At 35.1% G+C, this 72,089-nt stretch overlaps 4 protein-coding genes, 1 long non-coding RNA gene and 1 pseudogene across 5 annotated transcripts; 2 read left to right on the plus strand and 4 right to left on the minus strand.

Moving 5' to 3' along the window:
- Positions 1-11,453: 11,453 nt before the first annotated feature.
- On the minus strand, positions 11,454-12,488 carry LOC106421994. The gene has a single exon (XM_048764048.1). It carries the CDS (start codon positions 12,486-12,488, stop codon positions 11,454-11,456), a length of 1,035 nt encoding a protein of 344 aa, XP_048620005.1.
- Positions 12,489-18,715: 6,227 nt separating this feature from the next.
- On the minus strand, positions 18,716-32,806 carry LOC106421995 (annotated as a pseudogene).
- LOC111203249 lies at positions 28,670-30,617 on the minus strand. The gene is made up of 9 exons (XM_022696786.2): positions 30,497-30,617; positions 30,310-30,406; positions 30,112-30,230; positions 29,942-30,026; positions 29,731-29,860; positions 29,424-29,617; positions 29,211-29,334; positions 28,920-29,135; positions 28,670-28,828 (listed from the first exon to the last, which is right to left on the minus strand). Exons 1-9 carry the CDS (start codon positions 30,615-30,617, stop codon positions 28,670-28,672), a joined length of 1,245 nt encoding a protein of 414 aa, XP_022552507.2.
- A 7,081-nt stretch (positions 32,807-39,887) lies between the features above and the next one.
- LOC125590232 (CTP synthase-like) lies at positions 39,888-44,585 on the plus strand. Its single transcript, XM_048763594.1, has 21 exons — positions 39,888-40,187; positions 40,510-40,659; positions 40,749-40,828; positions 40,919-41,005; positions 41,104-41,154; positions 41,251-41,368; positions 41,454-41,510; positions 41,605-41,669; positions 41,749-41,832; positions 41,925-41,975; positions 42,168-42,230; positions 42,304-42,350; positions 42,437-42,506; positions 42,588-42,650; positions 42,721-42,810; positions 42,903-42,941; positions 43,019-43,246; positions 43,329-43,414; positions 43,653-43,782; positions 43,858-43,951; positions 44,069-44,585. Exons 2-21 carry the CDS (start codon positions 40,542-40,544, stop codon positions 44,248-44,250), a joined length of 1,803 nt encoding a protein of 600 aa, XP_048619551.1. The 5' UTR covers positions 39,888-40,187; positions 40,510-40,541; the 3' UTR covers positions 44,251-44,585.
- Positions 44,586-60,782: 16,197 nt separating this feature from the next.
- On the minus strand, positions 60,783-62,818 carry LOC125590233. The gene is made up of 5 exons (XR_007326511.1): positions 62,423-62,818; positions 62,015-62,092; positions 61,713-61,902; positions 61,340-61,632; positions 60,783-61,227 (listed from the first exon to the last, which is right to left on the minus strand). It is a non-coding gene; the product is annotated as an uncharacterized LOC125590233 (long non-coding RNA).
- Positions 62,819-64,192: 1,374 nt separating this feature from the next.
- LOC106421997 lies at positions 64,193-67,036 on the plus strand. The gene is made up of 3 exons (XM_013862829.1): positions 64,193-65,982; positions 66,422-66,810; positions 66,945-67,036. The coding sequence occupies exons 1-3, from the start codon at positions 64,193-64,195 to the stop codon at positions 67,034-67,036; spliced, it is 2,271 nt and encodes a 756-aa protein (XP_013718283.1).
- The last annotated feature ends 5,053 nt before the right edge of the window (positions 67,037-72,089 follow it).

Raw genomic sequence — 72,089 nt, forward strand, 5'->3', positions numbered from 1 at the left:
AGGACGCAGCTGTAGATCGTCGTTTATGGCACCACGGGGATGGGGTTTACAAACCGACTTTTTCAAGTAAAGCAACATGGGAGCAACTTAGGGTTCACTACCCCAAAATCTCTTGGTGCAAAGTTGCTTGGTTTCAACAGAGTATACCTCGGTTTGCATTCATAACATGGTTGGCTTTTCAGGAAAGACTGTCCACGGGAGCAAGAAGTAGAGTTTGGGGTTGTGTTCAACCGTGTCTCCTTTGTGGTGAACCAGATGAGACTCATGACCACCTATTCTTCGCCTGCCCTTACTCTTTTACGGTGTGGATTGATCTAGTGGGCTTTATGTTGGGATCTCGCGTGAATCCTGATTGGGCTATCACTGTCACTTCCCTTCTTTCTCCTCGCAGGAAGGAGATCGATACTTGCCTCTTCAAGCTTGCTCTGCAAGCTAGCATTTACAGTATCTGGCGCGAAAGAAACAGTAGGCGTCACCATGGAAATCCCCTTAGCGCTGGCCAGATGGTCCAATACATTGAAAAGACCATTCGGAATAGGATCTCTTCCCTCCGACACAGGAAGCCAGCCTTCTATAGCGCCATGATGCAGCAGTGGCTTGCTAGGACTACTTAGTATTCTTATGGTTTTTGTTTCCTCGCGACGACTTGTGTTTCTTTTCATGAAAGCATAAACCTCAGTGGCCTGTATTTTTTTCTTTGTTGATAATCAATTTAAAATTTCAACAAAAAAAAAATTCGTTTCAAAATAAGTATTATTTTAGAATTTCAATGTAAAATTTATTGATAATATTCTCCCGTCTATTTTTCTATTGGTTGAGATATGGTTAAGTGTATTGGTAATGATATTTTTATTTTGAAAATATGCAAAATTAAATATTTTCTAAATATGTGTGCATAAACCTAAAACGATAATTAAAATGAGTATCAGTTACAAGTTGAGTTGAACAAAATCGTCCAAAATCAAATGTTACATTACTAACTTTGTTACTCTATCCTCTTCAGACTCATTTTGTTAATTAGCTTCAAATTCTTGGAATATCAGTTCCCTGTTCTCATCCTTCAACAACATCCACTAGTAGGTGGGATTGGTTTCGTTTCCTCGGTTGTCAGGACTACCCATAGCATTGTCGAAGTAGATGGTTTTTCTATACACTTGCCGAACATGTAACTTTCACTGATCCTTTAATGCGCGACAAAAAAGAGAAAAAAGACTATTACAATCATATTTGGCCTTCCTAAAATCCAAACACGTCTCTATCGCTGAATTTTTTTTTTTGTCAATATTTTCATTTCATAAGAAATGAGAGTTATACAATGCCCATTGCTAGTGCCAGGTGATTACATATTGTTGTCTATTCCACCTGGCTTTTTTCGCTAGCTGATCAGCAGTTACAACAAGATATCAAGGAACTTGATAAAAGGAGAGCCTATTTTGCTTAGCTATGTTCACTATATCCTTAACTATGGAGGTGGCTTCGTTTATGTGAGTTGCATGCATTCTTCCTTCCGTAGCTTCCATTTTTAAACACTTGAATAGCTCCCCGCAATCTCCTATGAATGTGACATTATCATATCTGAGTCTATGCGCTTGTTGAACCGCCAGCAACATGGCCATTGCTTCTGCTACCAATGATGATGAGGTAGGCTCGATTGCAAAACTCGTATTTAAAATGATTGTTGCCTTGCTATCCAAAAAAATTCTTGAAACTTACACGAAATGGATAAAAGAAAACATATCATCACAGATCAAGGACCAGATGATGGCACTAGGACATGTTTCTCCATAACAAAAGGAGTCAGCAAAGACCACGTAGAGTCGTACACAATACGAGCACCATATGTCATCGCCAATTGTCGCCATTGGAAAATCAAGGACGAAACATACATACGATAAAGGAAGAATTCGGTTACAAACAAATCCATCATATGATATGAAACACAATAGCTAGCACCGGAAAAAGTCACCACTTCCACATCGGTGAAACATACACCAAGAACACATGCAAGGGCTTGAAGAAGAGAAGAATGGAAGAAATTCAGTCGATAAATCCATAGACAACCTGAGGACACCAAAGTAAGTTGGAGCTTCACACACCAAAACATCCCTCCTCGGCACGTGCCGTCGAGCAATAATCTCCTATACGATGAACAAAATAGAACTATACCGAGGTCCTAATTTTATGACTTTGGTATGATGTCCTTCCAACATGGATTCACGCAGAACATCGTGACACCATACTAACATGGTATATAGGAGAAATATGAGGCCCAAACTTAGAAGTCTTGCACCCCCTTAAAATGGGTACATGTACATCACACCTCCTATGGTGGTTGCCAAAGCTCCGAGTGATCCGGTAACTCCAGTGCTCTCTATAACCAGAAAAAGACACCTTGAACCACGAACCGCATTAACTCTCGGATGCTACTTATTCTTGGTGATGAATACACAAGAACAAGCTCAACCCACCACCATATGCAATAACCAAGAGACAAATATAGACGATTGAAAAATGGATTTGTTCTAACAAATCTTAAAAGATGATTACTGTAATGACCCTGACTTTTGGTGAGACCTTTTGGTTATTATTAAAAAAATTAAAGCCCAATACTATTTTCTTATTATGTCCCACATTGGAAGTTTAGAAAATCATCATCTCTTTCCTTCCTCTATAAGAAACTCCACCATCTTCTCTTTATTCATCAAGTCAAAGTATTTCTTTGCGCGTGACGAGTTGTTGAATTATCCAACGACCAGTCACTAGTAAATTTTCCCGGTGGGCTTTCTGTGTGCGCTTCCGGCGGGATTTCTTGGCGAGCTTCCAGTGGAATTTCTGGACGAACTTCCAGCGGGTTTTTCTAGTAAGTTTGCCGCCTTCATATTTCTAGTTATAGGAATCTATTTTAGGAAAGTTGCTATTTTAGGAAAGTTTCTATTTTCGGAGAGGTTTCATTTTAGAAAAAATTCCATTTTAGGAAACTTATTTCCGGAGAAGCTGAGCTCAAGTCGTTGATTCTCGTGTTGCAATTGATCTCAGTTGACCGCATCTTCCGTTGTTCATTTCAGCCTGTGGCTAAGGTGAGGGCTACACCGTTAAATCCCGAGCTAGTTTAGTACTACTATTATGGAAAGTCTAGTTTCGAAACATGATCCGTCTCTGTGAATCGAGTCTGTTTGAGAGTCTTGCTTGGTTGTTTATTATTATTTGCTTGTTAAATTGGAAATATGATAATAGAGGATTCAATGGTTGACTGATTGAATGAATTAAGAACTGTTATATATATATATATATATATATATATATATATATATATGTATACATAAGTCTGTTATGAGATTGCGGGGCACAAAGATGTTGTGCTAACGGCGCATTGTGTGGAGATTGCGGGACACAGAGACGTTTGTGTTAGCGGCGCATTGTATGGAGATTGCGGGGCATGTGCACGTCTATGCTAGCGGCACATTGTATGAGGATTGCGGAGTACAAAGACGTTTGTACTAGCGGCGCATAGGTGATTGCGAGGTACAAGGATGGACTCTTGTACTAGCGGCGCATAGAGTTGTATATTTATATCCGTATGAGGAGAATGCCGGGGGGGGGGGGGGGGGGATCTAGTTATGCACTATCAGCGCATTTGATGTTTTATGTGGTGTATTAGACGCCGTGTTTGTTTTATGCTAGAGTTATGCCTACATAGTCGTAGTGCTATGTACTGAATCAGTGGTTTTCGGTTTAGCATCCCATACGTCACTGGGTGACTCCCCTGTTGCTCATCCCTCTTTCTTCCCATTGCAGGTGAGCTTGCCGTGGATATCTGGACAGTTTGGTGTCTTGGGATCATTGTATTTTATTTCGGTTTTATTTAACTTTTCGATTTAATGTATTTGGTTTTAAATTATAAACTCTTTTTATTTGGAAATTATTTGATTAAAAGGTTTGATATTTTATTCGGTTTTATAAATCGGTTTAATTTGGTATTTTTTGGTTAGTAGCACGCCGTTCTCGAGAGAGGAGGAGACGGGTGTTACAATTTGGTATCAAAGCGGGGTTCCATCCCGGGTCCGGGACGGCGATTTATGGGACTCGGATTTCAGCGGTTTTCAATGTTTGTTGGGGATTGGGTATTTCAAAATAAAAGTGACACCCTTCTGTCCAGAATCATTTGTTTAGTCGTTTGTATTTTTGACTTTATCTTTTGGTGTAGATGAAGATCAAGTTTCTGTTTGTTTCTTTTGCTTCCATCTCGCGTTCTTCTCTCTTTCGTATTCGTTGAAGTTTTTCTCGGGTTCCGTTATGGAATTCGGGACGAATTCCGATTAAGTGGGGAAGAATTGTAACGACCCTGATTTTTGGTGAGGCCTTTTTTCCTATTATTAAAAAAATTAAAGCCCAATACTCTTTTCTTATTTTATCCCACATTGGAAGTTTAGAAAACCTTCCTCTCAGTGTCTCCGAGCTGCCCAAGCGGCCCAAATTACCAAAGTCTAGATGCGTTCCGACTCTCAATCGCTCATCAGAGCTATCAACTCGAAAAAATATCCAATGGAGCTCTTTGGGGTTCTAATGGATGTCGAGCTTCTATCATCTACTTTCGAATTTATCTTGTTTACTTTCATCCCGAGAGCTCAAAACTCTAGAGCTGATTCCCTAGTGAAATCAGCTCTCTCTAACAGCTCTTCTCCTATATTGTACTGAACTCCTCCTTATTAATGAAGTTTGTGTGTTGTTCACAAAAAAAAAAAAAAAAAAACCTTCCTCTCTTTCCTTCCTCTATATAAGAAACTCCACCCTCTTCTCTTTATTCATCAAGTCAAAGTATTTCTTTGAGCGTGACGAGTTGTTGAATTATCCAACGACCAGCCACTAATGAATTTTTCCGGTGGGCTTCCGTGTGCGCTTCCGGCGGGATTTCTTGGCGAGCTTCCAGTGGGATTTCTGGACAAACTTCCAGCGGGTTTTTCTAGTAAGTTTGCCGCCTCCATATTTCTAGTTATAGGAATCTATTTTAGGAAAGTTGCTATTTTAGGAAAGTTTCTATTTTCGGAGAGGTTTCATTTTAGAAAAGTTTCCATTTTAGGAAACTTATTTCCGGAGAAGCTGAGCTCAAGTCGTTGATTCTCGTGTTGCAGTTGACCTCAGTTGACCGCATCTTCCGTTGTTCATTTCAGCATGTGGCTAAGGTGAGGGTTACACCGTTAAATCCCGAGCTATTTTAGTACTACTATTATGGAAAGTCTAGTTTCGAAGCATGATCTGTCTCTGTGAATCGAGTCTGTTTGAGAGTCTTGCTTGGTTGTTTATTATTATTTGCTTGTTAAATTGGAAATAGGATAGTAGAGGATTCAACTGTTGACTGAATTGAATGAATTAAGAACTGTTATATAAATATATATATGTATACATAAGTCTGTTATGAGATTGCGGGGCACAAAGATGTGCTAACGGCGCATTGTGTGGAGATTGCGGGACACATAGACGTTTGTGTTAGCGACACATTTTATGGAGATTGCGGGGCATATGGACGTCTATGCTAGCGGCGCATTGTATGAGGATTTCGGGGTACAAAGACGTTTGTACTAGCGGCGCATAGGTGGTTGCGGGGTACAAAGATGGACTCTTGTACTAGCGACGCATAGCGCATTTGATGTTTTATGTGGTGTATTATACACCGTGGTGTATTATACACCGTGTTTGTTTCATGCTAGAGCTATGCCTACATAGTCGTAGTGCTATGTACTGAATCAGTGGTTTGCGGTTTAGCATCCCATACATCACTGGGTGACTCCCCTGTTGCTCATCCCTCTTTCTTCCCATTGCAGGTGAGCTTGTCGTGGATATATGGACAGTTTGGTGTCTTGGGATCATTGTATTTTATTTCGGTTTTAATTAACTTTTCGATTTAATGTATTTGATTTTAAATTATAAACTCTTTTTATTTGGAAATTATTTGATTAAAAGATTTGATATTTTATTTGGTTTTATAAATCGGTTTAATTTGGTATTTTTTTGGTTAGTAGCACGTCGTTCTCGAGAGAGGAGGAGACGGATGTTACAACTACGTTCCCCACCTCCGCCGAATCCACCTCGCGTATGCTTCAGAACAGATACACGCCACCGGATCTGGTTACCTCATCGACGATTGACCTTCCATAGACATCGAACATGTCGGAGGGGAAGAGAAGGAGAGAAGAAGCAAAACTGAAAGAAGAGATAGAGAAGACGATGGCTGCTCACACCGGTAAAAGAGTAAATCCACTCTCATATGTGCATAAAATCACATGTGACTTTTTGTTTCAATATTCAAAAGTGGATAGAATTTCTATGCAAAGATGGGTTCTCTCTCTTTCTTCTAGAGAGAGATTTTTCTCTCTACCTCCTTCATATTTGTTCACACATTTCTATCTTTCACAAATATGAAGATGGAGAGAGATTTTGTTTTTCGATGTTTATATTTTCGTTCATAAATCGATTTCTCTTTCGCGTTAGACGATTTCTCTTTCGCGTTAGGCGATTTCTCTTTCGCTTTGGCGATTTTTGTTGTGTTGTTTCAATTGATTTCTGGGCAAATCTTCATCTTCTTATTTATTTTCCTAGAATCAATTGAATAATAAAGTTTAAAGCTATGTCTGTAAATGAGCTTTTGTCTTTGAATTATCTTTCGTCAGCTTCTATTATATCCTGTTAAGTTAAAATCTCTTTGTCGTAGGATATGCTTCGTCTCCTTCCCTAGGAAATTAGTCTTTGCCTGACTGTTATGGTGAAGCTTTCCAAATGGTGAGGATTATGTTGATGATGGATTAAATTCGACTGGTTCAAAAGGGTTTTAGCAGAGTCGGCGTTTACGTTAACGGTCCGACAAAGACTCCTTTTGTGAATCAACTCGAATAATCTCAATTCTATAATCTGAAGATTCAAGGGGTTTAAACGAAAATGTCGGTTAAGGGTGAAAGAGGATCCGGTGAAACTTCCAACTTTCCGGCGACGACTACTGTTCATCAGAAAAAAGCAGGTAGCGTCGTGTCAGAATCTCCTATCCCCTGAAGCAATCAATTTCGACGTGTGTCATCATAGAAGAAAACGGTGAACCGCGTTGGTGACTAATCGATCTTCTGTAATCCAGTCGGTTATTGGGCTATAAAATTGTTAATGGGTTAGAATTTGTATGTAATATATAAGTTTCACCATGTAATGCCTATTGGACTTTTCCAATCAATGGAAAATGTTGACAAAAAAACAAAAGTTGGACTTGAGGTTTAATCATTAAAAATTAGTAGCTCATTGTGCAAAACATTACACATTAGGAACCACCCCAGCCCACTTGAATTAAAAAAAATTATAACATAAGTGTTGTGAATGAAGAGGAGAACTTGTGTGTATTATTAGGTCGACCAACTGGTCTTTATACACATATGGTAATGACGGTCTAAGTACTGGATCGACATGAGATCGTACTTATCCTTAACTAGATAATGACTAGCAATACGTAAGATAAACACCAACTATAATGTAGATAAACACAAGAGTAGATAGGCGCCAGTATGATCCTGCGGATGGGCTTGGCCCGTCTTGCTACACGGGCTGATAAATGGGTCGATCACTAAATGCTTTATAACACTCCCCCTTGATCGACACATCCGGTCAAGGTTCATTCATGCTTTGGATGTTGCCTCATTAAAACCTCTCTTGACAAACCCAAAACCCAATGTGGTAAAAGGGAAAACAAGACAGGAAAAAGAGTACAACACATGAACTCCCCCTGATGAATGCATCACCGAAGATCCTTCAGTCGACGCATGCCTATCTTCCATATGAGCTTCTTGAACGTTGAGGTTGGTAGTGACTTGGTGAAGAGGTCGGCTGAATTCTCACTCGAACGGACTTGCAATACTTGGACCTCTCCTGCCTTCTGAAGCTCGTGTGTAAAGAAGAACTTAGGAAGAATATGTTTCGTCCTATCTCCTTTAATGTATCCATCCTTAAGCTGTGCGATGCATGCTGTGTTATCCTCGTATAGGATGGTCGGTGGATCCTTTCCTTTGATCATACCACAAGTGGTACGAATATGCTGTGTCATGGATCTCATCCATACACTCTCACGGCTGGCTTCATGCATGGCTAATATTTCTGCGTGGTTAGAGGATGTGGCTGCCATGGTCTGCTTCATGGACCGCCAGGATATAGCTGTCCCACCGTGTGTAAAAACATAACCAGTCTGAGATCTAGCATAATGTGGATCAGAGAGATAACCTGCATCAGCAAAACCAACTAAATCTTCCTTAGATTTGTCAGTAAACATAAGACCCAAGTCTTTCGTTCCTTGTAGGTAACGAAGTATATGTTTAATCCCGTTCCAGTGCCTTTGGGTCGGACAGGAGCTGAACCTAGAAAGTAAGTTCACAGCAAAGCTGATGTCTGGTCGTGTGTGGCCAGCTAAATACATCAGAGCTCCTATGGCACTGAGATAAGGCACTTCGGGACCAAGGACTTCCTCATTTTTCTTCTTCGGACCAAATGGGTCAGTGTCCGGACCAAGACTTCTCACGACCATGGGGCTAGTCAATGGGTGAGACTGGTCCATATTAAATCTTTTGAGTACTTTTTCTGTATATGCCTTTTGATGCACAAGAATTCCATCTTTCATATACTCAAGTTGCAATCCCAAACAAAACTTTGTTTTTCCAAGATCTTTCATCTCGAATTCTTTCTTGAGATATTCAACAGTTTGGGAAATTTCTCCAGAGGTTCCTAGGATATTTAAATCATCTACATATACTGCAATGATTACAAAACCTTTATTGAACTTCTTTATGAATATGCATGGGCAGATCTGGTCGTTTTTGTATCCTTCTTTCAGGAGATATTCGGACAGTCTATTGTACCACATTCGACCTAATTGCTTTAATCCATAAAGAGACTTGTTCAATCTGATACAATGTTGTTCTCGAGAACTCTCTTTGTTTTTCAATTCAATACCATCTGGAATTTTCATGTATATCTCATTATCCAGTGGACCATATAAGTAGGCAGTTACAACATCCATTGACCGCATATCAAGACCTTCTCTTACAGCCAGACTTATTAGAAATCTTAAGGTCGTAGCATCCACCACAGGGGAATAAGTTTCCTCATAATCTATTTCTGGTCTTTGTGAGAATCCTTGTGCAACAAGTCGTGCTTTATATCTCACAACTTCTCCTCCTTTCTCATTTCTTTTTCTCACAAAAACTCATTTGTATCCCACTGGTTTTATGTTGTGAGGTATCCGGATGATCTGTCCAAACACTCATCTCTTTTTCAGTGATTCTAACTCCACATTAATGGCTTCTTTCCATTTCAACCAATCTGGTCATTGCATACATTCTAGTATAGATGTGGGTTCTAGATCCTTATTATCCATCAATTCGACTGCTACATTATAAGCAAATATATCATTCATGTCGACATGTTTTCTGTTCCATTTCCTTCCAGACATGACATAATTTATTGAGATCTCATTATTGTCAGGAACTTCATTACCTTGATTCTTAGCGTCCCAAGTATCTTTTGGTGGTACATGAGTTTCCTTTTCCATGTCTAGAGTTTCCACTTTGTCGGATTTCTTTGCACTCTTTCTTTTCCGAACTTCTTTGTCTTTGGAACCTACTGGTCTACCACGTTTCAATTGTGGTTTAGACGTAGTAGCAGCCTGATTATGTCCATCACGGACATCAAGTCTTATTGGTGCATTTGCAGCTGGTATGTATGACTTGGTTACTCTATTTGGGTCAGCAAAGGAATCTGGCAATCTGTTAGCTAGCTCTTGAAGATGTATAATCTTCCGGACTTCTAGATCACAATCTCTAGTCCGAGGATCCTGCCATGTTAAGGATGTTTGATTCCATTTTATATCCTGTACCAGCTTACCATAATCTCCCCCTAATGCTGGATACTGGGATTCATCAAAATGACAATCCGCGAACCTGGCCTTAAACAAATCACCTGTTGTTGGCTCTAGGTACTTAATAATAGAAGGGGAATCGTATCCAACATATACTCCCATCCTCCTCTGAGGTCCCATCTTTGTTCTCTGTGGTGGTGCTATAGGCACTTGGACGGCACATCCAAAAACTCTTAGATGGGATATATCTGGCTCATGACCCGTTAGTAGTTGGGATGGCGAGTATTTGTGCTCACTAGATGGCCTGATGCGAATTAGCTCAGCTGCATGTAGTACTGCATGTCCCCAAGCTGATACTGGGAGTTTGGTATTCATTAAGAGTGGCCGGGCAATCAGCTGGATCCGTTTTATAAAGGATTCAGCCAGGCCATTCTGAGTATGGACATGTGCTACAGAATGCTCCACACTTACCCCCATGGACATACAATAGTCATTAAAAGCTTGGGAAGTGAATTCACTTGCATTGTCTAGACGTATAGTCTTTAATGGAAAATCTGGAAAATGTGCTCTCAGTCTTATTATCTGAGCCAGCAATCTTGCAAGTGCTAGATTACGAGTTGATAGGAGACAAACATGTGACCATCTTGTGGATGCGTCAATCAGGACCATAAAATATCTAAATGTCCCACAGGGTGGGTGTATTGGTCCACAAATATCAACTTGTATTCTTTCTAGGAAATTTGTCACTTCCTTATTCACTTTGGTACGTGATGGCTTAGTAATTAGTTTCCCTTGTGAGCATGCTTCACATGTGATATTCTTAGGGATAACTCTTTTTGTTTTCAAACTGTGACCATTTGAATTTGATATGAGTTTTCGCATCATGTTCGAACCGGGGTGTCCCAGCCGATTGTGCCAAAGAGTGAACTCTTCTTTGAATTCTTTATTCAAGACGGCATTAGCCTCAACAAGACTGGTCTGGGCATAATAAAGACCAGTCCCACACGCAGGTATAGTCTCAAAGACTTTCTTATTGCCTTGGGTGATTTTATAAATCTGTAGGAATTCTTTACTTCCTTCACCCATTGTTTCGATGTGGAAACCATTCAGTCTTATGTCTTTAAAGCTCAATAGACTTCTGTTTGAGCTAGGTGAGTACAAAGCATCTTCAATCTCAAGATGTGTACCTTTTGGCAATAAGATATTGGCGTGGCCATAGCCTTCAATTAAGCTAGCCGTGCCAGCTATAGTGGTGATGTTAGCTACCTTATGTGTGAGATGTATGAAAAATCGTTTGTCTCTCAAAATGGTGTGGCTGGTGCCACTGTCCACCACGATTGTATCCATTCCACTTTTCATTCTTCAAAAACAATAATCATAAAGTTAATGAACAATAATAAAATTTTCAGAGATGGTATCTTTAATGATCTAATTCTTAGGCATATGAGAAATGAAAAAAAAAATTATTCATTCATAAGGATAAAGTTAAATCCAAAGCCAAACACTGATAAACAATCTTAAAGAACACCAAATCCAGGGGAAAACAATAAAAAAAACGATATGGAATTTTAATTCCTTATTTCAGTATGTCTGAAGTTTCAAACTCCATGTGATCAACTTTGTCTGACTCGTGCTGGTGATCCTGGACGTCTTCCAAGTCATCATCATCATCATCATCATATCCCGGGTCTCGAACCATGTTAGCTTCCGGGTTTCTTTTTAAGCTCTCCATGTATAGCTCACACAAATGCTTAGGAGTTCGGCAATTCTTTGCCCAATGATTACCCATACCACATCTGTGGCATCGATCAGCTTTGATCTGTGGTTTAAAAGACACACTACGGCCTCGGCCACGACCACGGCTAAAGCCGGGTGTGGTACCGCGACCACGTCCTCGCCCGTGTGCTTTAAAAGAACCACGACCTCGTCCTTGACTTCTTCCACGGTTTGGACCGGGATGGTCATTGTGTTGGACAAGGTTACTCTCTTTCTTTGGCTCTATAGCCAGCTTAGAGATGTCGGGTAATGGAGCTGTACCAGGAGGTCTCATCTCACTGTTTTTCAATAACAGTTCGTTGTTAGCTTCAGCCAACAAGAGACATTCTATCAACTCAGTATATGTGGCGAAATTCCTCTCTCTGTACTGCTGTTGCAATACCATGTTGGTTTGAGGAAACGTGGAGAGAGTTTTATTAAGCATCTCTTCCTCGGTTACTTTTTCACCACATAACCTTAACAAGGACACAATTCTGAACAGGACTGAGTTGTACTCGTCTACTGATTTGTAGTCCAAGAACCTTATGTGTTTCCAATCATATTGAGCCTTTGGAAGCAACACCGTTTTCTGGTGGTCATATCTTCGCTGTAAAGCGATCCAAAGGTCATATGGATTTTCCATGGTCATGTACTGAGTTTTCAAGTTCTCTTGGAGATGGTGGCGTATCATGTAGATAGCTCTATACTTGTCTTTGTCACTGGAATTGTTGTCTTCGGTGATTGTGTCACCAAGATCTTTTGATCGCAGCATGATCTTTGCATCAAGCGCCCATTCCAGGTAGTTGTCACCATTGCTTTTCAAAGCACTGAAATCAAGATTCGCAATCTTTGACATCTGAAAAATATTTGTAGTTTATCCCCATTAGTAAGAAAATAATCGGATCATTCACATACTCTTTCAGTCGGGTACAAGCAATGCAAGTAAATAACAATATTTTTTTTTCAATGATCCAAACGATTTCATGTATATGCAGGAAGGTAAAGTTAAACCTATACATCTAGGATAAAGTTAAATCCATTGCATGAAATCTGATCAGTTTTATCAATTTTCGACATGAAAGTAAACTAATCAGTGTGAATGATCTATCCTAATCAGATGATTTCATGTGATATACAGGAAGGTAAAGTTAAACCTATACAAAATCGAGATAAATTTAAATCCATGCATGAAATCAGATTAGTATACATTTTCAAAAAAAATGCAATCATTTCTTACTTTTATTTGTTTTCGATATTTATCAGATTAAATATAATGATTTGATAATGCTTGTATATCAGTAATAATCCGAAATTTATTTATTTTCAGATAAATACTAGCAATTCCTATTCCTAGTAGGATTAGGAAAAAAATAAATCGATATTTTTCTGATAAATGCTGAAAATCCTTTTCTCTTTTTTTTTATTTAAGATAAAGATATAAGGTTTTTTTATAAAAAAAAATTAGGAAAATCGAATTAAAATATATAATATATTATTTTCAGTCGGATTTATCTTTAAAAATTTCAGATTTATCTATAAGAAAAATCGGATTTATCTTAAAAATATTAAAAAAAAATCTTTCAAATTTGAGACAGGTTCTAGTCGATTTCAACATATCAGAGAAAGACTTTAAACATTCAAGAACAAGTTTCTAATGCAAGCAAACAATCAGATTAAGTTGATGCAACAGTCGGATATGTAAAAAAATTGGTGTAATTGTCAACCTAAAAGGTTCTAGCAATTAACTCACATCAGGAAGATTAAAAAAAATCAAACAAGCTTAAACAGGGTGAAATAAGACGAGATTTAAGCTTTGAAAATAGATTAGGGTTTTAGATTTTATTCTGCAAAGACATACGGCTAGATGTAGCTGTATGTATGCGGCTGAGGGTTTAAATCCTTTTTGGTTTTGTTTTGAGTTTTCTGAAGATACCTGAACCTTTTGTGATGAGTTGAACGGTCTGTGAGGAGAGAGAGCTGCTGCTGGTTGCTGACAGAGAGAAAAGGAGGCGACTGGAAGAGCTTTAGGAGTCGACGGAAAATAGCAAGAGATCGTTTGGTTTCTGATTTATGGGTGGTGGATTTTTGGAAGGGTTTAGAGACAAGGTCGTGCTGATAACGTGTTGTGAATGAAGAGGGGAACTTGTGTGTATTATTAGGTCGACCAACTGGTCTTTATATACATATGGTAATGACGGTCTAAGTACTGGATCGACATGAGATCGTACTTATCCTTAACTAGATAATGACTAGCAATACGTAAGATAAACACCAACTATAATGTAGATAAACACAAGAGTAGATAGGCGCCACTATGATCCTGCGAATGGACTTGGCCCGTCTTACTACACGGGATGATAAATGGGTCGATCACTAAATGGTTTATAACAATAAGAACATATAGATAATAAAAACAAGCTATAAATGCGCAAATCATACCATCTTGTAACATAAAAAAAGTTTAAATAATCCAACTTCTGATTGTGCAGATCTCAGTCCTATAATATTGACTTTGTAACATTATCCGCATGACTTTTGTTGTATGGATTACGGGTCAAAGTTCTTCTGACGTAACAAGCAAACCTCATCGATTGCATTAATTTAAATGAATTCTTAATATAAAAATTTAAAGCTTAGTTTATTATAAACTTGTATAAAGAGCATGGACTTTTGTTACTCTGTCTCTCAGCACGATTTTTGCGGTTGGTTGATAGCAGTTGTCAGACATTTTAAAACAATCACACGAATTGTTACAAAATCAAAAACGGGTTCCTGTTAGATTTTGCGGTTACGAGTGGAAAAATAAATATATAAAAAATTCTAAACTTTTTTTTTGAATTTAAAATTTAAATTAAAATATTATAAATATAGAATATATACATTTTAGTTTTAGTTTAAATTCACTAACAATAACATAATTATAAGAACTTTAAACCAATATTATTCATTATAATTTCTTAAACATTAATATATATATTTATATGTATATACATAAACGGAAAATATTATTTTAAAAGTTCTAATATGAATCTTCAAAAAAAAATCTTATTGACATTATAACTTTCGTTTAAACTACAAAAATAACAAATAATATAATTTTATTATTAATTTTATTTTAATAATTACTATATTTTATTAATAATAATGTGTTAATTTATTATTAAATCGCTACAATATCTCATAATTATCCAGTCACAAATATTGCGCAAACGCAGCAATTTTTAACTGCTATACCAATCGTACGAATCGCTTATTAACGCTAGAAACCGCAAGTACACATGTCCGTAAACTCCTGCAACCGCTACATTTCAACTAGTCGGACCGGAATATGATATTCCAAAAATCCACGAAGCAAATGCAGGTGAAACGTGGCCCTTAGTGGGGCACATTGACGGGTTTGTGAATGACAGACCCACCGGTCCATAGGAGGGGTCTCACGTTTGTGACTCGTCGGTTGTGAAGATGTTAGGTCTTTTGAGATTGTCAGATGTTTGATATATATGTGATTGGATTCTAAACTCAGTCATCACAGTGAGATTGAAGATGTTTGGGAAAATTTCAAATTCCATGTTAGTTGTACCATTATTTATGGTCATGGACATTTTCAAAATATTTTCTTCAGTAAAGAATCAAAAGACTTTTATACATTTGCTTTATAAATAAATATATATATATATATAACTAAATAAATAATAAAAAATGAAAATCATAATTTTCTTTACAATTTTTGAATTATGTGTTTCAAATTCGAAATTTTTATAATTTTTTTTGAATTTTTTTTATTTTGTTTCAAATTTTATTTTTGAAATTCGAAAATTATTTTAGAAACTATTTTTAAAAAAATATTTTCATTTTTAGTATTTATTTATTAAAATTCTAAACCCCACCCTCTAAAACTTCTCATCAAATGTAGACTTTAAATCCGGATTAATTAACCTTATAGGAATAAAAATTTATTTACTTTCTTGAAGTTAATGGTAAATACGGTTAATGTAAACATAAAAATTGACACTAAGAAAGTGGTAGATCAGGCTCCAATATGTATTGTTGACTAGTTTCAGAAGTTGCTAGAACATGTTATGATACATACCAAATGATGTATCAAACGTTTGTAGTGTTTCCTGTGCTAATCCCGAAGTATTACATGAAGTGGTACAAGAAGTTATACAAAGGTTAAGCTGTGTGGCAACTGCAAAAATACATAAGTGGACAATATGAGCTCGACCTATACCGTGAATTTGGTATTAACTGTCACCATTTAAGTCATAAACTTAGCGGCTGGAGTTTATCCAAAACCTGGTACACGTACAACTAGACGATTTATTCTTGGGTTTACCTCTATGATGAATTTCTAATTCCACCAACTAATAGGATTATGTTATTTTATATTTGATATCTTTTAAAAAAAAAACAAAATATTGTCAAATTATATTATGTTTTTAAAATTAAAAGGTAAAAAAAAATAGTAGTAATTATAAAAAAAAATACTTTTAACGTCGTCAGCAAAACACTAAACTCTAAATCCTAATCCCTAAACTTTAAACTCTTGGGTAAACCCAAACCTTTGGATAAATCCTAAACTTTAAATCAAAATCATTAAACACTAAAACATTCAAGGATTTAGGGTTTAGGATTTAGGGTTTAGTGTTTTTTATTTAGAGTTTAGGATTTATCCAATGAGTTTAGGATTTATCCAAGAGTTTAGGATTTATCCAAGAGTTTAGAGTTTAGAATTTAGGGTTTAGAGATTATGATTTAGGGTTTCGTGTTTTGCTGACGACGTTAAAAATATTTTTGTTTTTAAATTTCTGGAACCACTATTTTTTTTAACTTTTTTATTTTAAAAACATAATATAATTTGATAATATTTTATTTCTTTTTTTAAAAGATATCGAATTTGAAATAATGAAATCTTATACATCAAAGGTAAACCCGAGAATAACTCCAATTACACAATCTCGACAAATCACATATATCTAACAAATAATAAATGAAATCTACATAATATCTTTTATCGACACATAGCTGAAACCTATCCCTACCAAAAAATGGAAGTAAACTAGCGTGGGGGTAACATTGGTCATATTTGCTTCTCCTTGCTGCACTGTTTGGTCTATCATTATACTGTTTAGGGTAGTTTTTTAATATCCGACTTCTTTTCGTATATTGAACCAATTCACTCTATGATATCGGACAGAAACCTTTAAATTCACTTCTGACACATACATTATTAATTAAAAAATATTAAATTAAATAAAAAGCTATAAAAAATAAAAATGCTAATTTTAACGATGCTAACGCTTCCAGCTAAACCCTAAATCCTAAATCTTAATTTCTAAACCCTATACCCTAAATTCTAAACCCAAATCCAAACCTCTAAACCCAAACCCTATACCCTAAACCCTAATCCTAGACCCTAAACCCAAAAACTAGACTATAAACCTAAACTCTATACCCTAAACCCAAGTCGTAGACCTTAAACCTAAACCGTAAATCTTAAACCCAAATTATATACCCTAAACCCACCTTAACCATAAGTCCAAACGGTAAATCCTAAACCCAAACCGTAAATCCTAAACCTAAAACTTATAACTAAACCCTAATCCTAGACCGAAAACCCAAACGGTAAACCCTAAACCCAAACCCCAAACTTAGATGCTATAGGGTTTGGTTAAAGTTAACGGTTTGAGTTTAGGGTCTAAGACTTGGGTTTAGAGTATAGGATTTCGGTTTATAGTCTATTTTTTGGGTTTAAAGTATATAATTTGGATTTAGGGTCTAGGATTAGGGTTTAGGATATAGGGTTTGGGTTTAGGGGTTTGAATTTGAGTTTAGAATTTAGGGTATAGAATTTAGAATTTAAGATTTAGGGTTTAGGGTTTCGCTGGAAGCGTTAACGTCATTAAAATTAGCGTTTTTATTTTTTGTAACTATTTTTTATTTAATTTAATATTTTTTAATTAATAATTTATGTATCTCTTTGAATGGTCCTAAAGGGTGGGGTGAATTTAAAGGTTCACCGGTGAACCTAAGTTTTGTCCATATATTTAGCCATGCTTTTTGTTTTCTTGTATTCGGCCTTTGGATACTTATATTAATTATTGTGAGGATAAAGAATAATAAATTCCATGAAAACATAAACTCATTGGACAGCAGAAGATAGGATCAATGAAGTGAGCATATATATATGCATGTATGATGTATGCATGTTAGTTGGTAGTTACAAGTTTAGTGGGTTTCTTGAAAATTAAACAATTAAATATTACTCCTTAATTGACCCTTTCTTTGATTTATGAGTTATCCTTTTGTTAGTTCAAAAAAAAAGAGTTATCCTTTTGTAATATATTTGCTTCTATCTCCAACAAAAAAAACTTTATTTTAAGGGTGGATGATATTCAAAATGATGATTTTAAAATTGGATTACTCCAAAAAACTTCAAAAATATCTTTAAATATTTTTTTATATTATATTTAGTCTTCACCTTTAATAATAATTGATTATAAGCATTAAAATTTGATAGTAAATAATAAATACACGCTAAACATTAAAACATAATATTTATAACTTTAGTTTCACCAAAAAACAAATCCTTAATTTTTTTAAAGAAAATATATCAAATAGAAAAAAGAGTCACAAAATGGTTCAGTTACACATGCATAAAACATCTATTTTACATGATATTATTTCAAATTAATAATTTCAATTTTTTATTTTAACATATTATATGGTTATATGTACTAATAAAATATATATAGTAAAGGTATATTTAAATATTTAAGTGAAAATATAATTATAAAATAAAAAGTAGTACTAAAATTAATATTAGTAGAATTATATGTAAGATACATAATTATAAAAACTTAACTGAAAATTAAATAATGTTTTGAGGTTTGAACAATGACCTCAAATTGAAGGTTTGAGAATTTGTTACAAGACCAAAAATCTCAAAGTTTGATGGTTTGAAGATCTGTTGGAGATGCTCCTCATTTCAAAATTAATTTTTGCTTCCAATTTATTAATTTCTATTAAGAGGTGTGTTTTTTTTTTTTTTGCTGTCAAAAAAAAAAAAAAAAACACACACCTCTTAAAATTTTGTAGTAAAAACTTAAAACAAGATTGACAAAAAAACATGATTAAGTATTTTCATTCAATCTATTAAAGAAATAGACATAGAGAACATCTGGCGAAATATGGCCGTCCACTGTGATTACACTTGTTTGGTCTGAAGCAGAAGCGGCCTGAGCGGAAGTCGTTAGGCAGGCTATTGGTCAAATGCTACAGTGGCGAGGCAGGTAATGGTTTCACTACTCCACTGATTCATGGCTTAAACACAATATTTATCTTCTCTTATTAAAAGTGCATCATTTAATGTTTATGCACATAATCGGCCTTGTTTTACTAGTTGCTTCCGGTCTGAGAATATTCCGGACCGGCACTGGTCTGAAGAGGAGCTAAACAAAGTATTTTTTTTTTGAAACAAAGTATATATAGATTCTGATAGTCTGCATTTGTGAGTTATAAGTGAACCAAAAATATTTCAAAAATAGAATTAAGAACGACAACATTATTGGCCCAATGATGATGGATTAATTTAGATTTTTAATGGTTTTATTAATATACCGTAGAGTAAAGACATGGTAACAACGTCATTATACGATTAGAATTAGGCCTTAGCAAAAGAAACCGGAACCGAAGAACCGAACCGAAATATCCGAAACCGAAACCGGACCAGAACCCTCAAATATCCGAACGGTTCCTATATTTTTATATCCAAAATAACCGAACCGGAACTAAACCGAAAACCGAATGGATACCCGAATATATAAAAATATTAGTTATGTATACATATAATATGACTAAATATATATTTTTAATTTAAAGATCTGTTAAAAGTATCCAAAAATAGTTAAGGATAACTAAATTATTATAAAGTATCCGAACTACCCAAAAGTATCTGAAACTATCCGGATAGTTTTATCCGAAATATCCAAAATAATCTGAAATATCCAAAATTCTTATCTAAATCATTCTAATTATTTGATATTTTACCCTAAATAACCGATATTTTACCCTAAATAACCGATATTTTACCCTAAATAACCGATATTTTATCTGAATTACCAAACTATCCGAACCCGAACCGGAACCAAATGAGAACCAAATATTTTTTAGGTATTTCTCGGTTCCTAGTTTTACAATCTGAAACGAACCGAACCAAAAATAGGTCAAGTAGTGAATGAATCCTCTAGCCCCCTACTAGAACTATCCGAAACCCAAATTACCCAAACCAAACCGAACCGAACCAAACCGAACCAATATCCGAAATGTCCAGACCTAATTAGAATGATCATGTTAATAAATGATTAACCAATGCGAGGATTCACTTTCAGAAAAAGCTTTATTTGATGTTAATTTTCTTACAAGCGTTAAAGATCCGAACCGATGACCAATTTTGTATTATGATTTCTTGATTGTAGTCTAGCTTTTCTTTTAAGAAATATTAGACCTTGACCCGCGCTCCCGCGCGGGTGTTCGTTTTCGGTTTGAATTGTTATTGTATTTATTATAGATTATGTAATTGTGATATTAAATATCTTATATTATATGGTGATATAAAAAAAAGTAAATGATGAATTACATTAGTTATTTATATCTAAATGATTGAAACAGATTTTTGTTAATCATATAGTTTGTCTGTGGTAGTTTGTTAATTTTATAGTCAATAAAAAAATATTTGATAAATTTTTATACTCATTCACTTGCATGAGGTAAAATATTATGTTTTAATATTTATAAATGCATAAGTACATATTTGGTTATTAACATTATTTAGTTATAGATCAAATATAGTTTGACAGAATTTATGTATATCAGTAAAATCGAAGTCCCATTTTTAAAAAAAAATATGTACATATTTAGAACCTAACTAAGATAATATATAGTTAAAGCAATATATATTATTATTAAATGGGTTTTTAAATTGCTGATGATAAACATTTAAGAGAAAAAGTTTAATAACAAAAGCCCAATTAGATATCTAACAACTTTACGCAGGAAAAAAACCAGTTAGACGACCCAAAAAAAAACTATCACATCGAAAGAGAAGCCAAACAGAGGGAGATATTCGGCGAGTTCAACTGGAGAATCTCAGACGGTTTCCATGGGATTTTGAATTAGAAGATGTAATGAATGGATTAATCGACAGTATCAAGGTACCAATTTCTCTGTATACGTTTTTTAAAGATCAATTCGTTATACTCTGTTTGAGATTAACGAATTGCCTTTTGTGTCTCATGTTTATAGTTTTCTTGTTTGAGTACGAAATCGAGACATAGACGAAGCAAAAGTGAACATTCAATACATCAATTGAAGAAATGTCGGATGCGGCTGTGGTGATGTTTCGTGATAAGAGTTGAGTTTTAATTGTGATCGAGATCGAGAGAAGAGCAGATCCGTAAACACCAAAGGGGAAGCCGACATGAAAGAAAAAAAGATAAGTTCATTATTATTCATACTCAAAATACCTGTGAGTTGTAAAGTACTTAGAGATTGTTTAGATTGCTTGAATGTTTTATAGAAACTTGTAAAGATAATAAGATGATTGATATTAGTAAAATAAACGTCTTCATTGAGATTTTTTTATTTACTTGAACATAATATATCGTATGCAGGTAATAGAATTCAGTTTTTTGATTCTCAAAGTGCACAATGAAGCTGACAACAGAGCGGGTCAAAAACCAAAAGGTTAGTAAATTGTTGCTGAAGTTAAGCTATTAGACACATTGAGTTTTAGAATGATCATAAGATTAAATTAATGTAGGAAATATAGTATTGTTCTTGTGATTTGTCAACAGTTATAGTTATTTGTTTTCTTTTAACTTGATCTCACCGCTTGATAAATTGCATGTTGTTTGGATGATTGTGTTATGACCAACTTACTTAATAAGAATAACAACGTTTAAAATAATAGTACAAATAAAACTCATTCTTTGAGCTAAAAAAAACCAGACAATAAGAAGAAAAAGGGCTTAGTTTTGACAATGAATAGCAAATACAGAAACTACGCCTGTCTTGTTTGTAGACATCTTAAACCTGCATCTTAAACCTGCATTGGCAAAAATAAGTAAAAAAAAAATAACTTATCTGTGTATGTTTAGCTCAAAATAGAAAGATTATAAGTAAATAAAAATATTTACCTTGTCAAACAGATTAGCAAAAACCTCTTTGAATACAACATTTGTAGTTTTCTTTTGAGGTTTACCATCTTTGTCAACAGCTAGAATCTTCAAACCTTTTTTAGAAGTCACCCTGGACACAACCACGTAGAGTTGTCCGTGTGAAAAAACAGGTCTTGGTAGAAAGATACCAACTTCGGATAGGGATTGCCCTTGGCTTTTGTTTATTGTAATAGCAAACGCCACTGCCAATGGCAATTGCCTCCTGCGCATCTTAAAAGGCAGTCGAGTATCTGATGGTGTTATCAACAATCTAGGAATATCTACTAATTTTCCAACCTTTTCTCCAGTTATTATCCTAGCTTGAACCATAAAGTCCATTAGTTGAGTGATCTGTAGTCTCGTGCCGTTCATTAACCCAGCAGAAGGCTCAATATTTCGCAGAACCATGACAGGACAACCAATCTTCAGTCTAAGACTATGGTTAGGCAAACCAGACACCTTAATAGTGTTAAGAAAATCAGGTCCTAGTGCTTCATTGTTGACTGAACCCTTATCTCTTGGGTCTATACTATCGACACTTAAGTAAATCTTTTCATCACCTGAAAGCAAAACTCAATCATTAGTACATATATTGTATACATCTAAGTAAGAACGAATAAGAATGTAGAATAAATAAATTTACCATCCAGCATATCTAGCATGTAGTCATTAATCATATTGACATCTTCATTAGTCGAACATAGGATAGCTCTCTCTTGAAAAAACTTGGCCTCTTTCTTTTCATGTAGAGAAGCAGTATCACCATAAATGGCTTTGCTGATTGCTTCTATAGAATTTTTGGAGTCTGTTATAACAAACTCTGATGGAATATCGATCTCGGTTTCACCATCATTAGGCTCCGCAAGTTTACCATCCCCAATTTTTAATATCCAATCAGAAAAATCCCTAAGATCGGCAGCCTCTTCTGGTGACAAACCATCCGATAACAAACGCATGTTCTTGGTGAGCTTCAAAACTTTGCAGTGCTCCCAAAGATATGACGAATTCAGAGAAGCCAAAACGATCTCAGCCCTACCAGCTCCATTTATAACAGGAAGAACTTGCCTAAAGTCACCCCCGAAGACAATAACTTTTCCACCAAACGGCCGGTTCGCATGCTTCTCAACTATATCAGATAAGCTCCTATCCAAAGCTTCAAAACAATGTTTGCCCATCATTGGCGCTTCGTCCCATATAATGAGTGATGATTCTTTGACTAAATCAGCTTGATCAGTTCCAGGCTGCATAGTACATGATGAAAACATGTCTGGATTTAATGGGATACCAAATCTTGAATGAGCAGTCCTACCTCCCGGTAGTAACAAAGAAGCAATGCCACTTGATGCAACGTTTAGAACAATATCTCCTTGGCATCTAATAGCTGCAGAAAGTAACTTCCAGAGAAAAGTTTTCCCAGTTCCACCAAATCCATAAACAAAAAACATTCCACCATTTCCTTGATTCACAGCAGCAAGAATCTGATCATAAATTTCCTTTTGCTCATCTGTCATTTTCGGAACATCTCTATCAAGAGTCTCTAACAATGTTTTTCGATCATAGCTGCGCTCATCTACTATCAAGACATTAAAATCCTGAGTACTTGTCTTTGGCAGTTTTGGGTTCTTCGTTAATCTTGGTAGAGACGTACCATTACGCCTCAACAACTTCTCAATCTCTAGTAGCGCATACTTTTTTTTGTCATTGTCGTTCAACACCAATCCTACCAATAAAAAATTTACGTATAAGATACATGATCAAAATATATTTGCGGCTTCCACATAGGTAATAAAATTACATAATTACGTCCATAGTAATAAGTTCAAACCTGGTCTATTCAAATATTTCCTTCTGTTATGCTCTATATCTTCAGACAAATACTGCCACGTGTTTTCCCATACGACCTCTGGAAGAGACAGAGTGTTACTCATAAGCATAATAACAAACACTTGTCGTAGATCACTTGCAGAGCATTCATAGCTTCTCCTTACAAGATCATCAATGTACTCCTGATCATCATCTAATAATCCACGAGCAAAACATACATCTTTGTATTCAGGATAGAGAACTCCCTCGTAGGTCTTAATGTCATCATAATTGGTAGGTCCTCTGGCAATGTTCAACAATATGCGCAAGAAATAAGCTGCTTCCTGTATCCGAGGAGCATAATTTATTCTTCCTAAACAGAAACCCCTTTTCCGCTTCTTCCACTTCTTTGACCTTTTGTCAAAGATATAGTAGATAGGAATCTGGGCATAAGTTAGTGTTCTTGCAAACTCATCGATTTTATTCAACTCGAACCATGCCAAGAACATTGTCTTTTCAATGAGCTTACGACTGATCACTACTTTCAGCTTGTCCTTTCCTTTAAAAGTGACCACTTGTTTTCCTGGTAGATGAAAACTAAGCTTCTCAACAGCAGTTGATCGATAATGAATAGGAAATTTGAAGATTCGCCAAGCTGATTCACAAGAAGACACATATCTGCATAAGAGAAACAGACAATTAGAAACGTAAATATGTATCACATCTAAAAATCAGGTACAATGTTCTGTATTAGTTCCATACCTGCAATCGAAAAAGTCCTTAAGTTCGTTTCTTTTCTTTTCCATCTTTTCTACAGTAATGTCTTCATTGCCCAACTCGTTAGCAACAATGTGATCTGGCGGTTCCACAACAATAGTCACACGATCTTGTCCCTTATTAATGTACTTGAATAAGTACTTGATAGATCCAGCTTGGTTGCACCACTCCACATTAATATGAAACGTAGAGATAGTCTCTTGTTATATGGAATAACAAACCGATTGTCACATTTGTATCCATTCTTCAGGACAAAGTTCTCTGACTGTTCGCGCCTTCTATAAACCGGAAATCCTTCTTTATTAATAGTGGTCTTCTTAGCAAATGGTTTAGGATACGACTTAGAGCACAAACCATTCTCCATACATGGAGAATTCATATTAGCTGCTCCACAAGGACCATGAATCATCATATCTTTAATAACTTCATAAAGTTCAGGTTCTTCGAGTTTATCAGGAATCTCCGCAGAAATGATATTGTCAATGTGATCGGTTGTAGGAAACTTGTGCGAAGGATCCATAAATAAGAGAATGTGTGCGTGTGGTAAGCCACGTTTCTGGAACTCGACCGTGTACATCGCTGTTAGGGAAAAAAATTATTAGGCTCAACCAAACGAAATAAAGATGTGGGAAGCTAAAATATAACTTTATTCCTAACTTACATGCAATAGTCTTTCCAAGAAGATTTTTTTTGGTTAAGTCATCCATCAATGAATCAAGTTTCATCTTGAAGATCCTACAAATAATGTCTGATCTATCTTCAGCCTTTAGCTTTTGAGACTTAACATATCTTGTGATCTCCGGCCATTTCGGATTACAAGTGAAAGTGATGAAAAGATCTGGAAATCCAAAATGCTTACATACGGTCATAGCATCCAAGTAAAGATTCTTCATATATCTAGGACTTCCAGTGAAAGAAGCTGGTAAGACGAACTCCGATCCTTGATCACTCATATCAACCTTTCCTGCATTCTCAGACTCTTTGATAGAGTCATAAGTATCTGATCGCAAAGTAGGTTGATTAAATCTCAGATAGCGTAGGCGATTAGACTCTATAGTAGTATAGGCATCCACCAAGAACTGCTGAAATAGTCTTCTCGAATGCAACAGAGAATGAGACTCATTCTTACGTTCATGAAGGCGAAAAGCAAAGAACTGTCGCATACTGATATTAGGCTTCTTTTGCTTCTTTGTAGCTTTTGTTACACCTTTCTTAATACCAAGTCTGAATCCATCTTCTCCATAATTAAATAACAGAGGATATTGAAGGGCAAGATAAGAAGCATGTATCTCGTTTATTCGCAGTAGGTTTCCTGATTTCTGTTGTAGAACAATATCTCTTTTATCCATATCTAGATTGAAATCTCCTGGAATGAGCGCAGCAACTTCTGAGGCTGTCGGAGTATTATATGTTCTCCCATCCTTAGATCGATCACTTACAATCCTCATATGAAAAGAATCCTCTGGTGCAATATGAAACCGATCTCTCGCAGTTCTGAACTTTTTGACATATGGATTCACTTCATCCAACATCTTCATCAATTTCTCAATAATGTCTTTCCTCAGATTATCCTTCTTATTGGAATTGAACCCCCTTTTACCAGAGCTGCAATAGAATTTAGAAATTATCATTTACATAGGAAACGGACAGACAAAACGCTTGAGCTGTAAGGCTTAAAAATATTTGTATAAAAGTACCTCAGACAATTTGCTCTATTTTCAATTTCATTTTCTGTGTCAGCTATGTAAAGCTGTCCGAACTTTGCTTGGCTGTCATTATTAGGAGTTAAACTGCCCATTAGATGATAATTTTCTCCTTGTAGAACCAACATGGGTGGTCCTTTTCCCTTTTGAACAGATCTCTCTACTTTCCCACCAAGTGAAGTAAATGAAAAAATCATGTTATAAGGTCTCATATTCTTCTGGAAATGCTTGCTTTCTGAATCATCACCTTCCATCAACTTTTTTAGAACACTTGGTGGTTCTTTCAATAAAGGCAATTGCACTTGGCCTTGCATACAACATAGTGAAAATGTAGGAATCTTAGCATTCCGGCGCTTGTTCAAACGTTCTCCATACCACATCATTGCACCACAATGTGTACATGTGTATTTTGGATCACCTTCATCAGTATATTCTGAATTTACAACATCAGCAAGAACATTAGGCACATACTGATAAATAAAAGAAACACTTTATAATAATTATTTTAAAAAGACAATACCATCTTTGTTTTGTCCTTTTGTAGCAGCTGTAGACTTTTCTGTATTAAGTAAATCATGTTCAGAAGATGGAAGATCAACATCTTCATATTCATACTCTGAATCAGTAGTATCTAGAGAGCTACAGTCGAATTCTAGTTCACAAGTCTCATCTATATTTTCTGTAAAAAAACAAACGAAACACAACTTAGATCAAAATATTATCATAGAAAATCAGATGAAAAATAGGAATATATAAATTATGACAACAGACCTCCAAATTCAGTATCTGGAAAAACCGTAGATGTTGGTGATTCTTGATTTTCAGTAGCCAAAGAAAAGTCAATATTGGTAATGTCTTTCAAAACTGCTGATGTCCTCTTTCTTTGTCTCTTATCAGGCAACTTCCGAAATGAGTTCTCCTTTCTCTTTTTCTGGATAGATGCTAAAGGCACGAATAACATGGAAGTCAGGGTTAGTGCCAAGGTGGAAATGAAATAACAGAGGTAATATTTCAAACTTACATGATGGAGATCTGAAACAATTTTGCTGCTTTGATGTACTTGAAAGTTGTTTTGAACCAAAATCTCGGGCTGGATCAATATATAAACAAAACAATTTGATGTTAGGAATAGAATACAAATCAATTAGATTTAAAGTGTATAAGCATTCACCAAGCCAGAAACATTACATGTGTTATTTTTTTTTATATGATCGAATGATAGACCAATTGATTTAGGCATCTGTGGTTGCAGGACTTGAGCTAAACCAAAGACAATAACATGTTTTTGTTTCAATGTCTCAAATCAACGCAACGTCATTAACCATACAATGCAACAGGTAACTGATTATCACTTACATGTTAAATACGTCAAACAGCTGCTCTGTTTTGGGAATGTGACGTTTGGTTACGGAAAGTATCAAGTCCTAAAAGGAGTTTAACACCAAGAAGTTGCATGTTAGAACCTGTAGCAAAATTTAATCTATACAAAATGTCAAATCGTCTTAGATGCTACACTCACCAAGTTGCAATCTCCGTATATTTCTTGGTGTCTGGGGTGATAGCATGCTGATTTGCTGATATATGGAATTTGTATTACATGGAACAATCCGATTTTCAAGACCCTCAAACAGTCTGTAATATACTGATCGCAATGGAATGTCTGCGTTTGTGATGGAATTTGTGCAAAACTGACTTGCATTGCTGAATGTTTGCTTATCTTTGCCGGTCTCTGGAGTGATATTGCTATTAGTTCGATCTCCATTGTCGTGAACTGTTTTCTTCCTCTTCATAGTTAGACTTCCTAATAGTGTTTTCAGAACATTTAGGATTTAATCGAAGAATAGGGAGGAAGAAGGAGTCGGCAAAAACGTTTACGTTTTTGGGGATAAAATCCTAAATGTGATTTTTAATAACCTAAGAATTAGGACCTTTGTTATTTTGCCTGCTTATAAATATAGGAAGTAAATATATTAGTTAATATTCTGGAATCCCAATTTTATATAATTGATAAATTTATTTCTAAAAATTAATAATAAATATCCATAAAAAGTGTTCCTTTGATATATAGCTATGAACTAATAGTTTATTAATTATTAATTCTAAGATCTGTTGTGATAGATCCTACGTACCAAACTAACATGTTTTCGTTTTTACAAATAGGTGGAAGAACAAAGGACCAAGGAATACATATTTCTGTTTCATCTAGTACCATAAGATTGTTAAGTAACATAAGGTATGTCTTTTTATCATACTATATATATAGTTAGAAAGTGCTAGAACTGACAGGGGAACTGTTTTGTTTTATTGATAGTGAAACTTGGTTAGTTATACGAAGGTTTTGTGTTTTTTTTACTTAACATATGAAATTGAAAAACATTAAAAATCATCTATTATTTGAGAAAATAACAATACTCTTATTAAAATTGCTGAAATAACAAATAAATAGTAAAACGAATTATTGTTTCTGAATAGAAGAATGCAAAAATAAAGATTAAAACATAGAAAAAACCAACATAAAAGAAACACAATTTGCAGTGTTACTCTTCCTTCTCCTTTTCCACTTTGATTGAGGCTCGGCACAACTTTTTAGAAGTTGATGTTTTGTCTGGGAGATCAGCATCTTCCTCTTTGCGTTTTGTGAAAGGTGTTTTGCATTCTTCTGATTCATTATGGCTTGCAACTTCCAGCATGAGCACCTAATATACAAAATTAAATCCTCATCAAAATTATAATATAAGATAAATACAAATATTACGATGTATGTATAATATAGAAAAAAAAACTCACATCACACGAAGACATGGTAGAAGATGATGTGCCAATCATTGAGTTAGGCTCGGATTGGGATTCCACTTGAAGAATTTTATCTCCAGACCAGACCTCAAGAACTTTAAATATTTCTGCCCCGTTGGTCACATTGTCAGAGCTTACAGAAATGCCAAAACAAAAAGATTTTCCAACTAAATCTCTGATAGGTTCTGGTAGGAGGTCTGGATCTTCAATCTGTGTAGAGGTTACAAAATTAAAATTTGGTGCATATTGTAATCATTTTATGTAAGAGCAAAAACCAAACTTTACCTCATCATAGGAGCCATCCCACAGATCAACAGCTTCATGTCCAACAATGGTCATACCAACAGTGTTAAGCAGCATCAACTTACATGTTTCTGTGTCATCCCTCACAATCAAATGAAGCTTGAATCTATTAGAGTAAACGGATATAAGTTAGAGTGGTCTGAAATATAAAGAAATATGAAATAAACTACTAAGATCAGAAAAAAATGTTCTTACACAGGTACCACTTCAGTGATGTTAGCTTGGCATTTCCCACAATGCCAGAGTTGTTTGTTATCATTGTTTGACCTTGAAGGAACAATCTTACCAATTTTAATAACACGATGTTTGCAACCTTTATGCCCAAAATAGAACCACGACCAATCAGTGTCAATAGCTTCAATTGAACAAATGATTTTACAGTTCTCCACCTACAATTATATATGCACCTTTAGATTAAATCTGTTATGACCATGTTATGTTTAGAAAAGTCTACAGAGACTAAATAACTTTCTAAATAAAAACTCATAATTATGAATATAACCTGATTTGCAACAAAGAGTTCAGAGATCGTCTTGATCTCAAGACCATTCCAGTCCTCTTCTTGTAAAACAACCTCCTTCTTACCATTTCTCTTCTCAATAAGAGAAAGAGGGAGTTCGTCTTCCATCAGCCTATACATAAATGTAGACAATACAAATGTCAAAGTAAATATTAATATAACCAAATCGCAAAGTTAGGTGATGAAAACTTACTTTTCCTTGAACTTTAATGCCTCTTCCATTGTTGGATCAAGATAAACAATGGACGCATCAAATGCATTTGTTATTTGCACCTCACCTATTAACATTTAGATATAACTGAGCACATAAAAGATGTACAATATAAGTGAAGCTCTAATATGAATACACGGTAATAATAATACCTCTATAGAAGCTTATTTTGGCGAATCTGATCAAACAGATCAGTGGTTGTTCACGTTCAACATAAGTCTCTAATTGCTCAGCATATTTTCCCCACAAACAACATGCAATGTCCTTACCACTAAAAAAACACAGCAATTAGTGCAAGTAAAAGACAACAACGTGTATCAGAGCAGAAAACAATTCAAACCAAAACGTACCTTGAGTCAACCAAACGAAACTGAATTTTCTTCCGGTCTTCTCCTTTCACTTGCACGGTTTGAACTGATTCAAGACTTACAATTTTCCCCATGACATCTTTAAGAAAAAAACATGTTAGTATACAATTTGAAATTCAAAACCAAAACTGGAATATAGTAGTCAGAAAGATCGACATATAGGCATTACCAATAAGGAAGTGGGTCTTTAAAGTCCCATCAATGATGTCTTCGTATTTGGCAAGAGATAGAAAGATGTCATCTTCAATTATGTCAGAATTTGTAATGACAGTTTCATCACTGATCGTCATCTTGTATGGATGGGTGGTTGGCCGATATTGGCCTGATGCTTGGGAAACGGTAAACGTTGTGAGAACACGCCATTTCCCCAGTGGTAGTTTTCGCTGAACACTTTGAATGTGATTCCTTTTGCACGTAGCATGAATCTTTTCACCCTACAAAATAAGCACAACATAATGTAAGTTGGTGATAGCAAGGAACAGAAAAGAAATGATTGATTGTGTTTTGAAACTTACACGTTCATCGGTTAGAACCATTTGAAGAGTCTCTCCACCAAATGAAGTGTTTTGTCGCCAGGAATGTAACAATTTCACTTGGGATCGCCATTTAGTCTTATATGGCTTCAAGGTTTTGACAGGGTTGAGGATTGCATTGGTCATCATTTTCTTGTAATGGTTTTGATCGCACCTTGAATTAGGTTCTTTAACGTGCAACTCATGGTATATATAGATATATAGGTGAGATACGGATGAGAATTAAATCATAATTATTAATTAGAAATCTTGATGAGCAAGTCGGGTAAATAAGGAATATACTTAATGTTAAGAATATTTTTCAAAGATTTGGCATGTTTTATTTTTTTATTACGTAGTTAGTTAGATTTGATTAAATAGGAATATACTTATTGTAATAAATTCAACTTATAATTTCGTGATTATCAAGTAATTAAGTAATTAAGATTGTCCAAGATTTTTGGAATGTTTGATTTCTTAACAAATTTGAATTGATATTATCCGATTTATCAATTTAATGATAGGTGGGGATATTTATTCTAAATGTGAAAGTTTAAATGTAGGGGATTATTATGTTAAGTAATTAAGATTGTCAAAGATTTAAGGAACGATTATTCAATTTCTTAATAGATTTGATATAATCCGATTAATTGTTTTAATAATTGGTGGTGATATAAATTGGAAAAAAAATAAAAATCACTATTTAAATGAAATGGTATGTAATTTTTTGTCTTATATAAATATGGAGTAATATGATTATTTATAATTTAATAAACAGTCAAAACAAAAATGTTTAAAATCGGAAGTCAAATTTGCAATTTTTAAACAAACCAAGCCTAAATACCTCATGATATTCACTGTAATACAGAAAGTATGATTTAGAAATATTATTATATTTACTATACTATAGTAATATATTAGTTTTGGTTTTTAGGTTATTAATCAAACTCCGAGAAACCATTTCGTTTAAAGGCATTTTCGTTTTGATTACAAATGGCAGCCCAAAAAATTGTAGACCAAAAACGTAATAGGCTTTTATAGTGAGATTCACATGAAATATTTAGATTGATTAGCCAAATTGTTTTTAATAAAGCCAGTGGCAAGGATTCGTAATTACTAAGAAAAATTAAGGGTTATTTTACATTTGTTCTCCACTTTTAATAGGATAGATTTTTGAGTTGGCAAATCAATTACACTGAATTAGTTACTCAATTATTTGTATATAATCCAAATACAGGGGTTTCTGGTTTGGGCCAAACGGATAACGTAAAGATATAAAAACTTCGTTGAAAATTTCCACGTTTAAACGGACAGAGATCAAACCGGTAGGTCCAGTACGACCGAAGCCGAATCTATAACACGTGTGACTTGAGAATAAAATTGCAATATCTGTGGAACCTCTAGGTTCACCACTTACCTAATAGTCAATAACAAATTGACAATAAGTCATTATGTTTTTGAAAAAAAAATTAAAAAAAAAATATATATATAATAATAATAATAATAATTACCAAAAATAAAGAATTTTTTTAACGTTGTTAATGCTGTCACTAAAACCCTAAATCATAAACATTAAACCCTATGATTTAGGATTCATGGTTTACCTTAGGATTTAGGATTTATCCAAGGGTATAAGATTTACTCAATATATCCAAGGGTTTATAATATACCCAAGGGTTTAGGGTTTACCAAGGATTTAGGGTATAGCGTTTAGGGTTTAGTGTTTCTGATTTAGGGTTTAAGGTTTTACTGACGGTGTTAACATAGTTAAAATAAATTCTTATGTTTTTGGAAATTATTACTATTTTTTATTTGTTTTTATCCTTTTTATTTCTAAAATATAATGTAACTTGTCAATTTGCAAAAAGAAAACTTCAAAAATAAAGTGATGAAGTTTCAAAGTTACATAAAACATAACCAATAAATTTAAAAAAGATAAACTATTTCTTTACTTTAATATCAAATTTATTGATGACAAAAAAAATCAAAATTATTTTTCTATACTTTCCTTTTTATGAAACCGTATTATATATATTATAAAATATTTTATTTTTTTAATTTATAAATATTTTCTTTATCATATATGTTATTTGAAAAATATAAAAGGGAAATTAAATAAAAAATAAATTAATTAAATGTTATTTATTAAAAATATCTTAGCTTATGTTCTTTAAATTATTTTGTAATCATTTGAAAAATGGATTGATTTCAATAAAATGCTTAATACTTTTAAAATATATATTATGTTGTTTAAGATTATCTTTTAAGATGGAAGATTATTTCTTTACTTTAAAATCAAGATTATTTTGTGAACTTTCTTTTTCATGAATTACACTATATATAAAAAATATTTTTGTTTTCAAAATTTATAATTTTTTTTTTAGAGCAAATCTCCAAAATAGCACATCTCTAAGTTTATGTCAAAAAATAGCCCTCAAAAATTAAAATGACCAAAATAGCATTTTATCTTTTGAAAAATTTAACTTTTTTTTATTTTTCAAAATTTGAAACTTATCCCCAAAACCCCACTCCCCAACTCTAACCTAAACCCTAAACCCTAAACCATAAACCCTAAACCCTAAACCCTAAACCCTAAACCCTAAACTCTAAACCCTAAACTCTAAACTCTAAACCCTAAACTCTAAACCCTAAACCCTAAACCCTAAATCCTAAACTCTAAACCCTCAACCCTAAACCATAAACTCTAAACCCTAAACCCTAATGTCTAAATTAATTTACCATTGGAGGTATAAGTGTATATTTATCTCTTTTGATAAAACATTAAATGCTATTTTGGTCATTTTTATTCTTAGAGGCTATATTTGCGACAAAAACTTTTTTAGTGCTATCCTAGTCATTTTTTTTTTTTTTTTATTATATAGGTTATTGAAAGAAAAAAGAAAACCTAAATAAAAAAATAAAAATAAAGTAAAATAAAATAAATATTTAATAACGATAATTAGATATAATTGATTCATTAAAAATATCATCGTAATCAACTACTATAATAATTAACGTTAGTGTGACATGTACTGTTTTATCAAATAATATTATAGAGATTTGGTCGAAATCATTATAAGAAAATCAGTAACAAGAATTAAAGTAATCCGATCTTTGTATATGAAACCACCTAGTATTCTATAAACCGAATTTCAAAAATAAATAAGTAAAAAAATAGTACAAAAAGCTGATCGAACGTCATCATTGTAAATTACGATAATGATTAGTTCTTACAGTTTAGATAACTGGTTATTACCATTTATATAAATGGACAAACACAGCAAAAAGAAAAGAGATAAAAAAGGAAGATAAAATTAGTGATTAGCGGGAGAAAATAGTGATTAGTTAATACCGTTATAGTGGTCCATCCGATTTGTCACAATTGTAAAGACAGGCCAATAAACTTTCGTCCGCAAAACCTCTTGAGATTTCTCATCCAATAGGTGAAAAGAGCACCTAAAATATAAGATAAATTTTATAGGAGAGCATTTTTTAGTTTATTTTAACAAACAAAAGTTTTCACGGAAAAAAATGATTAAAAGAAGTTTTTCTTTTAAATAGGAAATAACACTTATATCTTCAAAGTTAGTGAGTGCAGTTTTGGAGGTGTGATTTAAAAACCATTAAAATAAATATTAAAAATTAAAAAAAAAAAAGTAGTTTCAAAAAGGATTTTTTAATTTCAAAAAAAAATTTGTAAAAAAAAATTAAAAATAAAATTATAAAATTATAAAACATTTTGAATTTAAAAATATATAATTCGAAACTACAAAAAATATTTTTATTTATTTTGATATTTTTATATCTACATATATATATATATATAAAGCAACGGGTAGCGAGGTTTTTACCTCTTTAATGAAATTTGTTTTAGATTTTTTTGTGCAAAAACTTAAAATAGACTATTTGAGTAATTTTTTCCTAAATATAAACTAATCAACATTATTCTTACTGATCCAAATAATCTAATTATTATTTTTTTGGCAAAAAATAATCTAATGATTATTTTTTTGGTAAAAAATAATCTAATTATGTGTATTAACTATTAACAAAACGCTTTTGAAAAATTATAGATATTTTGGTTACTTGAATATTTTAATTTACATATTCAACATTTTGTCAAAAAACTATGTGTAGGGTAAGAAAACAAGAACTGAAATCAATATTTGATTTTTTTGTGTGTGTTTGATAATGAAATTTGAAAGAAAACACCGAAGCATTTTCTTCTTTCACATCTATCTTATTAAATTAAAAGTAACTTTGGAAATTGTTTGGAAACAAGAATAAAATTATAAAAATATATTTAATGTTTTGTTTGAAAACATAGATAATAGTATATTTAAAAAAAATAATGAGCTTAAATTGGAAATCAATTATATTATGAGAAATTATCTATCTCGGATAACTTTAAAATATACAAAATGAGACAATCCAATTATCTAAAAATATTTTTTGATTAAAAATAATCATAAACCAATATTTGAACTTTATATATATATTTCAAATCAAAATAATAATTTACAATAGATTTATATCAAAAATTGATTCAAAATATACATATATTCAAAAATTGATTTTTACAAAAATATTTTCCGGTAACCATTATAAAAGAAATGTTTTCAATATATATAATAAAAATATAATACAAAACCCAATTTCAAACACTAACTTAAATTATGTTTTTTATATTTCACATTAAGCTTTAAAAATATAATATATATGATTATTTATATGATACTATGTATAAAATACTATTAATTATATGATTACTTATATCATGGAACATAAAAAATACGATTTATTATATGTTGAAACATATATGATATATAATAGTTACCAGGGGTGGGCATTCGGATACCCATTCGGGTTCGATTCGAGTCTGTTTGGGTTTTGAATTTCCGAGATCAAAGATTCCAGCCTCATTTAGATATTTCTAAATTTTGTTCGGGTTCGGATAACCCATTTAAATTATTTTTAAGATTTTAAAATTCAGTTATACTTAAATTTTTCAAAATCTATAAACAAAATAATATATTACATATAAATTTGAATAACATATCTCAGAATACCTAAACTTAACATATAAATTGGTTTGGTTCGAATATTTAGATAGAGAATCAATAATAATTTTAGTATTTTTGATAGTTTGTATATATTTTCAAGTATTTTGGAAAACTTAAAAGTATCATATATATTATGGATGTTTTTATATACATTAAATCTAGAAAACAATTAATATATATATAAGTATATAAATCTATTTCGAATATATTCGGGTACCCGAAATACTTATGTTCAGATCGATTTCGGTTCTCTAAATACCAAAATTTTGAATAATTTGGATATTTAATAAATTTTGGTTGGGGTTGATATTACTTTTTCGGATCGGGATCGGTATAATTCTCTGGATTCGGGTTTTTTTGCTCAGCTTTAATATTGACATGAAAAACAAATGGCTACATATTTTTGAAAAAGTGCTCTCTTATAAAAGCTTTTCAGGTGAGTGAGCCGTTAGGACTATAACTAACTAGGATAAGACCTGCGGCTTGCGCATGGTGAATTTATATGAAAAGTATTTAAGAAATATCGCATGAAAAAATAAAATTTATATTCTTGATTGAATAAATATTTTTTTGACCCTTAAACAATTTTCTAAAAACTTTTTTGTTAATTAGATAATTTGTATACTGATGAGCTGATCCCATTTTTAAAAATATTTTAGATAAAAAAAATCACTTATCGCGTAAGAACCTAACATTTAAGCCGAAGAATCTCAGGCCTACTATTTGGTTACAATGAAACTATGACAGCTCGGTTTTATATCATGATTTAGCAATTTAAAAGTTAATTATGGTTATGAGAAATTTACGTTTACGTGCCAATCATATCTCTCTTCCATATTTTTTTCTCATTTGTGTGTTGTTGTTTTTTTCATTTTGGTTATTGCTCGATATAAATATTGATTTTTGAGTTTATTCTCATTTCGTTATTTTGTTTTGGCATGAGATTTAGAAAATGTTTAAGATTTAAAATTATTAAAGAGATACATACTTAGTTAAGATCCGCGCCTTGAGTAGAATAAATATTTTATATTTATTATTTATTTTATGTTTTTCTGCATTTTATGAAAAAATAAAATAATATTTATATATTAAATAACTAAGAAATCATTTACTATTATGTAATAAATTGACATGCACATATAAATCAAACGACTGCTCTTGATTATTAGCAATCATTTTAGGGTAAATAAATCAAAACAATCAATCTTATCTATCGTATATGATATATAATTAAATTTAAATGATATTAACATAGATATATAATATACTTTTAATATGAATATTTATTAAATGAGGTTTCTATTCTATGATTTTATGATTATTTGCATATTTGTGTAACAAAATTTTACACCAACGATTTTTTTGAAGGGAAAATGTTTAGTGGTTTCAATCATTTATAATCATTAAAAAAAACAATGAATATTTTAAAATTAAATATTAACTTTTCAATATATGTTTAACGCATATATCAAAATATAAATATGTATTTTCATATCATGTATAGTTTAATTTAAACGATATGAAATATATATATATATATATATTAAAATGAACACCTATTAAGATAAAATTATTTATTCATATGATTTTATAATCATTTTATCTTATTATAGAAAAAAATTTAAACATTGATCACAAAAGTTTATGCGAGACTTTTTTTAGTAGTTTATCGTTTTGAAAAATTTAAAATACAACATATACAAAAAAATATAATTTTTATTATATAATTAATGTAATTGTGTAGTTTATTTTAATAATAAATAATTAAATAAAAATGATAGAAAGTATACATATTATTATCAAATATTTATTAGTTAAAATCATAATTGTCATATATACCTTAATCACATTAGGTAATTCCGTAAGTTTTGTTTAAGAATATAATATATAATAATTTCAATTGTATAAATGAATGGTCCATAATGGACATACTATATAATATAACATTTCCTATCAATTTAATTTTGGACTAACAAAATTCTTAATGGATTCTCAAGCGGCCACGTAAGCAAAATTAGCATTCCAGTTACAGTAGAACCTCTATAAATTAATAATGTTGGGACTTTAATTTTTTTTATCAATTTATAGAGATATTAATTTACAAAAGTTTACCTTTTTAGATTTTTTTCTATTTTTAAATATTTTTATTAATAAAATAAGAAAATATTTGATTTTAACGTATATAAATTATTTAAATTTTAGAAAATTGACTTTCATATTATTTTACTATTTTATTTGGTGTATATTGTTATGTTTCATAGAATTGTTATGTGATTTTCGATATAATTTTACTAAATATTATTAAAATATATTAAAATATTAAGAAAAATAAAAGTATATTCATTGTGAATATAAAACCAACAATGTGATGTTTAGTTTGTACTTATATAAAATATATATAGAGATATATTATTAATTTATGATTTTAATGGGACTATATATTTAGATGAGAGTTTTAAAAATATTACTATCTTATTATTTTATCATTTTTAGTCATATTTTACACCGGTCCAAGTTGGGACCAACGAAATTTATATAATGTTTAGTTTGTACTTATATAAAATATATATAGAGATATATTATTAATTTATGATTTTAATGGGACTATATATTTAGATGGAAGTTTTAAAAATATTATTATCTTATTATTTTATCAATTTTTATCATATTTTACACCGGTCCAAGTTGGGATCGACGAAATTTATTAATTTATAAAGATTATTAATTTATCAAATATTAATTTATAGATGTTTATTGTACGTTACAACTCAGCATGACACTTTTTTAATTAATACAAACCGCAAGTTATAACGTTTTAATGTTTTTATAGAGTATACTGTGTTAAAAAAAAAGAGATAATTTGTAAAATACCCTATTTAGGATTTGAAATTTGATAATTGTATTTTCTATTTTAACTTTTGAAAAATACACTTCCTTAATTATGAATTGACCTTTTTACCCAAGATATAATTCGAAATTAATATATAAATTCGAAATTAATAAAATAATATCATTAAAATTAGATAAATATGTGTGTTGAGATAAATATGTTATTTTACCATTTAAATTTTACAATAAAAAAGATAAACATGTGAATTATGACTTGTTTTGACTTTATCATGATGTTTATACAGATTTCTTTTTATTTTATTTTCTTCAACTTACATAAATAAGTCATGTTGTTAAAAAAGAAAAGCAAGTCACATTTGTTTCTACAAAATTTTCATCTTCTCTACTGGAGCCAAGTAAGTTCTAGCTAATATGATGTATTCGGATATGTGTTTTTTTTATTTTGAATATGAAAAAGAATTGCACTGATTATTATTCATCGGTTTGTTCTTCTTTTTTCACGTGTCATGAAAATCCAATAAATCTGTTTGAGCCAATGATTTGATTTGTGTATCTTACAAATTTTTTAATTTATGTTGTTTATATAGAGATGGAGTACAAGATTCAAAAATAAAGTAATGGAAAAAGAAAGGCAGAGGAAGAACAAACACATACCAACAGTTTAAAGTCACAGAAAACATATGGTGTTGCTTGCATTGAAATCTTATCGAAAGATTACTTTCATGTGTATATGAAAGAGTTGAAAGAAATTCTGAACAGTGGATTTACAAATAATTTTCTATCTCTAACGATTTTCTTTTAAAATATTTTTTTAAAAAATTGTTTAATAGGAATTGATAACTATTAAGATTGGACAATTTGATAAATTTATATATAGATAAGTGTATTTTTCAGAAAACTTAAACAAATGTGTATTTTTCAAATTATATTTTTATTGAAATGCATTTATCCAAATTTTCCCTAAAAAAATGAAATAAATTAAATTAAATGGAATATATTTTTCCGCATCAAGAAATATACAGAAATCAAACAATCCGTATATAGAAAAACAAAATACGTATCTTAATTTATTTATTAAAGAAAATGGTTGGGAACTTGGGGTTTACATTGGGGTTTTGAAAGAGAGAGGCCACTCGCTGCTATTCGTCGTCACTTAACTTGTTTTCTCTCCTCCTCTTTTATAAAACGGCTTCCGTCATCAATGGCATGAACCTAAAGAAAAAAAAACCTTCTTCTTCTTCTCTCCTTTCAAATTCTCTCTCTCTCTCTCTCCTCACACTCTGTCTCCATCACTTTCACGCTTTTCTCGCCGCCCTTTATCCTTATCCGATAAACCCATCAAAACCCAGAGCACAAAAACAACACTTTCCATTTTTATATTCAGAGATTGAAAAATCCAGAGCTGCCGGAACACGCAACCGCCGGTTAAAATCAGGTCTCTCTTTCACGCACACACTCTCTCTCTCTCTGGTTTTCGACTCTTGGGTCTCTGTTTTTCTGCTTCGTTGGTTTAAAACAGAGGAAAATGCAAAGAGCTTTCACTCCTAATCTGAAGCAATAGAATCTTACTTTTTGGTCATCCATCCTCTGTGTTGTTGAGCTTCTGTGTCCGTGTTGTTAATGAGATGTTAAGTCTAAATAAAAACTTAAAGCATTTCAAAAAGCGTGGAGCCTTCTCAGCTTCTAGATTGTTGACTATTAAACAGATAGCTTATTAGATATTCTCCTTTACTGATTTTGTTGGTGATTCCTTGCAGGATTAGCTGATTAGAAACCAAGAAACAAGGAGATGAAGTACGTGCTTGTAACAGGAGGTGTTGTGAGTGGACTAGGCAAAGGAGTAACAGCAAGTAGTATCGGTGTTCTTCTTAAAGCTTGTGGTCTTCGTGTTACTTCTATCAAAATCGGTACTTTTTTCATTCATTTTTTTTTGTCTTTGTTACTCTTTCTCTCAAGTCAAAAGATGTTTTGCTTACGTGGATCACTTAATCCCCAGATCCTTATCTAAACACCGATGCTGGAACCATGTCTCCCTTTGAACACGGTGAAGTGTTTGTCCTGGACGATGGTGGTGAGGTAAATAAAAACAACATGTTCTTATAAAAAAACAAAAAAAGACTTCAACTTTTTTCTTTAACAGCTTTTGAATCTTTTTGTTTGAAAAAGGTGGATCTTGATCTTGGAAACTACGAGAGGTTCTTAGACATCAAATTAACCAGAGACAATAACATCACTACTGGGAAAATTTACCAGGTTAATTAATTAAGATCTTAGATCTCAACTAACTGGAAGTTGCTTGTTGGTTGAGTTAGGTTTACTTAATCTTTTTATTATTGTCTTAATCACAACAGCATGTAATTGCCAAAGAAAGGAAAGGAGATTACCTGGGAAAGACTGTTCAGGTAATCATTAAACTTTTTGTAACCTATCTCTTTCTTCATGTTCTGGTGTTGGTTTCCTTCAACTTTGTAGTATTTTGTGGTTGTGATTATTATTAGGTTGTTCCTCATATCACTGATGCAATTCAAGAATGGATAGAGAGAGTTGCTGCTATTCCTGTTGATGGAGAGGATGGTCCTGCTGATGTCTGCGTTATCGAATTAGGAGGAACTATAGGTTATTACCCCAAAAAATACAATTAAATTTTTTTGGATTTATTATTTGCTACTTTTGTGTAAACATAGATTATTTTTGTTTGCAGGTGATATTGAATCTGCACCGTTTATTGAAGCACTTGGTCAATTCTCTTACCGTGTAGGTTAGAACCATTTGAATCCATAAAAGCAAAGAAAAAATGTTTTGGATATGATAGAAATTAACTACTGTATCTTTTGGTTGGTGGTTGAGTTCAGGACAAGGGAATTTCTGTCTTGTCCACGTCAGCCTTGTGCCTGTGCTTAATGTTGTTGGTGAACAGGTAGATATAATTTTCCTGAAATGATGTGACAGTATTTGATTCTGCAAATCTTCATTTGCTTTGTTATTTTTCCTTTCAGAAAACTAAACCGACACAGCATAGTGTCCGGGGCCTACGAGGCTCGGGCTTGATACCTGATATCTTAGCTTGTCGGAGCACAAAGGTTTGGTCTCCATCTTGACTCTAAATCTGTTTCATCTAGAAGTCACTGTCTCCTGGTGTGTTAACTTCTTCTTCTTTTTTTTCTTCCTTCAGGCACTTGAAGAGAATGTGAAAGAAAAGCTAGCTCAGTTTTGCCATGTCCCTGTAAGATGCTGTCTTTTCTTGTCATTGTTATGTTATGTTTTTTTTTTTTTTTGCTTAAAATTTCGATAATTTTTATGTTATTTACTTTACATCTCTGTTACTTGCGAACTTATGGTTCTTGTATCAGCTTACCATTGTTATGTTATTTACTTTATATCTCTGTTACTTACCAGCTTATGGTTGTTGTTTCAGCTTGAGAATATCTTCACTCTATATGATGTTCCCAACATTTGGCACATTCCTCGTTTGCTTAAAGTACCTTTTTCTCAACTAAATTATTGAAAATCACCAAGAAAACATTGCTCAATGCGCACATACTTTTGAACAGGATCAGAAGGCTCACTTGGTTATCTCCAAAGTGCTCAATCTTGCTAGGTATGTATTGTATATATATCTTGTTATGTCCTTTGCTTTCTTGGCATGTGGTGGATTGGAAGTGATCTCTGTTGTTTCTGAAACAGTATTGTTAAAGAACCTTATCTGGAGGAATGGACTTCCAGAGCCGAACTATGTGCCAACTTACATGTGCCGGTGGGTCTCAGCTTTCAATAAACTCGTTACGAACCGTTAAATACAATGACTCTTTCTTAACGCCTCAAGTTACTTTTACAGGTGAGAATCGCTGTTGTGGGGAAATATACCAGCCTCTCTGATGCCTATCTCTCTGTCTTGAAGGTATTACTTACACATCACCTCATGAGGCAGTAGTATCTTGATTAAACTCACATTTGATTAACTTGTGTAGGCTCTCTTACATGCTGCTGTGGCTTGCCGCAAAAAGCTCGTAGTTGATTGGGTTCCTGCTTGTGATCTTGAAAAGGAAACTGAGAAAGAGGTCAGTGAATGAGACCTAAAAACTATACATGTATGAGTTTGCTTGTGTTGACAAGTTTTTAAAACAATAATCATGTTTTTCGTTTTAAGCAGAATCCAAATGCGTATAAAGCTGCTTGGAAGTTGCTGAAGGTTTGTAATTTTACAACTTCAATCATGGAGAAGCCTTTGTGTGTGTTTCACTCATCTCTATTAGTATATATCATCAGGGTGTAGATGGAGTTCTTGTACCTGGAGGATTTGGTGATAGGGGAGTGGAAGGAAAGATCCTTGCTGCAAAGTATGCTCGAGAAAACAAAATCCCTTTCCTCGGTATATGTCTTGGGATGCAGGTCGCTGTCATCGAGTTTGCACGATCAGTTCTCTGCTTGCACGACGCAGACAGCACAGAATTCAAACCTCAAACTAAGCATCCATGCATTATATTCATGCCTGAGGTTCTTAGACTCTCCCACTCTCTTTACTTAATATGTATCTTCGTTTACTGTCTTCCTCACTCGTCCTGCTCGGTGGGTTTAGGGTTCAAGAACTCATATGGGAGGCACTATGCGCCTAGGATCAAGAAAATCCATCTTCAGTGTCAAAGACAGCAAATCCGCCAAACTGTAAGAACCATTGGTTATGTGAATGCTGTAGATTTACATTTTTTTTTAAAAATGTTTAGAGGTTCTGGGCGAAGGTCCTTACATCCTCTAGGACGAGGCCCAAACCATTTTAAATTAACTAAATTTTTTTTAGGAGAGTAGACCCTTCCTAACGTGAGACTACTTAGATCCTTACTAAATAATCAAAGAGTTTTAGCCACTACTTAACATGATGGTTTTGCTTACTCGGTTTTTACAGCTATGGGAACAAAACCTTTGTTGATGAGAGGCATCGCCATAGATACGAGGTGAATCCTGATATGGTTGAGCGACTAGAGAAGGCTGGTCTCTCTTTTGCTGCAAAAGATGAAACTGGCAAACGCATGGAGGTCTGTTTTAGTACTTTAAACTATTTTTATATACTTCAAATCCATCTGCTACTAACCTTATATTAAAATTGTCAGATTGTTGAACTTCCAAGTCATCCTTTCTTCATTGGTGCTCAGTTCCATCCAGAGTACAAATCCAGACCCGGGAAAGCTTCTCCTCTCTTCTTAGGTCCTGACCCATTTTGTTATCAGAAAAAGATTCAAAGTTTTACATCTCTCTTGAATCAACACACGTCAGGCTTGTAAGCACTCTTTTCACATTCTTTCCTTTCTTATTTTGGTTCAGGACTCATTGCAGCATCTTGTGGTGAGCTAGACTCAGTCATGAATCCATCCTCTGCTCATCAACATCTGATTAGTAACTGTCCAAAAAACGTTTTCGTCAATGGAAACTCAAAGAAAGCTTCCAATGGCTTGGCTGATGTAAGACACAACAACGGATACTGCAACGGCCTCTACACTAGATAGCTGCAGCTGCAGAGATTCCCCTTTCTCTATCCATTAAAATTGCTTCATTTTCGATTTTGGTTTGCTTTTTTATTTTTCTACTAAACTTAGGATCTTTCCTGTGTACATATGATTCAAGCTTTTGTCAGGTTTTTAGACTCCTTTTAACAGAATCTATGTTCTGGAAAGAGTCTAGAAACGTCTGAAAATCGCGGTTGATTATCCCTGGTTTGTTTTTTATCAATCAAAAGGGGATGATATGATCATATGTACCTTTGCAACATTTTGTATTTTTATTTGCTTTTGAGTGTCGAAGAAGCATTGGATAAATAAAACTCAGAACAAAGACTTAAGTTTTTTTTTGTCTCTTTTCTATTTGAACTTAACTTTGAAGGCTTAAATAAAATGTTTGTAATTAGTATCCTCAAAGATCAGTTAGTTTAGTTTGAATAAGGTACTTGTAATGATAACAAACATTGCTACGTGTACCTCATTTGACACAAATCCAACCATGTCTTAGCAAATCGAAATACAATTTGGATTTGCTCATGAGTCCAAAAGAAGTATTGGATAAATAAAACTCAAACCACAGATTTAAGTTTTTGTTTTCTTTCTTAGTTCAACTTAACTATGGATGCTAAAGAAAATGTAAGTCACTACTATCGTCAAAGTTTAGTTTGAAGTACATGTGGTGATAACAAACACTACTACATGTATCACATTTGGAACACATCCAACTGCGTCTGACCAAATCGAAATACAATTTGCTCTTAAGTTTAAAAGAGAGTTGATTACTCTTTAGGCCATTTTTTGACTTTTTTTTACGCTCATACCCATTTCTTACATGTGATACACTTTGTTGTGGGCCAACAATAAACTGTGGACAATTTTGCTCTTAATAGACATTCAATGCGTGGACGGGTGGATACGTGGACGGGTGATACGTGGACGGAGATGAATGTAAAAATTCCAGAAGCTTCATCAGAGCAAGCTCCACGGTAGTTGAACTTAAGGACACAAATCCAACAACAATGTTTGTCTGTGGACGGGGACGAGAAGATTTTGATTATGTTGTGCATATAGACGCTAACATAACCACGAATAAAGAAGAAGAAAGATCTCTTAAATTTGTGGATAAAGAATTGAAGCTTGATGTGGTGGATAGAGTAGTAACTCAAACACTAAACATAGATACTCCCTCTGTTCTGAAATGTAAGATGTTTTGAGTTGTACATACTTATTAAGAAAATTACATTTTACCTATAAAGTATCATTAAAATTATAAACTACTCAACCAATTACAAAATAGAACTATTAAATTTGATTGGCTACACAGTTTTTGATAAAATTAAAGTTACCTAGAAAGATGAGAACATCTTATATATTGAAATATAAAAATTATTATAAACATCTTACATTTCAGAACAGAGAGGGTATTAAAAATGTAACATATTGAAAGACTGTGATATGGATGCCAATGTATCCACAATTTCAAGGATGAACAAATTAATAACTACAACGTACATGTCGAGAAAAAAAAGCTTATCAAACCAAAGCTAAACAAACCAAAAAGTTAAAACGAGTCATCTCCTCCTCCAAAACCCCCGGTCAAAACGAGTCAGCTCCTCTTCCCGGTGAGCCACACCATGGATTCCGAGCTCAACATCGTCATGGATGAGCTCGGTGAAGCTGCGGTGGTTCGAGCTCGTCACAGTCCTCCACCATGAGATATGTAGTATGCTGAATTTTAAATTTTAATCATAATTTTTCTCGTCCACAAATAGCCGTCTATGTTTACCCGTCCATGTTTACCCGTCCACGCTTATCTTCCCACACTCATCCACATGTGTCGTTCCATGCTTATATTCTACGTGTAGTTATCTATGTTTTCAAACATCCACATATCACTCATCCATAACACAATCATTGAATACGTGTACAAGTATAGATTTTAAAATATAACAAAAAAAAAAATATCAAAGTGGATATCAAATTATAGAGAATAAAAAAATATAATTTATTATATCAACAAAATTTGCTATATGTATTTTTAATTTAAAAATAAACAAAAATAAAATATTAAGAAGTAGAGTAAACAATAATAAAGAAACACACTTTCTCTTTTCTCTTGTCTAAGAAAGATCTCATTTTCTTCTCATTAAGGGCAAATATGTATATTCTCTTTGAAAGTCCCATGAAAAAGTGTCTCCCAAGTGCATTATGGCCTTGAATGTAATTGAAAAGTGATAAAGTGCGTCTTGATGTAAAAAATTCTTTAAAAGAAGCGTTGAATAAATAACACTCAAAAATAAGCTTTAAGTTTTTGCTGTCTTTCTTATTTATACTAAAATATGAAGACTAAAGAAAATGTAAGTTACATATCCTCAAAGTTTGGCTTGAATAAGGTACTTGTAGTGATAACAAACATTTTGTAGCTTGATTGCTTTCAAGTATGCAAGAAACATCGGATAAATAAAATTCAAAAAGACTTATGTTTTCTTTTTCTTATCTAGACTAAACATTTTAGGCAAAAAAAAATGTTTGTCCTCAAATTTTAGTTTTTATAAATTCTTGTAGTGATAACAAATATTTTTATTTATAATTTGAAACACATCTAACCGCGTCTTAGATGTTTGAAGTAACTTTTGAATTAGGCGCGGTTGGATGTGTTTAAAATAAAATGTATCACATTGTTTTTTTCTTTCCTGGGAGGTGGAAACAAACTCCCGGTCATGGTCAATTCTTTTACGAGAGAATTTCCCAAGATTAATGTATTTAAATTAAATTCTGTAAATGAAGGATTACTTAAAATCGTACATTTATGACTGTTCGTGATATATATACTACACTAAAAGCTGTCCACGTAGACTGATTAATTCAAGCCTATCAGAATTTGCCAAGTCATCAGCTTACAGCTACAATCACTAAACTAAAACATGCCAAGTCGAGAGTTTGTTTGGTTCCTGTCGAAACCGAGGCCCAAAAAATTTGTTGCCCTTCCCTTCTAAATCTTAGGCGACCTAACTATTCCTCTTCTTCAACGTTTAGTCTTTTGACATTGTTGAGACTGTAAAGTCAATCAACATCTCCTCTATTCATCAAAGTCTTCTTCAATAGTGTAACACCCGATATTTCAATCAACTCTTCAATTTCCCACACTCACCATATATAACTTTTTCACTGCTTTATTTCTTGCCTTATTCCACACACCAGTTAAACAAAATATTTATTCTTCATTCTGATTTTTTATTTTTCTTATATGCCTCACATATTTTGATTTCTTCATCTCCGGATAACGCTGCCAACAGATTCGTCTCTATAGCTTCAATCGAGGAGGAAACGAGAGGCCGTAGAATCTGGGGACGAGAGCGGAGAATAAGGTGAGCGGCGAAGCTGTCCACATAGACTGAAGCCTATCAGAATTTGCCATGTCATCAGCTTACAGCTACAATCACTACACTAAAACAGGCCAAGTCGAGAGTTTGTTTGGTTCCTGCCGAAGCCGAGGCCCAAAAAATTTGTTGCCCTTCCCTTCTAAATCTTAGGCGACCTAACTATTCATCTTCTTCAACGTTTAGTCTTTTGACATTGTTGAGACTGTAAAGTCAATCAACATCTCCTCTATTCATCAAAGTCCTCTTCAATAGTGTAACACCCGATATATCAATCAACTCTTCAATTTCCCACACTCACCATATATAACTTTTTCACTGCTTTATTTCTTGCCTTATTCCACACCAGTTAAACAAAAATTTTATTCTTCATTCTGATTTTTTATTTTTCTTATATGCCTCACATATTTTGATTTCTTCATCTCCGGATAACGCTGCCAACAGATTCGTCTCTATAGCTTCAATCGAGGAGGAAGCGAGAGGCCGTAGAATCTGGGGAAGAGAACGGAGAATAAGGTGAGCGGAGAAGCTGTCCACGTAGACTGATTAATTCAAGCCTATCAGAATTTGCCATGTCATCAGCTTATAGCTACAATTACTAAACTAAAACAGGCCAAGTCGAGAGTTTGTTTGGTTCCTGCCGAAACCGAGGCCTAAAAAATTTGTTGCCCTTCTCTTCTAAATCTTAGGCGACCTAACTATTCCTACAACGTTTAGTCTTTTGACATTGTTGAGACTGTAAAGTCAATCAACATCTCCTCTATTCATCAAAGTCCTCTTCAATAGTGTAACACCCGATATATCAATCAACTCTTCAATTTCCCACACTCACCATATATAACTTTTTCACTGCTTTATTTCTTGCCTTATTCCATACACCAGTTAAACAAAAAATTTATTCTTCATTCCGATTTTTTATTTTTCTTATATGCCTCTCATATTTTGATTTCTTCATCTCCGGATAACGCTGCCAACAAATTCGTCTCTATAGCTTCAATCGAGGAGGAAGCGAGAGGCCGTAGAATCTGGGGACGAGAGGCGCTGCGTATAGTGAGTCCGGAGACAAATCTTCCGCGAAGATCGCCGGAATTGAAACCAGCATGTACAGATCATAAACTGAAACTCTCAGTTTCGTTGTCGAATACAGATATCAAAGAGGATTTAAAAAAAATGGTTGGGAGAGAAGACTTCCAGTGAGAGACCTAAGAAGAAACTGAATGTAAGTTATTTATAGTTTGGTCTGAGAATAATCTTTTCTTTTATATGTTTTCCCTGACTGTGGCTGTTAGAGGAAGTAATTATATATTCATATAATGTCCCTGAACGTCTTAAAACATGAAAAAATGCTTTGTCTGCTACTCCGATCCTTAATATAACACTTTATAGCTTAATTCCAGTATCCAGATTATTTGAGAATTGGTCAAACCTACTGAACCACCAACTCATTGCTTCAGAAGAGCATAAGGATTATTTTAGCACTTCCAATCTTCTGTCTCATTCCATGTTGAATTTGAATGCCATGCCCATTTTGTATGAGTTTTTAATCCAAGTATATTTTCGTCATTATATATACTTGTGTTCCATTAGAGGGGTTAATAATTTCGAGCCCATTTTGTATGAGTTGTTGTCGGTGAAAAGTATAGAAATCAACTTTAATTTGTTCATATAACTGAACAAATAAACCATTTTTGGTCTAGAAATGGGTATAGTTGAACTTCAAGGCTGTCTTTTTGGACTGCATGCATGTGAAGAAACAAGGGAGAAAAGTTTGTACAGTCGATGAACTAATCCAAGTGATCACTCCGAAAGGTAGAGGTCCACATAGATAAACAAAAACTTTTAAGATGAAACCGGAACTGAGAAACCTGTTTTCCAAATACTTTGAAATATCTCAATTCTATTTTTCAGTTTGAGGTATTGGACTTGGGTTATTATAAAATGGAAAGTGGGAAAGAAGAGAGTATGCATACATATCCTTTGAGATCTCTTGCTTCATCTCTGGAAAGGGGTCTGCGCGTATGAGTTAACCAAGAGTTCAATTCAGCGATATTTTTACAGGTTTGTATTGAGTTTTCTCTTTGATGATTTCTGAGTTGTCTATATAACTTCGCCATTGCTCTCTCAGGTTTAAGATGATTCACCATGTTCCGGTTTGTTCAAAACTTTTATGTATGTAATGTCTGTTGCAGGTGAAATCTCCTTGCTCTTTCACTCAAAGAGAGATTGAACATCTCACGGACACCATCCAGAATGGTGGCACTGAAGTAATGAGTCTTGATCTGATTTTTTATTTCTTGAAGGACACGTAATGAGTTTTTATAATCATTGTTCTTCACTCCATATAAATTTAACTGCATATGAACTGATGCTGCAGTAACAAAGGAGAATTTACGAACCGTAACAAACCAATCATTCAACTGCATATGAAGCGATGCTGCAGTAATGCTACGGTCACGACTGTTGGCAACGACCTTAGATATGATAGATCCAGCACAGTGACATGACTGACGGTAGAAACCAAAATCAGAGTTACGCTAAAGCAAAGGGAACAAGGAAGCATAAAGTAAGAACAAAGTTGTGATTGCCCTCATTTCCTTGCCTCTTCTGTGAAAACTTAGAAATACTTTTGCTTTGTGTTTGTTAGTGTCTGTAAATCCACATCTATATGTAATTATAGGAGGAAGACATTGGCCAACAGAATGTTTCATTTCAAAGACATGCATAGGGTAAAAATATATATTGTCAAATGAGGGTTTACAGGAGGAGTACATTTATATATGTATTAGTTGTGCTTTAGCAAATGTTTATGTAAAAATGTTATAGATCGTCTCTATTTGAGAAGTGTATTTAATTTAACGTAGACTCAGTAAGATATGCAATTTTTTTAGGTTATCATCTTTTCCTTCTCAAACAAAATGAGTTGTCAAAGAAAATAACAAAAAGAAACGTATGTAAGGTCTACTCGCTGAACATGCCAGCCAAATTAGATAAAAAGGAAGAAAAAAAGCTATGAACATTTGAGAAACAAAAACAAAATGACAAAATTATGTTTAATGATTTGATTCTTAAACTTCATTCATACATTCAAGTATACACACTGAATGTGATAACGGTAAAGGTTTGTGAGTGCAGACTAAACAAAAGCAAAAAGTAGTAAGCAAAGCAACCAAACATAAAATCAGCAGGAAGAATTATATGGAGGCTTTAAGTTTCAAAAAAAAAAAGAATTATATGGAGGCTATCCTCCATAATGTTATTTCTTACTATATTTGGATTATACTAATTGAAGAAGGAAAGTGTTTCAAAAAAGAACAATGAATAGAAAAAAAAACAACAGATCGGCTGTTGTATTTCAAAACATATGTAAAATTTAAGATGTGGCATCGGTTTTTAGTTTCTAGAACATATACATAATTTATCTATGTTTAAAAATATTTAACATTATTATATTTTTCAAAGGAATATTAAAAAACATAATGCTATTCAACAATCGACTTCAAAAGAAATTCATAAACCTATAATAATACTTTGAAGTGCATTATCGAACAATTGTTTGTTCTAATGTATTTACTTATGATGAAATTTTGATCATTTTAAACTATGTTGAAAGTTATATACACAAGTAATATTATTAAATTTACAAAATATAATAGAAAATAAACTCATTTTGTAAAGTACTATTATTTCTTCGTTTCACATAATAAAATATATGTTACAATAAACAAAACTCTGTAACAATAGAGAAATTTTATAAAACAAATTCCCCATTTTATATAAATAAACTATGCACAAAACAGTGAAAACTATTAAGTTAAACTGGTCAAATAAACACAATCTCCCCAATTTAATGCAAAATTTACATATGAAAAATATGATTGAATTTAAAATTCAATTTACCATGAAAATATGTGAAAATTATTACTCTCTTCAATAATTGAAACAAAAAAAAAATGCTATAACACCACTATTGATGTTATTTGACTTCAGAAGAACAAAACAATACAAATTAAACCATTTTTAATCATTATTAAAATTAGACAAGAGTGTAAAAGACCAAACTTAAATTTAACAACACAACAATAAAAAAACTCCAAACTATCTTAATCTGCTTTAATGTTGTAGACATTTTCTGGTTTATTAATTAGTTCTAAATTATGTAAAAATATTAAAAATAAAAATCAATAAAACTATTGAAATAATTTACGAAATATTTACAAAATGAACAGCCAAAAAACTTACGAAAGTAGTAACTTATTAAGTTAATGTTAGGAAAATGAGACATGAAAAAGAAAAAAACAATAAATTAAATAAAAAATAATTAAAAAAATAATTAAAATATTATATAATTATAATAATTTAAAATAGATAATCCATGCGTAGCGCGGAAAAAGAATCTAGTTAATATAAAGGACCCTGAAAAACTCTTTGCTCGGACTCATAACATCTTTTCATATAATAAACTGTTTTCTCATCTTCAAGGTAAAAAAAAATCGCCCTTTTCCCTGAAATGTCTCGAAATTTATGATATTCAATTCTTTTTTTTTTTGCTTGTGTGTTCTCTATGCATAACCAAGAAAACAGACCAGGAACAATGCATTTTGCTGAGATTGAAACAGGAGGACTAAGAGTCGAATGTCTACGATGTCACGTTCCATTCAGACCTCATCTCGGTAGATATAAATTAAATTCCGTTTCTTTTTTTCTTTCCTTATAACAATGTCTTTTCGTACTAGTAAGTTTATGTTTTGTTGTTACAGGGAATCTGATTGCAGCTAGGTTTCAATGTGAAAGCTGCAAAGCTAGCTTGTGTTATAGAAGCAGCACAGGAGGAACAGTGAGATGTCCTTGTTGTAGTTCCTGGCGTCCTATGCCAAGTCTTAAAACCGTTGTCTGTGGTGGATGTAATGCGACAATCATTTATCACTAGGGTGATCTGGAAGTTAGATGTTTTCTTTGCAAACACATCACAAATCCACTGGTAAAAATTCTTATGTACCATTTTCAATATATTTTGCTATTTTTTTATTTAGTTGTTAGGTTTCAGGTTCATTTTTATGTTCAATATGAACCATGAAAACTGTTCAACCTCGAACCGACGTCGCACAATTCACGACACAAAACTCTCACGGAAAAACACTTAGGAACACGTATACGCAAGGAACGAAAGAGAAACAAAATAAGAAGAGGATCATACACAAAGATTAATTGATTACCCAGAGTTCACCGATGTGGCTACGTCTCTGGGGCCTGGCAAGAAAAATTACTAAAACTCTTCCAAGATCACAACGGCCGTGACCTAAAGTTTGTAACCCTCGTACAGTCTATCTTTCTCTGATAACTAATACAACTCACGAGCCTTGCTTTTTATATTAGGCAAGTGTAGTTAGAACTGATAACCGGTTTTCAATAACCGTAAACCATTGAGTAATATTTAACCGGTCGTTTATCCCAAAACGCCATATAACCCGATTGTCAATCTCGACGCGGTTCAAGCTTCCAATATAACTGATTTTTCATCACCAACGTAACAATCTCTACCTTGATGATTAATCATCTCTATCTGCAGCTACCAGGTTGCCAACTCGTTTCTTACTAGGCAATGCTAAACACCTTAGTGCTTGGCCACTCGGAGAACCCTCATAGCCGCTTCAAACTTCTTCACAAGAATGCCCTTGGTTAATATGTCTGCAAGGTTCTTCGAAGTGTGTATCTTCTCAATAGTCACTTCCCCTTTCTCAATGATGTCTCTGATGAAGTGGAGTTTCCTGCTGACATGTTTAATCCGTTCGTGATGAACGTTGTTCTTGGCTAAACACATCGCACTCTGCGAATCACACCAGATCTTCACTGAATCCTTCTCAAAACCCATCTCTTCAGACAAACCTCTCAGCCAAATTGTCTCCTTAATTGCTTCCACAAGCGCCATGTATTCCGCCTCTGTTGTAGAGAGAGCTACCACAGGTTGCAAACATGACATCCAGCCAATGACATTCCCTCCAGCTGAGAAAACATAACCACTGATTGATCTCCTTTTATCCAAATCTGCTGGGAAATTAGCATCGCAGAAATCTTCTACCTTGAAGTTTCCATTCTTCCTGAACACTAGCTTGTGTTCCTTTGTTCCCTTCATATATCTCAGCACCCATTTAACTGCATCCCAATGCATCAGACCCGGTCTTGACATGTACCTGCTCACTAACCCAACAGCATAAGCGAGATCACATCTTGTTCTAATCACATACATAATACTTCCTATGGCATTAGAATAAGGCACATTCTCCGTCTCTGTTTCCTGTTCTCCATTTTCAACAGCTTTCAACTTAAAGTGAGAACCAACATGAGTAGTAACTGCAGTAGAATCATTCATGTTGAACGTTTGAAGCACCTTTTCAACATAGCTTGACTGAGATAATGTCAAAACTCCACCTGCACAATCCTTCTGAATGTCCATGCCTAGAATCCGCCTTGCACAGCCCATATCCTTCATCTCAAACCTTCCACTCAACGGTTTCTTCACCTTCTCCATCTCCACCATGCTTTTAGAAGCCACCAACATATCATCTACATAGAGAAGTAAGTAGACATATATTCCTCCAGTCGCTTCTTTCACATACACACAGTGATTGAATTCACACCTCCTGAATCTAAGCTCTTTCATGAAACTGTCAAAGCATATGTTCCATTGTCTTGGAGCCTGTTTGAGACCATACATGGATTTCTTCAAATGACAAACATAGTCTTCCTTGTTCTTCACACGAAATCCTTCAGGTTGTTACATATAAATTTCTTCATCAATATCTCCATGAAGAAATGCAGTTTTAACATCTAACTGTTCAAGCTCCAGATCGTGGTTGACCACAATCGACAGTAACAACCTTATGGACACATGTTTTACCACATGTGCAAAGATGTCATGATAATCGACACATTCCTTCTGTGAGTAACCCTTAGCCACGAGTCTAGACTTGTGTCTTGGATCATCTGTTTCTGTTAACCCGAGCTTCTTCTTGTACACCCATTTGCACCCGATGACCTTCTTATTCTTAGGTCGCTTAACCAGATTTCAAATCTCATTCTTTTCCAAAGAATCCATCTCTTCTCACATAGGCCCAGCCCATTCCACAGATCAGATTCACATAGGCCCAGCCCATTCCACAGATCAGATTCACTACCAGTGGAGATCAAGTTCCTCTTGAGCTTCGGAATATACCTCACATTTGTGAGGACCTTAACAGCTCCTCCATAAGCCTTTACGTTTATCGTTCATATTCCCTAAACTGCTACAGCATTGTTATGTCCCAACAACACTTGTCCTGTATTGAGCTCCTGAAAATGATCAAACCAATCTCTTCTTGTTGTCATGTGATAGGAGCAACCAGAATCGAGAATCCATTCATCCCCATGCCTATTATCAGATACAGACAAGGCATCATCCTTTTGATCCACTACAACAGCAGCTTCTCCAGGTTCATCATCACTATACTTCTTCCTACGAGCATAGCAATCCTTCCTCATATATCCTTCTTTATTACATAACCAGCAGTTGAGTCTAGAACCTGAGCCAGATCTCGATCTTTCTTTGTCCTTCCTACCACTGCTACTCGCCTTCTCTCTCTTATCAGATCTGCCACGAGCAAAGTAACTTTCGCCGTTTCGCTGCAACGAACCAGAGCTATAATCTTTTAACTCCTTGATTTCTAGCTCCTTTGACCTAGCAGCACTCGTGACTTCCTTAATGGATAATGTTTCCCTTCCATACTTGAGTGTTTCCTTCAAGTAACTGTACTGACTTGGAAGTGATTCCATCAGGAGAATCGCCTGAATTACCTCAGATACCTGCACGTTCACACTTGAAAGATTTGAAACTATCTTCAAGAATTCATCAATGTTCTCATCAATTGTCTGAGACTCCTTCATCTTGAACGTGTAGAATTTATGTTGCAGATGTATCCTATTCGGTAAAGATTTAGAGAGATACAACCTTTCCAACGTTGACCAAGTCGATGCAGCGTTAGTACACGCCTCGATCTTCCGGAGTATGTGATCGTCAACGTTAAGGATGATAAGATTCATCGCTTTCTTAGATATTTGCAACCTCTCTGACTCTTCCTTCTGCAGCCTCTCTTTAAACACATCTTCATCCTCGTCTATCTTAATCACAGACTTCGGAATTGATGTCTGCTCCAACAACACATCCTTCAACCCCAAGACTGAAAGATCAGCAAGCATACGCTTCTTCCACAAGGAGACATCTCCTTTGCCATCGAACCTCTCTACCTCGATCCGTGCGTTCGTCATTGATTCAAAAACCCTAACTCAGCAACCTTGAGCTCTGATACAACTTGTTAGATTTTAGGTTCGTTTTTATGTTCGATATGAACCACGAAAACTGTTCAACCTCAAACCGACGTTGCACAATTCACGACACAAAACTCTCACGGAAAAACACTCAGGAACACAAATACACAAGGAGCGAAAGAGAAACGAAATAAGAACAGGAGCACACACAAAGATTAATTGATTACCCAGAGTTCACCGATGTGGCTACGTCTCTGGGGCCTGGCAAGGCAAATTACTAAACTTTTGCAAGATCACAACGGCCGTGACCTAAAGTTTGTAACCCTAGTACAATCTATCTTTCTTTGATAATTAATACAACTCACGAGCCTTGCTTTTATTTTAGGCAAGGGTAGTTATAACTGATAACCGGTTTTCAATAACCGTAAACCATTGAGTAATATTTAACCGGCCGTGTATCCCAAAACGCCATATAACCCAATTGTCAATCTCGGCGCGATTCAACCTTCCAATATAACTGATTCTTCATACATTAGTAAAAGGTGAAATCTAATGTATGCCTCTAAATATAGACTTAAGCTATGTTTTCTTCTAATTATAGAGGAAAACGAGAAATTTCTATTAAAAAGGGAAATAAATGTTGAGTTGAAATATATATATTAACATTGTTCTATTACTCAAGTTTGAGGTGGTCTGTGAAACCACACTGGAACAGAACAACCAATGTAGTACATGTCTCTATGTTGAAATAGATTTTCTTTTGAATGCTATTATATTAAAAAAAAATAGATGAGTTAGATGTTAATGTTACTCTTTTGGTTTAGCAAGCGAATTGTGGGCTTCATCCATTTTACCGGGTCGTCCCTCCACAAGTTTACCATGTTATTCCTCCTCAACTTAACCATGTTGTTCACCTGTAACGAACCAAGTTCCACCTCCTATGGTTAACAAGATTATTCGTCCTCACGTTAACCATGTTGTTCCTCCTATAGTTAACTGGGTTACTCCTTCTCAAGGTAACCAGGTGATTCCTCCTCGAGTTAGCCAGGTCATTCTTCCTGTAGTTAACAGCGTTGTTTATCCTCGAGTTAACCAGGTTTCTCCTAGTGGGAAAATATTTGGGTCTCCCCGAGCATTTAGAGACATCTTCGCAAGCCTCATTGATAGAATCAGACAAAAATCGATCAGCTGGACCACGAGATATCTATCAAGCGCCGGGAAACAAGTTCTTCTACAAGCAGTGTTAGCAGCCTTGCCGACGTACACAATGTCCTGTTTTAAACTGCCCCTCTCGATCTGTAAACAAATTCAGAGCGTCCTAACGCGGTTCTGGTGGGATGCGAAACCAGCGGTAAGAAAGCTCTGCTGGGTGTCCTGGAATAGACTTACTAGACCAAAAGGGATCGGAGGTTTGGGTTTCAGAGAAGTAGAACAGTTCAACAATGCTCTGTTGGCAAAACTAGCTTGGAGGATACTAAAAGAACCCCAGTCTCTTCTTGCACAGACTTTACTTGGGAAGTATTGTGTAAATGCCTCATTCTTAGGTTGCACGGCACCTGCAGTAGCCTCCCACGGATGGAGGGGAATACTAGCAGGAAGAGAGGTTATCCGCAAAGGACTTGGTTGGATTGTGGGAAACGGGAAAGACATTCGGGTTTGGGCAGAGCCTTGGCTCAGTTTGGAGAGACCCATGACCCCTGTAGGCCCGCCTACCCAAGCTAATCTCAATCTCTGTGTGGCGGACTTTCTTTTACCTGCATCCAACAGTTGGAACCTTCAAATGATCAGAGAGCATTTGCCTCATTATGAGGAGGCTATAAAGTCAATTATCACTAGCGACTGTGATATGAAGGATGAATTAGTGTGGCTGAATGATAAATCGGGTATGTACACAACGAGATCAGGCTATGCATTGGCAAAGATCAACTCAGACCCGGATCCACTAGACCACTTTGACTGGAAGAAGCGGATATGGTCCCTCAACACCTCATCAAAGCTCAAGCATCTACTCTGGAAGGCCAACGCTGGAGCCCTTCCCGTTGGTGCCGCACTACAAAACAGGGGAATCGCCATTGATGATAAATGCGTGAGGTGTGGTGCGGTCGAAACTGAGATCCATGTTCTGCTCCACTGTCCTTTTGCTACCGAAGTTTGGACCAAACTTCCTTGCCTTAATTCCCCGTCTTCTATACAACAACCTCCAATGTCGGTCTCAGAACTTTTGGACAGTTGCAGTAGAATCGTTACTTTGCCTCCGGTAGGACTAGGAACAACGCCTATCTCCCCATGGGTGATTTGGAACCTCTGGACCAATAGAAACAAGCTACTGTTTGATGATAAAGAGTACACGATTGATGAAACGGTCTTGAAAATCCTTAAAGACTCTCGAGCTTGGGCAGGAGCTCAAGACAAGCAGGAAAAAATAACGTTGCCACAGAATGTGGATCTCTCTCGCCGTGTGTCTAACTCCCATGTTCCCCAATCTTCTCATGTTGCAGGACCTTCATGGAGTGTCTTCTCGGATGCTGCTTGGGACTCTGTCTCTGGGAACTGTGGAATGGGATGGCACTTTCGCGATAACATGTCTTCACCAGCAGGCAGCACTTCTTCAAAACGCCGCTCAGTCTCCTCAGCCCTTGTAGCAGAGGCGTTGGCGTTAAAGGCCGCAATCACAGAAGCGGCCAACCGTGGCATTGACTCTCTTAGAGTTTTCTCTGACTCCAAAACTCTCATCTCTCTCTTGGCCACCAAGAAGAATAACATTTGGATTCAAGGAACACTCTTCGATATTCACCATCTATCCAGTTCTTTTAGCTCTATCTCTTTTTGTTTCATCCCGCGTGTGGGAAATGCAATGGCTGATACTCTTGCTAAAGCAGCACTACGATCTTTAAATAACTCTCCGTTGGTGGATGAGTAAAACTATTGTTGGATTACTCCTTTAATGAATTAAGTATGTTTTTCGATCAAAAAAAAAAAAAAACCAGGTTTCTCCTCATATGGTTGGTCGTTTATCGAGTTAACCAGGTTGTTCCTCATGTGGTTAACCGGGTTATTATTTTTCAAACTAACCGGTTGAATCCTACAACAACTGCAGAAACTCAATCAACTGCAACTTGTTTTACAGTGAGTTATGTTTTGTTGCTCTCTCTCTCTCTCTCATTCTAGGATCTATCTTTCATCAATTACTTTTTTCAGCTAAAATTAGATATAACAGATAAACTACACATAAATTTTTTGCTGTAAAAGTTAATTTATGTCTGTTACACCGTTGATCCAAAAAAAATTGTTACACCATTGCAATATTTTGTTTTATAAGACAATGGGATTTTTGTTGTATTTGTCAGGTAAGCGATGTTGCTAGTGAGATCGGAACAATCAAGAGAGAAGTAGAAGAAGACAATACAGAACCAAAAAGCAAGAAGATTCGCCTTATCTCTGATTGATTAGAAGTACTTTGTTGTACTTGACAACTCAACTTACCATTTTCTCTGGAATATTTCACTTTTAGTTTTCCTCATCGTGGCTTTGTGCTTTTTAGTGATTTATGTACTCAAACTGAATTTTGATTCTACCATTATTACCTACTAGGGGTATAGTCCCCGCGCAAGCGCGGGGCCGGATACGTTGTTCATGCTTTGTGTAGTTTTCTATACGTTGTTGATGTCTTATGTAATTTGGTGGGAGTTTCACTCGACCTTGTTGACATCATATAGTAGTGAATAGTGGTATCCTTTTTGGACCTCTGGTCCCTTTCTTTTCTTTTTCCCAAACTAAAGCATGACTAAGTGGACATTCTAGGGTCCCATTAGATGACTGTTTATGAGACCGTGACTTCTCCCCTAGAGAGCGAGCTGTGGATCCTACGTAAACAAAAGGTGCTCAAAGTCAGTAAGATTGATTGGAAGCCATTTTATTGTTGAAGAGAGTAGGTGAATTTGTTTTTTTTTCATATACAAGGCGTTTAAGATAGAGGAGTAGATAGCAATTCCATGGTGGGACATCTCCATTCTTACTTGGTTGTTTTCGGATTAAATTCTTTGATAGGAGTATGGCTCTCTGCATTTCCCTTGCTCTTCTTTGGGTATCTGCAGATATTATAGTTGTTTGTTAGCAGTTGATCATTGATGCCGTGCCTGATCCGAGGTGAATGTTTCCTCTGTGGCATTTGTTCCATTCAGTGGCTGTTTCATCTTGGGTTTTCCTTTCGCATGTTGAACTGGTTTGGTTTTGCTGTAAAAATATATTAGCGACTTAGTATTGCAGACGGGAATTAGGAGTTCTAATTCAGTGTTTTTTCATCTGTTTGATTACGGAACGTATATTTGTGGTGGGGACACTTGCATAAAGGACGTCATTTATCTTACCCCAACCATTTTGTTACGTTATCAGAAGATTAATATGATAATGTATGGTAAAGAAACTTTAAGCTATAATAAAAGGATGTTTGAGTTCCAGAAGTTGTATCATTTAAATTGTGGAGATTTTTTGCCATTATTGTTGACACTTATATATGTTGATCTTGAAGACTTATTGTAGAAGATTGGATGGAAATTGTGGAGTTTTAATTTTAAATATTAACTAAATTTCGTTTCCTTTGACCAACCAAGTTAGTGGTCGTAAAAATATAGTGGAGTTTATGTGTGAAACCAATTGTTTTATGTGTTATCAGCTTCACGTGTTTGGTGGCTGTTAAAATTGTTTAGACTATATACGTAGAAGCTGCCGTTTTATATCTAATAAGATCAGCAGGGCCAGTGGGCTACCGTGTGGAGCACGTTCAACCGGAGATTACACCATTTTATGAAGAACAATGCCTTTGGTTTCCTACGTTATGTGGTCAGTGACTCAAAGTACTGTAAATTGATGGTTATGGTTTGTTTGTTTTTTCTTTCTTGGTTTGCTTAATCATGTACATAGGAATGACTGAGATACATCTTATTGATACATAAAAAAATAAATAAATAATGGAAACTTTGTTTGAATGACAACACATTCAGACCATAAAAGAAGCAAAATTCATCAAATTTTATTATATATATATGCCTTTGTAACTCAGAATCTCGATTGTATGCTTGAACCAGTCTATGTTACTCTGGTCTCAACACCCAACCTTGTCTTAACTTGAAGATCCACTTGAAAGAAACAACGTTCGTCTTCTCTAACATAACTCACACTACCATTCATCTGTTCTAGTAGTTTCCATGAAAGCTTGAGTCCTAAGCCATCAGGCGTGACCCATCCATCTCGTGTCTCAAACATATCACTTAGTATCTCTGAAGGAATTCTTTTTCCAGGATGTATCATCCTACCATCAAAACAACATCAAACTCTCAAGTTATAAACACTCAAAAATCTGCAAAACAGCTGGATTGTTTTGTGAAAATGGTTGAGTTGTATGTTTCAGTGGACGTTTATACCTGAACTGAAGATGGATATAGGGATCATTGTCGTGCGCAAGCTTGTGGCTTGATGAGATCTTGATTCCTACCCAACTATCTGGAAATGGGCATGATTCACAATGTTGCGCAGAAGATCAGCAAGAATGAGCTGAAGCTTTACTCTGTCACCATATAGAGGCAGAGTTTTGATCTCTGGGGCGACTTCAACCCTGAGTTGTGACTTCCTCTCGCTCAACATAATCATCACTTGGCTAATGATTGTGTCCAAGACGCTCTCAAGTTGAAACTTTTCTGTCTCCAGTTGCAACTTGCTGACAAAACCCATTTCTCCAGATTCAAAATGTAAAACAAAAACAGTAGTTGAAGAAGATTCAATATGTTATGTTTTTACCCTTCCTCAATGCTTTTCAAGTCAGTGCATGTCTTCTATTATTTTTGTAATTAAGGCGCCTTTCCTGATGCAAAATTCGAATTGCCTGGTTAGGAATTTAACAATTGAGAAGGTGCTAGTTTTATTGCAATGAATTGCTGGTCGGAGCTATGGAATTCTTCGGGAATGCAAGCTCTTCAGTCCCATCTAACTGCAACATTAACCACACACATAATATGCTAAACACATTTAAACACTTATTTATTTTTTATGGGCTCCTATCAATAATAATCATGACAAATCTTACTAATGAAATCTGATACCTGGTTCCAGCATTATGGCGGGAGCGCCTAGCAATAGGAGTGAGTTTAAAATGTCCGTCAAGCTTCAGAAATACTTGTCTACATGCACACCAAATCAAATTTCAGCCGCTATGAATCTAAACAGTACTATGAAACTATTGAGAATAAAGATGTTAGTTGCATCTGAAATAGCACAACCAAGAACATCAAAATTGATATATAGCTATAAAAAAACTACAATGCTTCTTTTGCAAAACTTTTGGTGCAAGACAAAACATGATGTAGGGAAGCATTATTGTAGCCCGCAAGAAAATGGTACACAAATAACAAAATTACTGCTGTGAGAAATGAAAAGGAATATGCATTTGATTCAGGGAAATTTTTTTCATAACTATGGCAGTGAGGGGTAGAAAAACATACGATTCTTACCTGCTTAAAGAAACTATACACCAATGCTACAGTCCACACGGTATTCTATAGATGATTTTGAATTCCCCGAGTCAAGAACTCGTTCCACACAAACATTTTCTTATAGAGAGCACCACCACTCTCATGGTCACATATATTCTTCAGGAAACTACGCATCATAAAGAAGTCTTTTGTAAGGTCCACCATACACATGAGCCTCTTGTACCTGTTTATCAACACAAGATAAAGAAACGCAAGGGTAAATGACTTCAGTTCATAAAAAGGTGGAAGGGTATAATAAATGAACACATGTACTCAATCTCTTTTCACCAAACAGAAAAGAAAAAACAGAAACTTTCTTCAACAATAAGCTTGGGACAAAAAAAAAGGGGCAGAATATAGTAAAAGAATATATAAAAACACCTGTTCTCGTCACTTGAGTTTGCAATGTTGCAAAGCACGCTAGAAATTCGCAAAGAAATGATCTCACTCTTGGACACTTCATACACCCTGTGACCACAAATTTCACCTATCTCTCTTCTCTCAGTGATAACCAGCATGTAGTATGGTCCCAAAAACTTAATGAACCCTGAGACCACAAAAATGTGAAGGAACAAAAATTGTGAGAACACGATGTAAAAGTAAAACAATGTACGTTTCAGTGAACATAACTTGAAACAAAAGAACACAAACCAATGATGCGATAACAGAGAGTGACAAGTTTGAGGCCGCAGGTGGCCTTGTTTCCTTCGTATATCCGTTTAAGCAGCTCGTAGCAATCTTTTTTGGTATAGGCAGTGGAATCCTTACTGAGGTTAAGCTCCGACACGCATCAAGCCGGTCTATATTTAGTACTCTATACACTCCATTATCATTCCAACCAATCATATAGAAATTGTGAAGAAAACAAAAAAAAAAAGAATGGATAAGGAACTACATAAGTATGTAATCATGTGTTAATCACCTATATATCGTTTACTGATAAACTTTTATATTCAAGTTAGGACGGGATACCTCTCTCAACGTTCAACAGAAGAGAAAAAAAACTAAAATTAACGAGTTAAAGTGAACCCGGAGACCCATAAAAAGGTTTAGAAAGATTGCTAAACCTTTTCATCGTTTAGCAATCTCGTCGTCGTTTCATCTCTAACTAGCCGCATATTAGTTTATCGCTATCACCTCTTCACCATCAGTTTGTCACCGTCGACAGATCATTACCCTCAGCTCATCGAACAAATCATTGGATAACTTGTTTTTTTCATCGTCAGATATCGTGGGTTCTCTAATCGGAGATTTCATCGGTACTTCCACCATCTGGAATTTTGATTAATTGATATCCTCTTGTGATTTACATCTATATTAGATTGATTATCACTACAAGAAAACGTGGGAGTAAATTACCTTCGCGTTTACGACTAAGTTACGACTAAGTTACTACCGGAAAGTTCGTCGTAACTTAGACGTAAGTTTGCTACAAATAGTTTTCTTCGAAAATTGGTCGTAAATTAACTTCGCGTTTACGACTACACTTTCAAGTAGTCGTAAAGTAGTCGTAAATATGCGACTAAGTAACATCGAAAATTTACCATCTGATTAACGACCAATTTACGAGGAATGCAGTTGCACATTGGTGGTTAAGTTATTATCAGACGTAAATTCGTTGTAACATTGTTACCTACCAAAATCAAATTTTTCCTATAAATATGATCTTCTCCCTCATTCTTAAGATGCACAAAAAAAAACGAGAAAGAGAAAAAAAATGCCTAGAAATATCTATGAGCTTGGAGTTGGATGTATGCGCATAAAGATTCAAGCGGAAGAGTAACAGAAGAATTTCTCAACGGAGCAGAGATGTTCATGTACCACGCCGGACAGACGTCTCTCACACTAGAAATGGGTAAAATGTTATGTCCATGTCGTAAATACAACAATACCAAATTTGCTGCTAGTGAAACGGTTTGGAAACATATTGTAAATAGAGGATTTACTCCACATTACTATATCTGGTTTAACCACGGAGAAGCTGATAATAGGAATGAAGCAAGTAGTAGTAATCAGGTTGAAAATGTTCGTAACAGAGAGGAACCACATTTACCTTCTGAAAGTTGTAACCTTCAAGAGGATCATATGGTAGATCATGATAGGATGCATGATATGGTTACAGATGCATTTCGTGAAACAAGATCAGTAATAGAGGAGGTAGAAAATGTAGAGGGGCCTAATTTGGATGCAAAAAGATTTTATGAAATGCTAGCAGCAGCTAATGAGCCAATTTATGAAGGTTGTAGAGAAGATCTTTCTAAATTATCATTGGCAGCTAGGATGATGAATATCAAAACAGATCATAACTTACCTGAAGTTTGTATGGATGCATGGGTTGAGTTGTTTAAAGAGTATTTGCCTGAAGATAATCAGTGTGCTGAATCTTATTATGAGATTCAGAAACTGGTTCATAGTTTACCTTCGGAGATGATTGATGTGTGTATAGACAATTGTATGATATACTGGGGAGAAAATGCAGAATTGTTAGAGTGTAAATTTTGCAAGAAGCCACGATATAAACCGCAAGGACGTGGGCGGAATAGAGTGTCGTACCAGCGGATGTGGTACTTACCTATCAAGGATAGACTGAAGAGATTATATCAATATGAAAAGACGGCAGCAGCGATGAGATGGCATGCAGAACATACTAAGAAGGAAGGTGAGATCAATCATCCCTATGATGCAAAAGCGTGGAAACACTTGAATTCGGTGTACCCTGATTTTGCAAGCAACCCCCGCAGCGTTTATCTTGGGCTCTGCACAAATGGCTTTAGTCCATTTGGAATGTCTGGAAGACAATATTCGCTTTGGCCAGTCTTCTTAACGCCATACAAACTTCCACCAGAGATGTGTATGGGAAAGGAATTGCTTTTCATGAGTATATTGATACCTAGGCCAAAGCATCCAAAGAGGTCCCTTGATGTTTTTCTACAGCCTTTGATAGAAGAATTGAAGGAATTATGGTCAACAGGCGTGCATACATATGATTTTTCAACGAGAACAAACTTTACAATGCGAGCAGTCCTTTTGTGGACCATTAGTGACTTTCCTGCATACGGGATGTTGTCAGGTTGGACGACGCATGGAAGGCTATCTTGTCCTTATTGTATGGGAAGCACATACACATTTCAGCTGAAAAGTGGTAGGAAGACGTCCTGGTTTGATTGTCATCGGAGATTTCTTCCCATTAACCATCTGTACCGAAAGAACAAGAAATTGTTTCGGTCAAAAAAGGTTGTACGAGACACCGCTCCACCATATTTATCTGGAGAGGAAATCGAGAAGGATATTGATTACTATGGTGCACAAGACATAGTCAAGAAAGGGGGTAATTGGCATACTACTGGAAATATGTCTGCTGGTTACGGGACACAACATAATTGGTACAAGAAGAGTATTTTTTGGGAACTTCCATATTGGAAAAATCTACTTCTACGCCACAATCTTGATGTGATTCATATAGAGAAGAACTTCTTTGAGAACATCATCAATACATTGTTGAACGTCCCCGGGAAGACAAAAGATAACAAGAACTCAAGGTTGGATTTGCCTGCATTATGTTCTAGGATTGAGCTTCATATTAGAAACAATGGGAAAATTCTGGTTCCCATTTTCAGATTGTCATTGGTCGTAACAACACTTGGTCCCCCATTAGTCGTAAGCTTACGACTTATTTACGTCTACTAGTCTCTCATTGGTCGTATATTTACAACCAATTTACGACTAACGACAAAACTCTATATATACACAGACCTCACGAAGCCGTTTAGTTGCTCATTACCCTCTCTCTAACAACGACCTCCCATCTCTCTCTAGGTTTTTATTTTTTTTTTAAGATTTAGGTGGTTAGTTAGTTTAGGTTTGGAATTAGTTTAGGATGGAGTTAGATTATGATCAAATTAGAATAGGTTTAGAATATTTTTATATAATAAATTTGAATTGTTTATGACCATCTATTTTTAATGTTTGTTTTTTCAGATCTCGTATTTATAAAAACTCTTACGCGAGTAACATTCTCCCACAGCCGGATCCATCGGCTTCTACTTCCGGCACTGCATCCGGCCAAGAGAATGTGCTTGATAGCCAAGTTCATACTGCCGATCCGTATGTGCCTCCACAGGCATATGACCCTGAAGCTTACTCTCCGCGGTTCGATGACCCTGCTAAATTCTTTCCCCAGTACGATGAGCCTCCACAGCAGCCTCGGTATGAGCAGCATCATCCTCCACACCATCCTCAGGAGCGGTGGACCGCTCCCAAAGCTGCTCCGGCTCCTGCATTTGTTCATCCAGATTTGATGGTGCCACCGAATGCACCATATGCAAGATATACGGTGGAAGACCTTCTCCAGATGCCGGGACGAGAAGGTTTACCAATCATCAACCCAGATCGACCACCCCACACTTACTTGTAATTTTTAATTTATTAAAGTTTTAATTGCATTTAAACATACTAATTATACATATTGCTATAAATATATGTATTCTTTCAAATTTTGTAGGTTTTCGACGGACAATTGTGTGGGACAGAGCGTTGAATATATCATCAGGGCAAACTTCCGGAAGCGCATCTGAACTGGCCTCTTACACCTGACCACGTTCGGAGGACTTGGTTCAAATGCTTCGCGGTTAGTTTTAAATATAATTTTTTATTGTTTATTTTAAAAATAATTATTTATTTAATTTAATTTTTTTTATTGTAGCAAAAATGGAATTGATCCATTGCTGTCAACGAAAAGGTGAAGGAAGAGTTCTACAAAAAGGCGATGGCTCGCCTAAAGAACATTGTTGGTGATTGGAAGGAGAAGTGGAGGGTTTTGGGGGACGACGCAAAAGAAGCCTACCTCAGCAATGACGTTTGGAAGGACTTGAAGGCTTATTGGAATTTGCCTAAGTCAGTTCAGAGGTCTCTCACTTGCTCTACGGCTCGGTTGACCCGCGATGATGATGGTAACCTGCCAATACCTCATACTTCCGGACAGATTCCACACGCTGGGAGGGCACTACAAATTGTAAGTCTTCGACCTTTCTTAATTTTTATTAAATATATATTAATTGACTATTTATTTAATGCGTGAGTTTAATTTAATTTTTTTTATACAGACTGCCCAAGGAGCACCACCATCTCTGGCCCGACTTTACAAGACGACACACCAGCATTCTGATGGCACCTTCTCGCATCCTCGAGCAGAGAGGATCTACAACACTGTTGAGGCTCGGATCCAGGAGGTCCGGACTCAGTTGTCGTAACAAAATCCGGAAGGTGCACCGGTCCAACTGTCCACCGTCGAACAAGACAAAATTTTTGAGCAGGTTAAAAATTTGATCTCTTAAATATATATGTTTATTTACATTTTTTATTTTTTATGTTAGTTTTACATATGTACTAATTAAATATCTATTTTTTAATTGAAGGTTGCCCCGAAGAAAAAGGGACGTATTGTCGGGATCGGGTCTGTCAACGATGTCCCGAGGGCGAGAGCTGAACACGCTGTAAGAATGGAAGAAGAATCTTCTCTCTGTAGGGATTTGACTGCGGCCAAAGAAGTCATAGCTGACCACAGCGACAAATTTGCATGTATGGCAAATATGTTTGATATGATGATAGAGACAACCCCAAACGTCAACCCGGCTCTTGCCTCTAGGTGGCAGTCTCTACGTCCGAGCTTTATCCCCGAGCCCACTCCGGAAGAGCAGACAGATTTAGAGCGACGTGCGGATGAGCATAGTTCCGACCTCTTCGACGAAATAAACCTTAACACTTAGTTTTTTCGGTTTTAGTTAATTAGTATTATGAATGTTTTGTATTATGGATATTATTATGTTTCTGAATGTTAGATATTTTCTTTTAATTTTATCAAATTTTAAAAATTAAAATCAAAATAAATTTAAATATTTGATTTTAATTAATATATTAAATTCATAATTAAATACAAAATTCGAAAATAAATAAATAAAGTGGGTTAATTTACGACCAAAGAACATTTAACGCCGATGTAAAGTGGTCGATACATTACGACAAATAAACATCGACGTAGAAGCAAATTGGTCGTAAGTTTACGACCTATGTCCATCTAATTTATGAGACGTAAATGTGCGTCACATGTACGACTAATGATTTTACGTTTAACTTACGACCAAGTGTCTGAGTCGTACATTTAGGTTTGCTTTACGACTAATGCATTTACGTTTAACTTACGACCCAATTAATGGAGTCGTACATTTACGTCTGCTTTACGGATAACACCATTAGTCGTAACTTTACGACCAATGTGCCTCGAATAATTATTTACGACCAGCTTCTAAAGACCAATCGTTTTTCGAAGCTAATTAGTCGTAAAGCCTATATTACGACCAAATAGCTACTAATACAGTAGTCGTTAAGGTCCTGTTTTCTTGTAGTGTATGTTGTGTTTGAATGAATTAGGTTATGTGCTTTGGTTTTTGTTCTGATTAGTTGTATGATTCAAAACTACACTATTGAATCTGATTAATTTTATGAATATGGTGACCGAGACATGATGGGAAATAATGAATTCCCTAATGTTCCTAAAAAAATCACCATTCACAAGGAATAATTTGTCCTTCTCAATTCCTCTCATTCCTTTTTTTGGTAGAGAAATAAAAAACAAAATTATTCCTTGTTAAATTTGAGAAGGAATAATCATTCCTTTTGATTCCTCCTATTTTATTCCTCTTCGTTCCTTTATAATCGTTCTTTTTGTTTCCAGAATGGTCACCAGTCGGACCTTCAGAGAAACAAACAGCAGCTGACTGGACTTGAATTCAATTCACGTTCAAGAGTTGTTAATTAACTCTAATTGAACATATTAGTAGTTAATACAAAGATAAGAAAACAAAGAAGAAAATACAAAAAAAAGCGGTTCTTTTGTTTTGAACAAAAAAGAGTGGTTCAAGTGTCTGAGAATTCATCACTTTTTGTTGATGCTTTACGTTGTTAACATATTATATCTTAAGTGACAAAAGCATTTCCCATAGGGTTTATAGTGTTAGTGATATTGTTGGGGTCAAAAACGGTTACGACGGAATTACCATCCGAAAATCCTCGGAGATCGTATTTCCGAAAGAGATAGTAAAAAGGAAGATGTAACTTTCGTAAAATATAATCAAACACAAAGTTTTTACGAAGAAGTATCCTTGAAGATTCAAACCAAACTAACCAAGCTCGACCGTTGCGTAATTACCACGGGTACACACTGTCCGGTCGCTGCGTAGCAACCAAGTCCGAGCCAAAGCTCGGTCGCTACGAAGCGACCGAGCTCGAGTCAAAGCTCGTTCGCTACGTAGCGACCGAGCACTCGTCCAGCTCGGTCACTACGTAGCGACCGAGCACTCGTCCAGCTCGGTCGCTCGCTCGGTCGCTACGTAGCGATCGTCCCGCTCGGTCTCTACGTAGCGACCGAGCTCGAGCCAAAGCTCGGTCGCTACGTAGCGACCGAGCGATCGTCCCGCTCGGTCGCTACGTAGTGACCGAGCTCGAGCCGAAGCTCGGTCGCTACGTAGCGACCGAGAGATCATCCCACTCAGTCGCTACGTAGAGAACCGAGCACTCGTCCCGCTCGGTCGCTACGTAGCGACCAAGCGATCGTCCCGCTCTGTCGCTACGTAGCGACCGAGCTCGAGCCAAAGCTAGGTCGCTACGTAGCGACCGAGCTCAAGCCAAAGCTCGCTCGGTACGTAGCGACTGAGCGTTCGTCCCGCTCGGTCGCTACGTAGCAACCGGGACAAGCCGAAGTTCAGTCGCTGTGTAGCGATTGAACCCTTCCGAACATCAATACGACATCAATCCATGCATTCTCGTCAAACCTTCGAATGCTATCTCCCGAAGACCATAGCAAGCTCAGTCCATGTTTTCCGCTATTCAAATTCATCGATCAAACTTCGCGGATTAGAAACCGCGGAAAGTTCGTTCTTTATCAAAAGAATTCGTAGTAAACGTGTCGAGTCGGAAGACGGCCCAAAGGGATCTAAAACACGACTCGAGAACCATCCTACCATTTCTTAACCAAAAGCCCGTAAACCGCAGCAAGGTTTACGCTTGGTCCACAAGGAAGGATAAATATCAAGTTTCCGCGGATAAATACGGAAGTTTTAAAGATAATTGGAAGATCGGGAAAAATGGAATATCTCCATTTTTATGCTATGACGGCTTAAGGGCAGAAGAGTAAAAGCGTAATCCGACCTTGGAGCTAGTATATAAGGAGTCCTAGGCGAGGAGCATGGCAGAAGATTTTTCAGAGCAAACTTAGCAGTTAGAGCAATTTAGGCAATTTTCCGTTTTTGTTATTTTGAGCTGCGACTCAATTAGGTTTAGCCATCTTAGGGTTGCTAGAACTAGGAATCTCGCCGACAGCTCACGATCCCAGGCTTATACCTTGTTGTAAACGCTCATACGCAGATTCGGAATAAGATCTACTTTGCTCTCTTTTTCGATCTCCTATTCTTATCGTTGTTATTCTCGTTTTTTGATTGCTTGACGTGTGGTAATTAGCAGATATTCGGGTCCTCTGGGAAATTAGGGTTTTCCTAGTTTCCTTATTTAAACGGAAATCGACAGTGCGAATTTCGGTTCCCACAGTTTGGCGCTAGAAGGAGGGGGGTACGGATCAATCTAACCCGCAAAAGCCACATCACTCTCGATCAGACATGTCAACTAACGACGCGGATAACGTGCAAACTCCTCTTAACGGAGGCAGCGGCACCGATCTCCACACTCCAGTAGCGGACGTATCCGCGGCCAACGCACAAGCCAACGCCGCGACGCTCGAGGAGTTTAAAAAGATGTTCGCCACCTATGAGAAAAGGTCGGAAGAATAGGATAAGCTCGTGAATACCTTGACCCAACAGGTTGAAACCTTAACGGCAAGGACCCAAGCAATCCGCCCCCGCGGAACCACCAAAATCCACGGGAAGAGGCTCGACTTCCCTACTCCACTCGACAGACCAGGAGTCGCGCGGGAACGACCTTCCGGTCAAAACCCTAGCGAGAAATCTTCCATCGAAATGGGGAACCCTCAAAGACTTCCTCCCCCTGCAAAGGACTCGGAGGATAACGAAGCCGAACACATTGACCTGGATCCTAGCGATGTTTCGAACGACACCGACGAGGACGTCGACAGACATCCGAGAAGGACCAGAAGCAGATCTGCTTGGGAAGGCTCCCCGTTCGAAAAACCAATGACGGAAGAGGAAGAAATCGCCTATTGGAACGAACAGGAGGAGCTGGCTGAAAGACAAACCGAGCTCACTCGCAGTAAACGCCGACAGGCTCGGAAATCTACTGACGAGACATCGGATATCCGCGATCTTCGCGACTACATCACCAAGACTGCGGCAGAAGTGAGGGCCGTAAAGTCTCAAATCCATCATGCTACTAGTGCTGCCCCCGAAATCGATCGACTGTTGGAAGGAGCTCGGAAGACCCCTTTTACCAATCGCATTTCGGACATGAGGGTGTCCGATCCGGGAAAAATCAAAGTACCGAAGTACGATGGTACGGCCGATCCAAAAGCGCACCTTCAGGCTTTCCACATCGCGATGGGAAGAGCTAGACTGAAGGACGGCGAAAAGGATGCCGGCTACTGCCGCCTGTTCGTTGAAAACCTGGAAGGAGCAGCACTTGAATG

This window comes from Brassica napus, chromosome C7 (assembly GCF_020379485.1).
Source record: "Brassica napus cultivar Da-Ae chromosome C7, Da-Ae, whole genome shotgun sequence".
NCBI lineage: Eukaryota > Viridiplantae > Streptophyta > Magnoliopsida > Brassicales > Brassicaceae > Brassica > Brassica napus.

What these genes read in the sequence shown, in the direction of transcription:
- LOC106421994 (XM_048764048.1), bottom strand. Translation starts at nt 12,488, where the DNA reads ATGTCAAAGATTGCGAATCTTGATTTCAGTGCTTTGAAAAGCAATGGT.
- LOC111203249 (XM_022696786.2), bottom strand. Translation starts at nt 30,617, where the DNA reads ATGACGATCAGTGATGAAACTGTCATTACAAATTCTGACATAATTGAA. An exon ending in AAAGACCCACTTCCTTATTG is followed by an intron (nt 30,407 to 30,496) that starts GTAATGCCTATA and finishes TTTTTCTTAAAG; the next exon opens with ATGTCATGGGGAAAATTGTA. An exon ending in GGGATGGCTCCTATGATGAG is followed by an intron (nt 29,136 to 29,210) that starts GTAAAGTTTGGT and finishes ACCTCTACACAG; the next exon opens with ATTGAAGATCCAGACCTCCT.
- LOC125590232 (XM_048763594.1), top strand. Translation starts at nt 40,542, where the DNA reads ATGAAGTACGTGCTTGTAACAGGAGGTGTTGTGAGTGGACTAGGCAAA. An exon ending in TGTTACTTCTATCAAAATCG is followed by an intron (nt 40,660 to 40,748) that starts GTACTTTTTTCA and finishes CTTAATCCCCAG; the next exon opens with ATCCTTATCTAAACACCGAT. An exon ending in TAGCTTGTCGGAGCACAAAG is followed by an intron (nt 41,833 to 41,924) that starts GTTTGGTCTCCA and finishes TTCTTCCTTCAG; the next exon opens with GCACTTGAAGAGAATGTGAA.
- LOC106421997 (XM_013862829.1), top strand. Translation starts at nt 64,193, where the DNA reads ATGTATGCGCATAAAGATTCAAGCGGAAGAGTAACAGAAGAATTTCTC. An exon ending in AAAGATAACAAGAACTCAAG is followed by an intron (nt 65,983 to 66,421) that starts GTTGGATTTGCC and finishes TTGTTTTTTCAG; the next exon opens with ATCTCGTATTTATAAAAACT. An exon ending in CCAGATGCCGGGACGAGAAG is followed by an intron (nt 66,811 to 66,944) that starts GTTTACCAATCA and finishes CAAATTTTGTAG; the next exon opens with GTTTTCGACGGACAATTGTG.